Here is a 53,345-nt window from a genome sequence, read left to right as displayed (position 1 = left end):
GCGGCGGCGTAATGTAAGTTATTCATGTAAAATGAGCAGTATAATAATTTAGTAATTAATTGATAGATATTGTAAAATAGTTTTATTAAAGATATATTGAGTACGTAATATACTCATGGATAATGTTAGTTATGCTTGTAAGGGTATTTGGAGGTATTTAAAGATATAAAAGTTGAAAAGAAAAGCATTAATATATTTTATAAAGTTGTAAAGATAGTTATAAAATTATGTAAAAATTTATCAACAATAACTTTTTTCAGAATTTGTTAAGAGAGGTGTTAAATTTAGCACTCTTTTATCCATCTCGGATAAGAATATATTTACCATCTATTTGTGAGTATTTATATTAAGCCATGCAAGTGATGCAACGGACAAAAACATGAAAAAGTCAAACAACTAAACTAATTTTTTACATATTTGGTCATTGTTTAAGTAGAGGTCATTTCCAGTGCTCAATGTATACATATAATTGGTGGTCAACATGTTTTGACTTTTGTTTTTTAATGGGAGTGGCTTATAGCTCAGAATTCGATTTATGGATTTTGTATGTCATAAATGTATAAGCTATAACTTAAATTCAACGCTTGCTTCATTGTAATCATAAATTTTAAAAGATCAGGTAACTCGTTTTTTTTCTTTATTTTTTTGAAAAGCAGCTAATTAACTCGATTTCAAATTTCATATTCATTGCAAATGAAATCACGATGCCAAACGGATATATGTGGAATATTTTCAATAAGTCATAAGTTAGACTTTTAGGGTAAACGCAATGCGTCTGGGAGAAACCTGGTCACCATTAAACCCCGATATGCATAATGCCCGAGCCACCAATGCATTTTGTCTCTGATGAGAAAAGTGGTGACACTTGTAACCAGTTTCCTCCCCATATCAACAAATATTGACATATTTCCAAACTTTCATCAATTGGCTTCCTCTTTATCATCGAATGGTAAAATACCCTGTAACGGATATCCTAGACGACGAACTCTTAAAAGATGAGATTGTGACAGTGGTTTGAAAACGCAGGGATACTTCATGTTACGTATCTACAAGAGAAGATGTTGAAGACAGAGTTAATAATTGAATAAATTACTAGCAGTGTTTATACGTCGTGACACCAGACAGTCTACACAGACATGTAGGAAAATGGGGTCGATGAAAAAATCGTTTGATAATGTTAAGTGCCCAGTGTGGATTAAAAAGGACCTTGCACCATAGTAGTTTTTTTTTTAAGTATTTAATGATTTGTATTAATTTAGTATGTTTAAGTAATTTTATGCTTTTAGTTTAGTAATTATTAAGTTGTATTAGTTTAAAAGTTTAGTAATTAAGTTGTATTAGTTTAAAAGTTTATTAAGTAATTTTATGTTTTTAAATTAGTAATCTAGTATATCTTGTGTTACTTTTAAATATTACTTAATATATGAAGTTTAGTAAAAGGAAGAAAATTGAAATTAAAAAGAAAAAAGTGGTGAGGATGGGTGATGAGAAATTTCTTGCAAAGTTCAAGTGTGTAGAACGAAAGGAATGGTAAGACACTCACTTCATCCTTATCTATTTGTAAAGAGAGCAGAAGAAGAGAAGATGAATGAATATAAGAGAATGAATATATTTTCTTATCATACTATAAGTGGGGGTAATTTTTTTATTTATAACAAAATTCACTATAATATCTTTTTATTTCTATTCCCTTTATATTTATTCTTCTTTTTTTCTTAAATAAAACAATTTTTTTAAAAAATCTTTCATCTCATTCTTTTCCTTTCTTTTTAATATATAAAACTCAAAAACATAGCTTAAGAGTGTGTTTTTCTAGATAATGTGACTATAGAATAATACGGATTCGATTAATAAAATTTAGTCTACACTGAATGACACTTATGACTAAAGTGAAATTTGAAACATGTGTTTTAAAGAAAAATCAAAATTATTCTGGCTCAATAAATAAAAAAGAAAAAAACATAGACAATAAATAAAATTAAAAAAAAAAAAAACAAACATAAACAATCACAACAACAATTTAAAAACCAAAACTCATTGGTATTTCCCTGCCAAAACAGAATAAAATAAAACTAAAGTAGCGAATCATTCTTTTATATGGTAGTACATACGAAGTATAATATACTATGCTACTAAATATACGTATAGATAATAATACTAGTTGTGATACAGTGGGTTACCCAATATACAATTTTCGTGGGAGGTGTGGAATTGGGGGGTCAATTGAGTATGGATGCATGACAACGTCGGGCAGTGTGTTCCATCTCAGTGAACATGGGGAAATGGAGGTTATTTTGTTGGTCCCTTGAAGAGGGTTCGTTGCTGGCAAACCAAATATTTGGCATGATTCCTCTCGTGAAGGGTGTTTATTAGTTGGGTGTAATAAAATGAATGGTTAGTATATGGATAATCTTCATTTATTTCGTTGTAACTAACTTAAAAATCATGGGACTTATCTTGAAAGAACTTTAAAAGATGCAAGATAAATAGTGGCTGATTTAGAAAGGAAAACCACGAGTCTCCAAATTTAGTTGAGGCAATTTTATTTTTTTTTCCATATTTAATATATAACGGGTCAGGTCTTCACAAAACATATATATTAAATCAAAATTATTTCAAAAAACGAGTTCTTTCATAAAATACTTATTAACAATTAAACAAAATTCTCAAAAGATTCCCTAGTTTTACTTTGCCATAACATTAACTCAACTTATATTCTGACTTAATTATGAACAAATGAAATAAGCTTTTATTATTATACAATATTTACTATAATACTAAAGTAATAAAATTTTGGTGGTATGCTGCTAATGAAGCATTGGGATTAGAAGAGAACCCTATGAATTTTTTTTAATTGTTTTATAAGGTTAACAAATATGTTTCTAACATTATTTTCAGGGGGGATGTGAGGGGTAAACATGATTCTATCATGCTTCTAGCAGCAGGCACAGCTCCAACATGGGGGCAATTGCCCCCACCCTAAATTTTTTACAATATAATTTTTTTTATTTAAAAGTATATTTGAAAATTTGTTCACAACAAAAAAATAAAAAAATAAAATACATTTACAATCAGTGACATACGACTTCGATCCCAGCTTTCAAATCTCAGTTTTAAATGATAGTAGCTATGAGTAGGTAATCTACATTCTCATTCTCCATACAATTTTTTTCTTCAACCGGTAATAATTTCATTTATTGATCTAAATAAAATTATCCATATAAATTTTCCCTAATTATTAGGGTTTTTTATTTTCTTTTGGCTTGAAAGTGTGATGATAAATTGGAAGGGTTGAAGGGGGGGGGGGGTTGTTTTTGGGAATCTCACACATAACACACTAGACTTTGGAAAATGATTTAACAATACAAAATACGTGTCTCTAATTATAACTTATTTCCTTTGAATGCTTCAAAAAGACTTACTTTATAATTTACTTAGGTCCAAATTCTTAGATAATATGTATCAATCATAATCTTCTATATGTTTGCTGAACTAACTTTCGATCTAACGTAGGTCCGTGGACCTTGTTTACTTTTATAAAGAACCGCCCTTGCCAATGAGAATAAGTTTTCATCAATTTTCTTTGAAAGACAACACATATATAATTTTATTATATTATGTATCTTGATAACTAAAATAAAAATAAAAACTAGCAAGTTGTTAAATTTACATTACATTCTAATACATTATCATAGAGGGAAATCATATGGAATAAGACATGGAATGAGCTAAACAGCGACGACATCCAATAGAACTTGAAACCAAAAAGTTCGGACAATTGACTTAGAAAGTACAAGCCTGGGCCAAGCAAAACTACAAAACTGAAATCGCTTAACAAACAATTCCATCTTTTAACACAATAATAGCCTGAAAAACACCGGTCAAAAACACTGTTTTATAATCAGCTCATCGGACCTCAACCCTTGAGGGTCTATTATATGATATAAAATTTAATTTAAATTTGCATTTTTAAATACAAATGTCAACTCATAATCTCTACTTCTTAATAAAGCAAATATCATTTCTTTTATAATTATATATACATGATAGAGATCCAGAAAGAAGTTTCTTAAGGAGAGAAAGGAGAGAAGGTTCATTTTTATTTTATTTTTATCTTGTTTTTTTGAATTTTTTTTTCACTTTTTTCATTCTTTTTTTTTAATTAATTCAATCCATAACAAAATTTTAAAAAATAAATAAAAATAAAAAATTTTCTAACCCGAGTTAGTAAGTTATACATACAAGGGTACGGTACGAACTTCGCCCTTAAGGATATTAATAAAGGGTAGGTGTTGGGAGTGATAGGTTATAGAGGATGATAAGTCATAAAGGGTGATAGGTCATAGGCGGTGATCGGCGATGGGGTGATCTACCTAACGGGTTTCGTTCTTAGCCATTATGGCTCCACCATAAGCCGAAAGGCTTCCTCTATAGATTACGGGCTACGCCCTTTGGAAAAAAAATGTTTTTCAATGTTTTTAAAATTTTTTATATGGAATAAGTTAAGTAAAGAGATAATGAAAAAAGTAAAAAAAAAAAAATGAAAAAAAGTTTAAAAAACAAGTTAAAAAAATAAATAACAAACTTTTCTCTCCTTAAGTAACCTTCTCATTTGATCTTTATCCTATATATATATATATAGAGAGAGAGAGAGAGAGAGTTAGAATATTTTGAGAACTAATTATTTGTCGAGAACTACGAGAACTATTTTAAACCTTTGGATGAAATTGATCAATGGTTATAATAAATAATGATGAATAATATCAGTTGAAACAATAAACACATGGTATCAAGTGAAAAGGGTAAACATGGGATTAAGAAATTAGTTTTAAAAAGTAACGTGTCTCCCTTAAAAATCTCAACAAACAAAACCGACACCCATGTTTAAGGAATTGAAAATTTCGGATTTATTTATACGTACAATTTATTTTATAAATGTAAGCACTAACATCTATATTTTTTCCTTTTATTTTATTTTGTAAGAGTAATAACTATAAAAATGTATATTCTTTAAATCAAGAGCTTTTTGTGATACATATATGAAATAGAATTTACGTTTCACAACAAATGTGTGAAATGAAATCTAAATTTTGAACATGTAAATACAATAATTATAATATAATTTTAAAAAATGTAAACCTTTTGGCTGGTACACATGTGTACGAACCTGATCACAGGTATACGTACACATGTGATTTTGGATTTGTATACATGTGATTTTGTCATGTACTCATGTGAATAACTTTGTTCACAAGTGTATATATTATATTAATGAATTGCATTCACATATGAACAAATATTAATTTACCTCACAACATTATGCGGTTCATATATTGTATTAATAGGTGTGCATAGGTGTGTAATTAGTAAAAATATTATAAAAAAAAATTGTTCAATATTGATGAAATAATAACATTTTTAAGGTGTGTAAATTGTAATCGTGTAAATGCATATATTATCAATCCATTTTGTTTTATTTGGTAACCTGTGAATCATCAATACTTAATATTTATTCCTATTAATACTATGATGTGTGAAATCGAGTTTAATAATTTATGACAAGATCTACCGCTTACTGATTACCACACACTTACGGGCAGTGTACCCGTTCGTATGTAATATAGTTAATTGGTAAGACCAGGATCGAACACAAGGACTGAATGTTGTACTTAAGGTTGTAAAAATGTAAATCAAGAGAAAGTTTAGTTTGTGACTGAGTTGTCACTTTGCGTTTCAGAAAGCTAATTAATCAACAAGTAAAATAAATTAAATACTCAACCGGTGTCAATCGAGAGTATGCGAAAATAGTTTGAGTTGTAACAAATAATTAAAAAGCCATCTATGTCGAATCCGCTACACAAGAAGTTTAGGTTGCATATGGTTTAAGCTCAAAATTCAATAATGTTGGTGACAATAATCGTGACAAGTTCAAAACACAAACGGGTGCACAACGTTTTTAAAGTTCACTCAATCACCTAATCAACCCAATTTCTTGCAACAAGTGGTACCACCAACCCTATCACAATTCCTTGAACTAACTACTTTGTTTGATTATCTAAATAACAATTTTATCTTTGTGAAAGAAACGTGGTACCACCAACCGTTAACTTCATTTAACAAAGTAATTTCTATTAAACTTATATTCTTTACTATCATACCATGACCTAGCAAAAGTTGTTCATAGACAAACAACTAAAATAATACTTGCATTCAACTAGTACCACTATTGAAGAACACAAATATCACCAAGAACACAAATTTAAGTAGAAGAAATCACTTCATTAAGATCTTGACAAAATGTTAAGTAAAACCAACTTGAATTCAAAATACTATGCAACCATAACTAATTGTTTCACTTCATCTTCATAGATGTATAAGGATTTAGCTACTCATAATGTTAAAAGCTAAAGATTGAAGTAGAAAGGAAGACATAATGTACCCAATATAGAGAACAAATCCAAACCGAAGTTACAATCGAGCTACAATGAGTAACAATAGCTAAAATTAATCTTCAAGTCTTCAAAATGATGTTGGAGTAGTGAAAAACTCTTGAAAACCTTGGAAAAACGGCTGAAGTATAAGTGTGTGAGCTGAAAAATCCAAGACTAGGGTTTGGGTGGAGTGGTGGATGGTATTTATACCCCAGGAGAGAGAAAAATGGTGATGTCAGATAGATCTCGCGCCACTAGACGTGTTCTTGAGCAATTCTATCCAAAGAACAGAGAAATCGTGCCGCGACCTCCCATTCTCGTGCCGCTACTGGGTTGAATTGCCCAGGCTCGCGCCGCTAGATCACCAGATAGCGCCGCTATCTTCTACAAGTAAAAGTTCTGTCTGAAACTTCCTCAACTAGCGCCGCTAGGGGTCCTCCTCGCGCCGCGAGGTCTCCCTGGAGTTGCCGATTCAGCTTTGTTCTTCTTCCGTTATGTCACATGGACGACTTCTGAGCTATTTTCTACCATTTGGGAGCAACATACTTACTGTAGGTCTGGAACCACTAGCAAATACAATAACGCACCACAAAACAAGTATAAACGGCTATAAAACTAGTACAAAACGTCCAATTCGGTGTAGGGAAACATGTACAATTTGAGGCTTATCATACTAGTTTTAAACAAATAAGCCAGATAGTATGTATAAGATTTATTATGGTGGGTGTTGTCGATCAAGAGGTTATCGCTCAGAAAGGGGGATAAAATTAGGTAGGGATTAAGAACGGTGAAAGAAAATTCAAAATCGTTGAGATTAATATGAAAGAGAACGTGACAAAATCATTTTAATTATTAATTAATATATTGAGTTTGACAAATTACAATATTGTCCTTATATACATAGTTCTCATAGTTCTTGACATTTAGTTGGTTCTCGATTTAACTTTTTACTATATATATATATGGGGATGAGAATATAAGGCTGTCGGGTATCTAAGTTTAGGTGTGGAACACTCACATATTGTTTTTTAATCCATAAAAATCATGAGGGCCATGCATTTATTCATTAAACAAGAAATAATAAAATATTAGTATGTGAGGGGTTCCACACCTAAGCTTAGGTGCCGGACAACCTTATATTCTCTTTTCCCTATATATATATATATATATATATATATAATACCCTTATTTAAATATTTACAACATCTATCCTTCAACTCCCAAAATAACTATACTACTTTTTTTAATCAATTAATTTTATATCATTAATCACACCGCTACCTATCACCCGTCGTCGCCGTTACCACACCGTACCGGCACCACCACCATTATCACCATCAACACCGCATCATACGGGCTTTCGTCTTGTATTCATAAACGACCTCAATATTTAACATGTTTCACAATCTATAATGACTTATTTTGACCCACAATCAAAATAATGACTTCTTAAAATGGTGTTCTAAGTAATAAATGTTATCATCGCATTCAACTTTACCTTTAACCATATGTGAATGGTCTCATCTATTTTCATTTAACTTGATCCATTCTTCCTTTAATATAGGTTCAAATCCTATTGAACGCAATAATAAATACTAGAAAATAAGAAATTTATTCTCATTTAACTTGATCCACTCGCTCTATTCGGTTGACTCGTCTAATGTAGTTATTTTAAGAGTTGAGAAATATGTATTGTAAATTATCTTGTTAAGTGTATTATATGTATATTAAATTAAAATTATTAAAATTAATAAATAAACAATAATTAATTTAGTCAAATCAGTTTTTCTTTTAAAAAGAGAAAAGGGGTTTACTCTTTTATTAAAGAACATAAATATATATAGAGAGAAAAAATAACCTCAATGCCCATTTTTAAAAAATTATATATCAATATACCCAAGTTTTTTAAGATTTTTACAAAATACACAACAAAATCGTAATAAATTTCAAAAATCGCAATAAGATTCCGAAAATCGTATAAGATTTAACATAATCACATAAAGATTTTGTACATATAAAGTTCTTTATGAGATTTTTAAAGTTCTTTATGCGATTTTCAAAGTTCTTTATGCGATTTTCATCATCTTTATGCGATTTTCATAATCTTGTTGCGATTTTAACAATCTCATTGCGATTTTCCAAAATTATTGCGGTTTTATAGGTATTTTGTTAAAATCTAAAAAAACTTGGGTAAATTGATACGAATTTTTTTAAAATTGGGTATTGAGGTTATTTTCTCACATATATATATATATATATATATACACATATATATGGGGGATGAAAATATAAGACTGTTAGGTACATAAGCTTAGGTGTGGAATATTCACATATTATTTTATTCATTGATCAAGAAATATTACAATTTTTGTATGTGAGGGATTCCACAAACCTTATATACACATTTTCCTATATATAGATGACTTTGATTATATGCTAAATTAATTATCAAAAGATAAATAGTTGACTTTGGCCAATATTTAATTGTTATCGTTCATTTGGATATTTATAAGTCACTAGCTAATAAACTCGGGTTCAACCCGGGTATATTAATTAAAATTCTTTTTAAAATGTAAAGATAACTATATATGACATAATAAATAAATTAAAATCTTTTAAGAAAAACTGTGAACATGCCACATAATACTTTTTCTAGAAATATACTAAATTAGTTAACATAATTTATATATAAGCACCTATTGCATTAATAAAAATAATAAAATACGATTTAAATTTAAATAGAAATTTAAAATAAACATTTAGTGGATTATTTATTTTTTAAAATGTTCAATAATAAATATGATATCATAAATAAATTAAAATCTTTTTAAGAAAAAACTATGAACATGCCACATAATATTTTTTTTCTAAAAATAGTTTTAAAAGACAATTCTTTTTTATTATATATAAAAATTAATCTTTTGGTTGATGTATTCACACAAATTAGCTGACATGTATAAAATTATTTTATCTTTTATATCAAAAGCTCATCTTTAACTTTATGGTAAAAATATAATCATGTTATGCACGTTAATAACAACTTATATGATAATCATTAGCAAGACCAAGAGCACGTTTGGTTCACATAATATTTTTGTAAGGAATGGAACATGTCAAAAGAATTAGAATATAAAGGAACGAAATTTGACGGAATGTTTTTGATTATTTTAAGATTCAAGTGAGGGGTGAAATGAAATTCTTTCACACATCCCCAAGGAATGGAAATTCCATCAAATGAGGGAATGTTTACATTCCAACGGAATGTGATTCTTCCATTTTTAACCAACCAAACGCGACCTAGGTATTGACATTTTATAACATTAATTAAGCAGTTTTAATGCATATACCTTACCAATAAGGAGTTAGCTTAGTGGTAAGGAAAACACTTGGTGACCTTAAGGTCTCAGGTTTGATCCCCGTTTGGCACAAAAAATAGTTCATTTAAGGTACCCGTTACCAATGAAGCTTAGACCCATATGTGAAGTTTAAATACGCGGGTTCGATCATTCGGGGTGCCCAGATCATGTGGGGATTAGGATGGAGGTATTGTACCAACATCATATGGCTTATACGGGGTGAGTCGATAAGTATGCAATTGTGGTAACGGGGTTAGGGTTCTCTCCATTACCCTATTTTTTTACCTAAGTTGTATATCTATTATGTATGAAGTATCGAAAATGTGAAATATTTTTATAGTAACCTCAAAAATATTCTTACGTACACCACCTCCCTTAAGATTTGTTTATAAAAACAAACGAATATACATGAACAAGTCATTATGTTCGTTTATCCGTTCGCGAACACAATATTATATTCGTTTATCCGTTTGCGAATCGTTCGTTAAGTTAAAATAATGAACATGAACAAGATCTCGTTCGTGTTCATTTAGTTCGTTTACAGCACTATTCACCGTTGCCACCATCATTAGTCAATGTATGGTGCGGGTACTTCATAATTTAACACAAATAAGTTGAATATAATTTCAAGATAGACTAGTCCAAATTTAAGTAAGTTGAGCTTAAACTAAGTTTAAGAAGTTGACTTATGAGCGTATCTTTTCATATACCTAACTCTCTAATTACATGATATATTCACATTAAAATTTAATCTCAAAACTCTAAGATCATATGTTCTTCCAAATATAAATCCCCTCTAACGATGGTTAGTGTATCTTTGATTTTATATCAAAGTATCAACAAGTAAATGCATAATATTACCGTTCCATCCACTTATTAAACCTTAACTGCACATATTTTCTCAAATAACAATGAGCACGATGACAAATACAACAGTTATTAAAGAAAAACTATCAAATAATTGATAAATATGTTTAGATGTCGTCGCTATAATGTTCAAATCATTTGAAAACTTGTAAGATTTCAATTAGGTTTATTGTTTGACAAAAACTATAATGTGATTGATTATTATTTACCAATTACGGAGTACCATTTATCTCAATTATTACATTGTGTAGAAAACATGTATGTTAGTAATTCTTTTTTGATTTCTGGAACTATAATTTATATACATAGTTAATTAAAGTTAAAAAGGTATATTTCCCAAAACATAGTAAAAAAGGCAATTATCCCCATGAACGGAGAACGGAGTAATTACATTTCCTTGTGCCATCAATGATCAAATATACTTCTCATTGTCTTTATAATTAAGGGCTGATATAGGTAACTAGGGACGAGCAATCTTTATTAAAGTTTGATCACTGTCTCCGTATCATCTAATTGGGTCCAACTAATATCGATCTCAAGTGAGAGCGCGACCGCTGCTTACTTTGGTGGTTCCTGACTTCCCGATCTCTATATCAATACGTATCACAAAAATAGCAAAAAAACCGGACAAAGTGGTATTGTAACCCTTGCGATTTATATGAGAACATGTTCGGTACATGTTTTAATGATTTTTAAAATCGGTATCCACGGTATCGAGAACGAATGATCCTATGTCCGGTCATTACAATTGCAATTATTTTTGAACTAAAACATATGTTTTAAGATTTAATCTAACCTTAATTAATGAAGTATGACTCGTAGTGGTAGTAACTTTATTGGAACTTATTCAAGTCTTTAGTATTTGCTAATGAACACAAAATTAAATGTTCATTACTCCATGAATTAATTGATAGCAATTTATTATGATTATTGAAATATTAAACATACTTTAAGACTATCAAAAATTTTATTTTTCCAAAACATACGTTTCAAATTGCATTCCGGCCTATCATATAATATGGTGAGTAGGGGTGAGTATGAGTCCGTTTTTGTCTGAAACCGAAACCCGAATCGATTCATTTGGTTTTAGAAAACCAAAACCATTGGATTTGGTTTTTGTTCGATTCGGTTTGTCGGTTTTCGGTTCGGTTTGCATCGGTTTTGGTTTTTGTTTCGGTTTCTTTTATAAATTTTCTTTTTCTTTTTTTACTTTTTTTGTTTATTATATTATAAATTTAACTTTTAATTTATTAAGAAAAAAAATATGATATGGAAACTAAAATATAGAGATGTTTTTTATTAACTAATTATAGTTTTTAGATGTTAAAAATTATATTACTTTTATAAACGAATTAATTTTATTATACGTTTTCATCTAATACATACAATTTATATAAATTTGTACACTAAAATGAAAAAAAATTTAAATATATTAACATATTTATAAATTATAAGTAGTAATAAATATAAATGTAATATGATATAAATATAAAATAAATAAAATATATTTGGTTTAGTTCGGTTTTTGATCGGTTTTTTGGCATATGAAACTGAAACCCGAACCGATCCGTTCGGTTTTTGGTTCAGTTTTGTCGAGTTTTCTTTTTCGATTTTTGGTTTTTCCGATTCGATTTTTACTCGCCCCTTGTAGTGAGTATCATTCAGAAATTTAACCGGACATGACAGAGTAATTATTCATTAAAAAAACCCCACTGCCAATAGTAAACCCATAATTTCCAAGAAAAACTCAAAATTAACGCATCCACTAATTAATGATGCTAGTTCTATTTACATCATCAAAGATTAGTTACGTACGAGTAGTATTTTATATACAAAATTAAATTAATTTGTTAATTGTAAATAAATAAATTTTTTAAGAACTAAAGCGAATTTATGACAGGTCATAGAGTTTTTCACTGCTATATAAGCCTCATCCCAGCACTTCCGTAGTATGCACATTTCACACTACAATCACACTTCTACATTGTTTACAAAAATAATCTTTATATAAATCCCATTGAAAATGTCTTCTTCTACTACAATTTGCATTCCAAGCCTCACTGATCATTCCTCTTCTGTTCTTAGTTTCAATATCTTTATATGTCTCATTCTTTTTGTATCCATCTTTGCATTTGTTCTTGCGCCCGGCGGGCTAGCATGGGCTCTTTCAAAGCCCCGCCCAAAAACGGCGATCCCTGGGCCACCAGGGATCCCGTTTCTTGGGCTTGTTTTCGCTTTCACTTCCTCTTTAACACATAGAACCTTAGCAAAACTTGCTGTTGCTTGTAATGCAAAACCACTTATGGCTTTCTCTGTTGGTTTAACTCGTTTCGTTATCGCGAGTAACCCCGAAACCGCTAAAGAAATATTAAACAGTACGGCTTTTGCTGACCGCCCTGTTAAAGAATCTGCTTATGAACTATTGTTTCACCGGGCTATGGGTTTTGCGCCTTATGGTGATTATTGGCGTACCCTTAGAAGAATCTCAGCTACACATTTATTTAGCCCAAAAAGAGTGTCTGGATTTGGTGCTTTTAGACAAAACATTGGGCTTCAAATGGTGGCCCAAATTTGTACCTCTATGGAACAAAATGGTGTTGTGGAAGTTAAAAAATTGCTTCATTTTGCTTCTTTAAACAATGTCATGATGTCTGTGTTTGGAAGGTCTTATGATGATTTTAGTCGTGATGAAGGACTTGAGCTTGAGGAGCTTGTGAGTGAAGGATATGAACTTCTTGGAATATTTAATTGGAGTGACCATTTTCCAGTTGTTAGTTGGTTTGATTTCCAAGGAGTTAGGAGGAGGTGCCGAGATTTAGTGTCAAAGGTTAATGTTTTTGTTGCCGATATTATCAAACAACACCGTGATAAGAGATCTTTTGGTGGTGGAGCTACGACGGTTTCTGATGGTGATTTTGTTGATGTTTTGCTTGATTTGGAAGCCGAAAATAAGTTTGCTGATGCTGACATGATTGCTGTTCTTTGGGTATGTTAATTTTACGTGTTTTTTAAAATGTTTTTTTATTTGGAGTATATAATTATTTTTTAAAAAAAAATATAGTTAAAACTTTTAGTGGGTGTTTTATTTATATATTCTTGAACAAGGGAATCAAGAATGAAGAATAATATCTATGTTTCTCTTTTGTATTAACTTTTGTCTGATTTATTTTGTTTTTTAAGTTTACTATAATTAATTACGTACGAGTAATTAATTACGAACTAAATTATTTTTTTTGTTATGTTGTAGGAAATGATATTTAGAGGTACGGACACTGTTGCAATCTTGTTGGAGTGGATCCTTGCACGAATGGTGTTACACCCGGACATTCAAGCCAAGGCACAAGCCGAAATCGAACGTGTGGTTGGTCGACACCGGGCTGTTAATGATTCGGACCTTGATAACCTTCCTTACCTACAATCAATTGTGAAAGAAACTTTACGGGTTCACCCACCGGGTCCACTCTTGTCTTGGGCTCGTCTTGCGATCCATGACACTCAAGTGGGTCCGCATGTGGTTCCAGCCGGAACCACTGCTATGGTGAACATGTGGTCCATAACACATGATGAGCGTGTTTGGTCCGAGCCTGAGGTCTTCAACCCTGAAAGGTTTTTGAAGGAGGATGTTGCGATAATGGGTTCGGACTTGAGGTTGGCTCCTTTTGGTGCTGGAAGGAGGGTGTGCCCGGGTAAGGCAATGGGTTTAGCTACAGTTCATTTGTGGTTGGCCCAGCTTTTGCAAAATTTCAAATGGGTTAAAGCTGGGCCGGTTGATTTGTCCGAGTGTTTGAAGTTGTCTTTGGAGATGAAGAATCCATTGGCGTGCATGGCTGTTGCAAGAGCATGATGGGGAGCTAATAATTTTTCAAGAAAATAACTATTATTACTATTATTATTATATTAGTTGGTAGTAATGGGTTAGTTTGAGGTAGTTTTATTTTTAATGACATTTTGCTAGCACTTATGAATGTATGGCTGTATGCTCCCGAATGTTCTATGGTGTTTATAACAAATATGTCCTTTTAATTTCAATATTCTCTCTCATGTTTACTAGTGACAATATGTATAATCGGATCTATTTTGTATTGTGTTTGAACCAAAACCGAACTAACAAGAGGGAAAATTCTTGTTCATTTACCCCTAAAACAACTAACCATGTGTCACGGCCGACAACTCTATCCGTCTTGGTTAAGATCGAATGTATTAGCTATTTATCCCGACTTTAAAAAAATAAAATCTAATGTTTTATATTTGTTTACATTTAAACGTGAAGACGGAACTAGAATTACTATTAAGTGAGTTCATTTTTAAAGTTATCTCTTAATACATTAAGGGCTCATATAAATCACTACTAGTATATAACCAGTGGAGTACGCGGCGACACTGACGTGTGGTAGTGGTTAGTGCTGTAAACGAACTGACAGTTCACGAACAGTTTATGAACCGTTCAGCGGGAAGTTCGTTTGTGTTTGTTCGTTTAGTAAATGAACGAACATGAACACAAAAATCTGTTCGTTTAGTTAAAGGAACGAACATGAGCAAAACTCTCGTTCGCTCATTTATGTTCATGAACGTTCGATAATCTATTCGTGAACGTTCGTTCAATTATGTTCGTGAACAATAGGTCGTTTGTGTTCGTGAACATGTGTACATTTTTGTTCGTATATATATATTAATATTATACCTATATATATTATTGATACTTACTTATTTGTATTTTAAGAAAAAGTTTAAACAAGACTTATTTTATAAATATTTCGTTCGTTTGTGTTCATTCATTAGTGTTTGTTTGTTTGTGTTCGTGAACATTTGTTCATCAACACAAGTGAACTAACATGATCAAGCAATTATGTTCGTTTATTCGTTCGTGAACACAACATTATGTTCGTTTATCTGTTCGTGAACCGTTCTTCAAGTTAAACGAACGAACATGAACAAGGTCTGGTTCATGTTTGTTCGGTTTGTTTACAGCCCTAGTAGCGGTGGCGGTGGTGACAAATGCGATTGGTGATGGTGACGTCAACGAGTATTGTAAATTACTTATGTAATATGTAATAAAGGGCATTGTAGTTATTTTAAGAGTTAACAGTAGGTGTTGTTGTATTAATTTCATTAAAAATATTATAGGTATTTAAATTAAAGATGTTTAAAACATTGAACAAAAAGGATGAATATTGTCAATACATAATATATATATATATATAATATATATAGTAAAAAGATAAAATGAGAACTAATAAAATTTCGAGAACCGTTAGAACTAATACTTAATTAAAACATGTGAGGATAGTATTGTCATTTCATAAATACAACTTGATTAATTAGTATAAAAATCCCCCATAATTTGCTCCTACGGTTACAGCTAAACATTCAAAAGGATTATGATTATTATTTTTATTCACATAAAAGGTTTTGGTTTATCTTTTTAAACGTACATTATTTTCAGCAAGTTGATTTAGTTATGTTCCAGATAAAAATGATTAAGCACTATAAAGAATTGTGATTTCCATCAATTAATATTCAGTGGTGAACTAAAATATAGGAATGTTAACATTTTCGTAAACGCGATTAATATATGAATGTTTTTTTTTTTTAAATACATTTGTGAAGTTTCTTAAATTTTTTATTTATATACTCATTAATATTTTTATGCAAATGTGAACGCACTTCAGGTATGAATGTGAATAATCAAAGCACAAGGGATCATATCCCAAACTCGAAGGTTAAAACTATAAACACACATATATACTGAAATACGCAAATGATCATCTCCCAATACCAAATATGAAACATATAAACACATTCATAGTGTTACATATGTGTACACTGAAACACACATATTCATTTTGTTCCCAAAATGAACACATTAACACACATGTACAATTGTGTTTTTTTTTCGTTAAAATTTTTTTTTACACTTGTGAATATGGTCATTTACATGTGTACCACCCAAAATGTTTATTGGTCACACGTGAACGTAATTCATATGTGCATGTTTTTAAAAGCACTTGTAAATTTTGTTAAAGATATTTACACATTGCCAATATGATGAGTCGCATGTGAACGAACTTCAAGTAAAGTTGTTTTTATAAACGGGTGAACTTTGGTTAAAAATTATATATATACACATGCATGTGAATATGGTTGTTCACATGTGTACCATCCTAAAAATTTACGAGTTAAAATTTTTTATATATCTGTAATTTACATGTTCATAAGTTAAATATGATCAAACATTATAAACCTATATTAATTGTGAAACTGCTTTTACTGAATTAATTAAGTTTAAACAAAAGTTATATATAATACTAATAAATGTTTAATTGATTCTAATGATAGTGATAATTTAAAAATGCAATTTTAAACACGGAATACACTATCCGTCAATTTAGAAAAGCAAAAAAAAAAAAATTATCCAATAAATTTTGTAAAATCATCATATTAAGTCAAATAAAATTATTGTTATTAATAAGTTGACATGCAAAAATATAGGAACAAGAACGTGCATCTCGTTTTTTTAATTTTCCAATTATACCCTTTATGAATTTTCATTTATTTGTTAATTAATTTGTATTAATAATAATTATAAAAATGCCACATCTATCAATAGCCATTGATTAGTCTAATCCAATGGTTTTAAATGGTCCTCGACAAAAATTGAGTTCTCGTAATAACTCAACTCTCTCTCTCTCTCTCTCTCTATATATATATATATATATATACACACTCCAGTGAGAACACTTTCAAAATAAGAACGGTGAGAACACTTAAAAACATCATTTTGATGCATTAAAAGTCCATAAAACTAACATAGTACTTAAGTAATTATCATTATTTAAGTGTTTAACATCACATTGATCCGTCAAAATCGAAAAAATCACGTTTTTTGTTTTGTGCATCCATCTTGGATGCATATTCATCAAAATGATGCATACAACAAAAAACGTGATTTTTTCGATTTTGATGGATCAATGTGATGTTAAACACTTAAATAATGATAATTAGTTAAGCACTATATCAGTTTTATGGACTTTAATGCATCAAAATGTAGTTTTTAAATGTTCTCATTTGTTCTCATTTTAATTCCATTCTTATTTGATAGCCACCCTATATATATATATTTATATTTAGGGTTGATACAAATGACAATATAATCATGTAAAAAGTTTGGTCAGGAATTCGACCATATATACTTGAGTTTACATACATCTAACCGTGTAACGTATGGTTGAATTGCTGACCAAACCTTTTACGTATGCTCCATACAATTGTAAATTAAAGAAGAGTGTATTGTGTATTTGTATGTAGCTCCAAGCCTCCAACCATGGTCATACGTATAACGTCTACATATGGCTTTGCATCATAACAAGATGAAAGTACAATGACTATTTTAGTATTATTAGTTACATCTCGTGATATTCTTTGGTTAAAGTTCCAACTCAAGGCAGAAAGACTAGCTAATTGGCAACTGAACTATATATTCGACCATACAAGCTATGGTTTTATGACGTAGATAACAATGATCCCATATGGACAAATCAAGGGTCAATATAGATTCTCTGTTTCACCATTGAAATATAAAGCAAAGCCTTGAATGATTGAAGCATAAGAACATAGAGTACCCCCCAAAATGCATATATATCATATGTGGCTCACCTAGTTTTAGGGGATGGAGATGGGGGATCCTAACCACATACACAAACACAAGAATACATACATATGTACAATGCCCTTTGGCCCCAATGTAAAGTGCCTTTCCTTTTTCTCCCATTTGATACAAAAAATATTTGGGATTTTATTATCCAAACATCTAACACAAGTAACATCACAACTTGCCCTTCTAACATATATTCGAATTCCTTTTGCTTTATCATATGCCAAATTCTTGAAAAAAAATATATATTTAACGACCCGTACTGACTTACGACGTGCACTGGTACATATTCAATTTTGTCTTTAGTTTTTTCGTTTTATAAACCTTTCTTTTTTTAGGGCATATAAAGATGGATGCCCACTTCGTTGTGTGCATATTGTACGTGTAAAGTTGCGATGTCGACTGATTATGATCTTTTTTTTTGTGTGCATCTAACATCAGGTTCCGAGTGTATCTACAAAAGGGTGATAGTATATAGCTTGTAGGACAAGTCTTGATTGATTGCAAAGTGAATGTTCTGTTGTAGTGCATAAAAATGGTCATGTTAAAAAAGGATCAATTCCTTTGACTAGATAACCTAAATACTACATGTTTTTTTAATTAATTTTCACAAGATCTAACACCCTTTCCATTTTTCAACAACTTTGATTCAACTTGAATGATTATTTGGACCTAATATTCGTCAATACAAAGATGTTTTTGTACCTTTTACCGGGCTTTAATCAAGGATACGATCATGATAAAGAGGAAACATAAGGAACTCTTCTACAGGGTAATTTTGTCCAAGGATCATAGTGAGATATACATACCTTTGATTCATGCAAATGTCCTATTGATTATGGTCAAAGTGTTTGAACTATTATTTGTCGTTTACATGAACCCAAGTGATTTTTCTTTCACGCTTAAATAGTGATTATGTAACTATGTAAGTCATGATTAATTAAGTCGTCTGATTTTTTATGGTATGAAAATAAAAATAAGCAATTTTTGATTTCTTCGGAAGATTAATTGATATAATTTTAACATGATGCAAGTATGTTTATGCCTGATGGATGTTGATGATCGTCAATAAAAGATAACCATAGAAAAGAAAATTTGTAAGTCATGATAAAGTTTAGATGAGATTAATATGACATAAGATAGTACTGTATGTAACTATGTACGAATCCCAGTAATAGAAAAAAAAGAAATAGAAAATCTGCATGTAAATTAATCTTAATGGGCTAGTGATAATTCTATATTGGACCTCACTTGCGGATATACCTTTTATACTTCAAGCAATAATGAGAATTCTATATTCTAATGACAATATTGTTGATCTATGCTATATCACCAAATAATTACTCCAATTGATTCAAAATTAACTAAAAAAAAAATAATGTCATTATTTATCGTAATCGATATAATATTGAATAATAGAAAACCATTATTAAGAGTCACATATCTTAATAAACCAACCATCAAACCCAATGAGTGAGAGCAAGACCATATATATACCAATCTGATAGGTAACATGTATGCAATCAAGTGGTCACTAATTTGCTAATGATGCTTATGATGATCACACTTGTAGTCATGATTTTATGAAATCACCAAAGCTAGTTTGGTCTACTATCGTCATCATTGCTTCAACTAGATGATAATTACTACTCGTACTAGCTATATATGCAGGACACGTTACTTAGAGTTATATTTTCAAATCATACGCTTATAAGTGGTAATTAATGGAGTAATATATTTTCATGTTTTATGCAAAGAGGATAGATGATACTTTTTTCTGAGTTTAGTGCATACAAGTTCCTCTACTCATATGTAAAATCACATAAGATCAATTGATCTGCAACAACAATAGTAGTATAGTACATGAAGAATTAAAACAAATTCAACTTTATTAGATGCCTGCAGGTTTAAAAAACATGAAGAGTATAAAAGTTATGCCAAAATTATTGTTTTAAGATAGCAATAATATATGTATAATAAGTTGTTGCTTCAACTTTTGCTTGTTCGATCTTCAAGTTTATGAGCATTTGCAGAATGGAAAAGGCTTCCATCTTAACAGCCTGCAGCTGCATGCATTATTGAAACTGTGTGGGGGTTAATACTTAATAGTAGTATCTACAATTAGGAGAACTAGCTAGCTTATTGGTAGCGCTATCAATCATAGTATAGAACAAAGCTTTTTAGTAAATCATTCTTCGGATGATTACAACATAAGATGCTTCCTATGTGGACTATATGTAAAATATGACCAAATATATATCACAACATCATGCAAAGATTTATTCTTGGCTTTCTGCGCGTGATATTTTTGTTTTTTTTTTTCTGGTCCCCATATATGAAGTTCGGTTCAGTTCAAATGAATAAACCTCTGGCAAAAGATTAATTAGTTTAGATATCTTTGATTTTCTATGACTAAACTAATCGCAACAATATCCAACGCAACCTATCAATTATGCTAAAAAATTGATATGATTCTTATTTTAAAGTTCTTTTCTCTGTGATCAATTTTTGGTCTGCAGGAAGATTCATAAGATCGCATCAGGAACCCAACAATAAATGCACGTATTGTGATTGGTTTACAAGATAAAGGTATGGTTAAACGGCATATAACAAGTGTTATAAAAGTTGTAAGTGTTGATTTTTAGTATTATACAAGTCCAAGTGTGATGATGGAATGATTGATGCCTATAGAAAGTTGATTTTTAGTATTACACAATGCATCCACTTGCTATAGAAAGTTGCTAGCAACAAGCTTCACATGTTCCATCCTATATTCCATGATCTTGTTACTAATGGCACGGTGATGTTAAAAGGTATTTTAGGGGCTAAATCAGCATAAGATTCATGGATTATTGTTAGATTCTTTCCTTAATCAATGATCAACTTCTTACAGAGTGGCCAATGTGAGGTTAGCCCACTTGATGGAGGCTTTTATATTTCATGGATAGAAACCAAGGTTCAATATTTGGCGTGTGGTAATTTAGTAGTAGTTGGAGTGGGCTAAATCCCCCTTAATGACTAGGTGGTCTAATTGATCAAATATAAGGAAGCCTAAAAATGCCTAATTGCTTACCTTATTAGTTTTGAAACATAATCATGTTTATGCTTAATTATTAGTATTAGGCATATGTATCATTTTCGAAACTAAAACTATGCCCATATAACAGGGCATAATGCTAAGTTGCATTATGTTTACTGCATCTTATTAGTTTTGCCAAACGCTGCAACATGGCTGTTTCAGCTCTATTACTCTATATTTATTCAAACAAACTTCAAAAATGTAGGCGTTAATGCTTTATAGCATTGAATTAATCGTTTGTAACGTTGTTACAACTTGTACGTAATCAATAATATAGGAAATAATTCTGAATAAGTATCAGGCAACCGTCATGTGGGGAACCAAAATCTTGAATATCTTGTTTGCTTGCAGGAAATAAATATATTCACACTATTGTTAAATGGCTCATTTATGTCTTTGAAACTTTGATTTGCCATCCAATAACTATTTCATGTCTCAAAAACAGAGGACAGAAATACTGTGTTTTTGTCGAAAAAAGATTCTTGTAAAAGAGTTACCCAGGTATGTAGCTAGCTACAACCATTGTATGCTATCATCTTACTCGGTTTTGGAATATTAAAAATCATGTTTTCAATTAAGCAAATGAAGCCTTGTTAGTTGAAACAATCTTTTCTTTCAAAGAGCATCCCCAACCCGGGGTCAAGGGATCTGATATTGTGAACACTCTATCACGACGGGCTACATATGTGAGCGAGGCGTTGGGTATTATATATATATATATATATATATATAGGGTAAACAAATAATCTAAAAAGTGGTTGGATGAAAAAGTGAGTTTTGAGAAAGCAAAATCTATTGAAGACGCAACGCCAAACACCCCTTTAATGAAAATACTCATTTTATAATCATGATTTATACTTTGGTGCTCTACTGCTCTTAATGCTTAAAGCAACTTTATAATATTGGGCTGTTTGAAATTCAATCCTTTTAAGCAGGGATGCCCAACTTTCAAACAAATTACAAAACCCTCCACTTGTTTCAGGCCCATTCATGTAAGTTATGTGACTAAACCTAGTTATAATTTCGAAGCCCATATAAATATTATGGCTGGTTCCCCTATCTTACGTAAGGCCCAAAGGTATTTCAAAGGTTCTTTTTTTTTTGTAGGCTAAAGTTTTAAGCCCCATGGTTCAATTTGAAGTAATTGTTGATTGAGCAACTTTTGCGGTGTTTAATATGTGTTATTTCTTTTTTATCTTTTTTTTTATTATTATTTTTTATTTTTAAAGTTGCGTGGAGCTGTTTTGGTGCTTTGTAGGGTGGTTTCATTCATAATTTTGAGTCAAATTTGATGTTTTATTAGGAAAACTTTGTGATTGTCCATTCTTAATTATTTGAGTCCCTCTAAAGATATGCTCCGGATATGTCACTTGACTCAACATTTCAAAAACAAAATTTCGATAGTCTTTTCTACTTGATGAGAATATGAAATGCAATATGCAAATGTAATAAATATAGTACTCACATGTAGTCCATGTAGTGTACTACACTCAGTGTCGTCTTAAGCTTTTTGGGGCCTTAAACAAAATTAATATTGGGGCCCTACTTGATTAACATACAAATTAAAGTAAACACAAAAGGCAAAAATTAAATAAAAAAAAAAAATCCATCTTATATACTAGGCTGCTAAGTCTGCTATGTGAAAAGAACGCAAAGAAGCAATATTATTCACCATTTTTAGGAGAAAATCTTTCATATGATAAAGATTTAATCACTAAGATATCAGAGTGAAAATCAGCTATTGGATTTTTCTTGATAGTTAGGTTTTAATTTTCGCTTTTTTCCCTTGATGGTTGTAACTTCATTTGTATGGTGTCTTTTTTTTTAAAGGCCAGTCATGAGGCAATAAAGTTTATTTGCCTATTTGTTTCTTGTGCATTCTTGTTACCCTTCTATAGTAATAACATATAACATAAAAAGTCTAAAGTTTAAAACATTAAGCTTAAAATATAAAAATGGAGGCCTATATATTTTGAGGACCTTAGGTCCATGCCTAACTTATGTATATAGTAAAGCCGCCTCTAACTACACTCTACTTATATCTTTCTTCAAAGCGTGTGTTGATATACAATAGTCAACAGACTTTCGTTAGGGACATTAATTAGCCGTGATGAAATGTTTATAATTTTATATAGTCTTGACATTTCTTAAGTGACAATACTTAGACGAGTAAAAAGATACCGTTCAATAATATAAATTAGTTAGCAAATCCTTATTAATAATAATAATAATAATAATAATAATAATAATAATAATAATAATAATAATAATAAGGCTAAGTGTGCAGATATTGGATATGAGTATCCCCTTTCCATTCTCTATTTTTGAGGAACTTGAGAAAGATGCAGTGACTCTGCTCAAGTGGATCAAGAAGTTTTCCGCTGCACAAGACATTGGAGCACGTGTTGCTTCTCATATATTTAGTAGGATTAGTTTTGTTATATCTAGAGGAGTTAGGGCCCAAATAGTATCTCGGTTCCTACTAATTTCTTGTAAATCCTATTAATCTCTAATAGAAGCTATGTTTAATAATAATAATAATAATAATAATAATAATAATAATAATAATAATAATAATAATATGTATCGATTTGACAGGGTCATCGCCTTTGACGCAGACTGGTATGACAGATTTTGTGCCTGGTCGTGTAGTGGTTGAGGCAGCACAACATAAACGAAATAAGTATAAGGCTAAGTGTTCAGATATTGGATATTGAATTATCTCCTTTTCATTCTCTTCCTTTAGAGAACTTGAAAAAGATGCAGTGATCTTACTCAAGCGAATTAGGAAGTTCTCCGCTGCACGTACAAGATATTGGAGCACGTGTTACGGCTCATATATTTAATATGATTTGTTTTGTTATAGCTAGAGGAGTGAGGCCCCATATAGTATCTAGGGTTTTTACTAACTTTTTGTAAATCCTTTTAATTTCTAATAATGATGATGATGATGATGATAGAGATATCTACTTTTCTAATTGTATATATAGTAGGCATAAGCATGTATTCATAAACATCAAGTTTTTTCTTCATACAAAATGACTTATGTAAAACATTACCTGGCGAATAGTTTACAAAGAACGATCTTTAATTAATGAGAGATCAACGAATGACGTTTTTCTTATACTTATACAGTATGTCATTCACAGGCTAGTTACCAATATTATTAACTGCAAGTGAAGACTTGTTGTTTGAATAGCTAGATTGAAGAAACGCTTATTCCATGAGAGTTTCTATATATATAACCCCAACTTCATTCTCTTTACATATACTAGTAATTTACTGGAAACATTTTTTTTCATCCGATTGTAACAGACTTTTATTGTATAATTAACGTATTTAGTAGAACTAATGGAATGTAAAACAATAGATTTATTATGGATTTTTTGATACTCTAAGTTGCATATTAGTTTTTCGTTTAGTGGTCTCCGGAAAGGCGATAATTTTACTCTTTCCAAAGAATTTGAGTTCAAACCTGAACATTATATATATTGTCATTTTAAAAAGAAAAAGAAAAAGGTAAACACATCGATTAAATTAGAAAAGCTGTCGGGAAATGACACGTGGTTTGGTTAGGACTTAATAAAGTTACGAAAAGGGGCATGCAACGCAATGGGAAGGATTGAAGGAAGACAGCGCAAATAAACAGGGTGGCATTGATTATTTCCACCGACAGGTGTCGTACGTAATTTTACTACCGACAAGACTCTATTTTAGATCTCACCAATCATCCCCACACACATGTCCCTCTTTCCTCAATTTCGCCACATATGTGGAAGTGGGACCCCCATTTACCAACGGGCAACACTCCCCTTACAATTTCTTTTATTTTCTTTCTTAAATATTCACACTTCTCTTTACATTCATTAACAAGTAAGCAGGCACTTTTGAACAGCATAAGATGAGTTTAGTATTAATATCAGATTTTTGAAGAAGAGGGTCAATACCATAATTTATTGCAATAAGCCAGCAATAGAAACAAACAAATATTGATGAGACAGTCCACCAAAAAAGGATTTTAATTATTGTTATTATTATTATTATCTATACTAGTCCTTAGCCCCCCATTTGGATAACAAATACATGTGATGAAATATTTGCTCGAAACAATAACGTAGGAGGTCATTTGTGTTATTGTGTAGTATACAGTGGTTTTAGAAAAAAAGAGGGTCATAAGTCATAACCATTAATTATTGTAAGACAACAATGGAAACAAACAAATGAGATTGGTGAGATAGTTGGAACAATTTTTACTTTATCTATTATATTATGAGAAATTATACTAGTCCCTATTCCCTAGCATCATAATTAGAAGTACACAAACAGTATAAGTATATGATTTTTATTAACTAATACATGATAAAGATATTTGCTCCAAACGACAATCATATGTGCGGATACTATTCAACATCTATATGATTGAACAAACAGTAGTATAAGTATATGATTTTTATTAACTAATACATGATAAAGATTGACAATCATGGTGCCGGTGGTCGTGACGGTGACGTTGTGGTTGTAAGAATGATTGTTGGTGGTGGAGGCGGTGTCGAGTGATGGAGATAATTGATGTAAAAGGTTAATGAAGATATTTTAAAAGATAAAGGATTGACAGTATCATTTAATCATTACTGTTAAGGAATAATGTATATGAAAAATTTTAAGGGATGCTATATGAAAATATTATATATTTTTTAATACTTTCAAAAATAAAGTGTTATTATTTTTATATTATAGAAGAAGTATATATAGATATAAATACTACACTTGTTTAATTTTTGATAAAAAGGAGTTGTTATGTATATTTTGGTTAATTATAAGCATGTTGGATTTAAAAAAGGCATCTGGATTTTAAATTAAAAAAAAAAGGGTCAACTTGAATAATTTGCTGTCAACAAATATATTAATTGGTATTTTGTGTGAGAATTACTTGAAACGTGTATATTTATGGTGGTTGTCATTAGCTATTTTTTTTTGAAAGACAGAAGAATATATGTATTATATGTAAATAAAACGTACCACTAGCAGGATGCTAGAAAGTACCACCCGTACATATAGAATATACAAGTGACAAACTGAGTAAATACAAGTAACCAACTATATACATAACACACCAAGGAAGCCCGGATCTTAACTGTGAAGGTACTAAAATGGATTAAAAAAAACCTGAGATCAGAAAAAAATCCCCGAGACTAGAGGCCGCACCATCGGTTTTCACCCAACTCGTTTTTGGTAGCATCCCAAACAGATCCAGACTTGCACGACTCACCAAAATAGGTTGCATATCCAACCCAAAAACCAATACATCTCTAGGTATCATCACATAATTAATTTCGTGCCTGGCCTTTTCTTTTTTCTTGAGACTCCTTTGATTCTAAAGTGGCACCAATTTTCCTATGTTAGCTATTGATGGTAATAATTTTCATTTTCCGAAATATTGCTTAAACATTGGCATGAAGAACTCCCATGTTCTATTTGGCAACGCGTTATTCTTTTTCTTTTTTCTAATTATATTTTCAAATCGCAATAGAGACATAAGTCATTTTTCCATTTGAGTATTTGACCCATTCATTGGAAAATTATTTGAAAGAAATGGTCAGAGACGCAGACTATTACTATATACGGCTATACCTACAAAATCTCATATTCAATCTAAAAACGTACGGGGTATCTACCAATAAACTAAAACAGGAGTGAGACATCTTTTGATCGACACATGGCGTGTTTCTTAAGCGACACGTGTCAGTTTAAATCTTTATTTATATATTTTTTAGATTTTAGATTTCATATACAACTAAAACTTCTAATTATTTAATTGATATATATAGATATAGATTCCTAATAAAATTATGATTCTTATATTAAAAATTATATTTGTTCATTATTACCATAAATATAGATTTCCATCCCCAATCTTATTTTTTGACAATAAATTTAATAAATTAATATATTTATTACTATTAAACTAAAACATGATTGAGATAATCTTGAAATGACACGTGACGTAATCTTTGATGATACGTATCCTTTTAATTAATTAATTTATATTAAATTAGTTTTTTTAATAGTATATACATTCAATTTCCTTATTAGACTTAGAGTTAAACTATAAATCTTGACATATAGATACAAAACACATTATAACCATATTTGATTCATCGTTTTCTCATTAATAAAATTGTCTCTCTTTCTTTCTTAATTCTTCATCTCCTATCAATTATATTACTTATAATAAGTTATTAGCATAAATACTTCAAAAATTGAAGTTTACGATCCGAAATTAAAAGACTATTTGTCGTCATCCACTATATTTACAAGTTCCGATTTGGATGTGATTGTAAAAATTTAATGTAAATCCAAAACTGTAACTAAATAAATATTATATTTATCAATACTGTTTATTATAACTTAGTGTCGATCATCGGTTTAGTTTAACCACACTTTATTTCGTACTCACGAATCATGTATGATGCATATTCATATTTATTTATGATACAATCTATATAACTACCGTACATCGTACAGGTATTAGGACTAGTATTAGACTAAAGGGTTCTATGCTTCACAGCATGTTAGAAAATTATTATTAACACTTAAAAGGTCGGATAATTTGATTATGCGAGTAACCATCTTAGACATGTATAAAGCCTATTATACTTTTATATTTAAAAAGGTGATTATTTTTTTATACAAAATTCTTATGCATTGGTAACAAATTATGGTAGTAATAGCCAGCTCAAACTATATAAACGGGTCTAAGGCCTCCACATATTATAAGTCATTTTTTTAGATTTTGGGATTAGGTATCTTTAATTTTAGGTTTATGTTTACGTTTCGGCTTGAAACTTAATATTTTGCATCTAAACAAACTAAAAAAATAAACTTTATATAAATATTTTAAACCTTTCTTGTACATACAAAATGTAGATAAAAAAAAATAACTCAGTCATTAATAAGTTTTTTAGTTTATTTTTATCAGTTTGAAGTCCGGATAAATGGAATAGGTTTTTTTTAGATGACTTTAAAACTAGGCCAAAAAAATTAAGTTCATTTAAGGCCTTTACAAAGCGTAAGGCCTTTACAAAATATGGAATTATTTTGTAGGGAAATTTTATATAACTAGTCGATCTTTCATATCTACAATACTGTATAAAAGGAAAATCTCATCCCCTAAATTTCAAAAGATAAATTGATATACCTAAAGTATCTCTCTCAATTATTCATTAATTTAAACATATTTAACAAATATATGTATAATACCCTTAATGAAATAAATGACAACATAAATTTCTCAATGTTTAAAATGACTACACTACATTTTTTAACATCAACTACTTTTACATTTACCAACATTGCCCCCCCACCAGTCACCGACACCATTATCGCACCACAGTCACCACTTGTCGCCGCCACCGTCGCCATCAGTCACCGCCACCATTGTCATCGATGTCGCTCCATCGTGCAAACATATAACTCGTCTTTTCTAATTAAAAAAGCTTTTCAATGTCAACACAAAGCTTTCAACGTTTTCAAGTTTGATATTTATCCTTACTTTGATATAACACAATTCGTAATTGCATAATAACTAACGCATTAACATTACTGATTACCGACACACCTCCAACATCACCATTTGTCACATTACACGAATACACTGATAATAAACAATTCGTATTCACTTCACATTTAAAAAAAAAAAAAAGCATATATAGCCGTCTTCAACAAGATGTTTTACTTTACATACCATTGACTCTTCAATCAATTTTTAAATCACACCTTCAACTTATTATTTCCCAATCCCACCCCCTAACATTTTTCATTTCCATTATATATACACCACCTTCCCCCCTCACTTCACCTCACACGCAATCAAAATCTCCTTTCATTCAAACAAACACAACAACAACAATGGCAACCCCAAAACCAACACCACTCTTGAAAGACCAACTCGACATCGTTATCCCGACCATCCGAAACCTCGATTTCCTGGAGATGTGGCGACCATTCTTTGAACAATACCATCTAATCATCGTACAAGATGGCGATCCTTCCAAGGTTATCAAAGTCCCACAAGGCTTTGATTATGAACTTTATAACCGTAACGATATTAACAAAATCTTGGGCCCTAAAGCTTCTTGTATCTCTTTCAAAGATTCTGCCTGCCGTTGCTTTGGTTATATGGTTTCTAAAAAGAAATATATCTTCACCATTGATGATGATTGCTTTGTAAGTTCTGATTTTTTAATAAAGTTTTAAACTTTTTGAATATTTTGGCAATTTTGATTGATTTTGATATAGGGTTTTGACTTTTAGTCTGACTTGGATCTGGGTTTTTAGTTTTGGAGTAGTTAGATCATGCATAGCAAGTGTTTGATTAAATGCCTAAGAGAAATATTAATTATATTTGTTGAAATTGTTACATTATAGGTTGCTAAAGATCCATCTGGAAATGATATAAATGCACTTGAGCAACATATCAAGAACTTGTTGAGTCCGTCCACCCCGTTTTTCTTCAACACCCTTTACGATCCGTACAGGGAAGGTGCCGATTTCGTTCGTGGCTATCCATTTAGTCTTCGTGAAGGTGTCCCGACTGCGGTTTCTCATGGGCTTTGGCTTAATATTCCTGATTATGATGCTCCTACTCAGCTTGTTAAGCCTCGTGAAAGAAACACTCGGTAATGATAAACAAGTCTGTTTATTTTAAAATTGCTTATGAAATATCTTACATATGTTAAAAATTACACAATATAAGCAATTATAAACATCATTTCAAAGCAATTATAAACATCCCTTATAGAATAGATGTGTCAAGATTGAATCTTTATTGATATTTTGTATGGTGATGTGTTGGACTAGATTTGTGGATGCTGTTTTGACAATTCCTAAGGGAACTTTATTTCCTATGTGTGGAATGAATCTTGCATTTGACCGTGAGCTCATCGGTCCAGCAATGTACTTTGGACTTATGGGTGATGGTCAGCCAATTGGTCGTTACGACGACATGTGGGCTGGTTGGTGTATGAAGGTAATTAACCAAGTCTTTTTAAACCCTTTTTTTTTCGTATCATGAATCGTATGATTAAACGCTTTGTGTGAATGTTGGCTAACTTTTTAATACGTTTTAGGTGATCTGTGACCACATGGGGTGGGGTGTTAAGACCGGTTTGCCGTACATTTGGCACAGCAAGGCCAGCAACCCGTTTGTAAACTTGAAAAAAGAGTACAAAGGTATTTACTGGCAGGAAGAGTTGATCCCATTTTTTCAAGCTGCCACATTGCCTAAAGAATGCACCACGGTCCAGAGCTGCTACAAGGAGCTCGCTAAGCAGGTCAAGGCAAAGCTTGGAAAGATTGATGACTATTTCATCAAGCTTTCAGATGCTATGATCACTTGGATTGAGGCTTGGGATGAGCTCAATCCATCGGCCAAACTTGTCAATGGCAAGTGAAGTTTTATAGACGCATCGAAAATAGTTGATTAGTAGTAATTGTTCGCTTATGCGAAGAGTTTTATTAGGCCTGCGGGACGTTGTGACCGGATTTATTTCTATTTGTCTAGAGTTAAAAATTTTTAAAGGTATTTTGCATTTAAATTTTTGCAGTATGGAGGATTGATATCTATATTACTCGTATTATACATTTGTGTTTTATTTTCATCATGTCATATGGTTTGTTTTAACTTTAAAGCTTTAAGCTTTTTGTTTGAATCCAACTTTTGAAAATTTGAAATGATGGTGAACATGTTACAATCTTTGCTGTCTATAGTCTGGACCCATTGGAAATCTGCCAGAACTTTTAACAAATTATCACAAGAATGTGACATTTTGCTCCCTTTTGAGCGTCTGAATTATTTGAATCTAAGATATATTTATGGCAATCACTTGCACGTTTTGAAACGCGTAATACACTATGTATGAGTATAAAGAAAAAAGTTGAGAGATACATGCCAGTTGGCTTCCAGACTTGGTTTTTTACAATCAACTCCACCAATGCGATTGCATAAATTTGGCAATGTTTGAAGTTATCTTAACACACACTTATGAAAATCTTAAAATAAGTTTATAAATTTGTCTTGAGCGTTTGGACTTGGCATACAGCAGCATATTGAGGAATGACGTAATGATTTTTTTATTTTAATTTTTTTATTTTAATTTTAATAATGTTGTTTGAAGAATCATGACTTTATACGGCAAAATTCGCCAATGAGATTTGCAAAATGTCTTTTGCTAGTGCTTATATTTACGGTGATACTTAGGTGTATTGCATTGTATGTAATCTTTAACTTATCCCTGTATTTTTATTTATTTATGTTATATAATTAATGAATGGAATTTTGTTTGCCGTTCATACCAATTATCGTGACACATAAATACGAAATAAGTCTTTGGATCTGAAGGATACAGCCTTGCAAGTTTTGTAGTTTTCCTTTCTATACTCAATTGAAATTGTAATATCAGTCATTTCTTGTCCTGACTACTGAGGTATCTAATATCGACATATCAGCATATATCACCACACATACTTTCCTATTCAAATACAGAAATCAGAACCGACAGGCAATTAGTTATAGTAAAATATTATTAACAGTTAATCTAAACATAAGATGTCGTTGTAGTATAGTGGTAAGTATTCCCGCCTGTCACGCGGGTGACCCGGGTTCGATCCCCGGCAACGGCGCATATATACTTTTAATCTTCAATTTTCTTATTTTTGCCGTATCTTATTTCACTGTCATGCTTTATTTCTTTTTATGAGTAAGTGAATATTTCATAGATATAGATTTTTCAACTTATAAACAATTAAACATGATCTTCAAGTAAACATGCTCATCAAATTAGTCATTTATATGTTCACAATGTTGTAAACATGCTCATCAAATTAGTCATTTTGGTTTTCGTCATCAAATGTGATATGTCTGCCTAGAAACCAAAATCATTCTCATAATTTATTTACACCTGACATCAACAGAAACGATGAAACTGAAGCTTTAAGCACAATCTTTCAAGCTCAGATGATACCAAGCCTAATATAAACACAACTAATTATTAAGCACACTTAGTATGAAGAGTTTCCTTTTGAAGCTACGTACACTCTTTCAAGCTCGGATGATAGCTGCAGCAAGTCTATAGTAGACCGATCACCAGACCAAACCCGAGTCTCAGGGTTCACGTATACAGAATCTTCCAACATGTTCATGTTATTTGACCCTACAGAAGCTTGATGAGTGTTATGAGTACTCGATGACAGCATCATGGGGTTTCTTGATGAATGGCTTGAATAGTCACCCTGTGGTTGAAATGACAGAAGAGAGCAAGCAGCTGTTTGATCCATTGTAATGAAATCATCTGCGCTAACTATAAGTCAAACAATTAGTGCAATTTTTGAAAAGGGAGATGTAAAGAGAGATCAAATTCATGCTTACCTGTTTGATAATTGTTGATAAATGGATATGAAACAGATCCCAGCGCATGAAAAGAAGGATACTGTGTTCCCAAATCACAAGGAGATACTGAATGCAATTGTACATCTGTTATGGAACTTATGCTCTGGATCATTTCATCTTCAAGTTTTATATTCCCTTTGATCTTGTAGACACTCTAAACTTGCGACCAGCTGAACTCGAAAGCCTTTTAAATAAGCATAAAAAGTATAGATGAATGTGTAGAAGCTATAAGCACGAGTGATCCATTGCAGTTTAACAAGATTTCATAAAACCTTGAAGTATGCTAAATAATGATCATACAGTTTTTTAGATTTATGAGTGTCTTTTTAATCCGGGATTCCACTTCCAATGCATTATATATCATCAAGAGTCAAGACCTTTTGCATTAAAAATATCAGCAAGCATTACCATAAGGCTTCCTTCTACGCTCATTATGATCTGCAAGCCACTTTCGACGTACAGCTTCTCTTGCCATCATCAAATTCACTCAACAAATGGAACCTGAATCAAGAAACAAGGTTTAAAGCACTACAATGTTATCTACCTGTGAAATCATATAAAAGGTCAAAAACCAATGCTTAAATGGTTTCCAAAAGGCTTGATCAATACATAACAGGCAATAAAAGCTACTATAAAAGGTTGGAACTTGATTAAGTCACATGAAAACTATTAAACTAACCTGCTACACTTCTGGCAAAACCTTTGTACAACTCATCCATTCACAATGACTTTAGCAGTCTTTGAGTGCAATTCACATACTTTATGCCCATTATGGTAATCTTTACAAGACACAAGGCTTTTGTTGCAACGATGAACTTGGCAAATTGGTGACGACGAACTGAAATGTGTGATTCGTGTCTGTCTTGAAGGCACAGAAACTTTAGATGAATCTAAATTGTTGGTATTCTTAAAAGGACTACAAATATGAGGATTTTTTCTAATAGCAGTTCTATCCAATTTAAGGTCAAGGTCAAACGGTTCATTGTAATTTATACTATATATATGCCGAATTTGATTTTTTTTGGGTAAAGGGTTACCCCGACGACTTTGTATTATAACAACTATCAAAACGGTTCATTACAAGTAGCATGGTGGACCTACCATACTAATTTATAGTATATATATGTTAACAAATAAAACCTAGTGAATCAAAGCCAAACACCAATCTACCTTTATGCTAATACCAATTGACATAGCATACACATTGGATTAAACCAAAAGGTAAAGCAGACAATCAGTCATTGATAAAGACAGAATCACCACAGATACCACACGCCTCAAGCATATGGATCACCCGAGTAGTCTTTTGGAACTTGAATGTCATAAGCTTTAACCGAACAGTAGATGTAATTACTTCACAAAGCAGATCAGGAGGGCGAGCTTGGTCATTGAACATCCTATTATTTCATTCTTGCCATAAGAAATAAGCCGTTAAAGCAACAAGGAGTCTCCCCACCACATTTGCAATCAATCTTGATTTTGCACGAAGATTCATCCAGTCCATTATAACGTCTAGGAGGGGTGGAAGGTGTTGCAATCCACCCATATCCCTAACTTTTAACCAAACCTGCGTTGAAAAAGGACATTCAAAAAACAAGTGGTTATGTGAATCATAATTAGCTTTACACAATGCACAACACATCATATTCATGTTATTTCTTCTTGTCGATGCCCATTTGATGATTCTGTCTTGCGTCAAAAGTTTCCTACGCATTATTAACCACAAATGAAATGAATGCCTCGGTATATTGTGAGGGGACCAAACAAAATCCATCCATGCCACCTTCTGCTCATTACTTCGTATGGAGTTCCATGCAATAGTTGTTGTGTATGGTTGTTCAACTTTTGCATTGTCTATCCAAATAACTTCATCGTTTTTATTTTGATCAAGTTGAGGGACAGGCTCATTCATTAAACTGGGATATTTAACATACCACGCATTAGGCCAGACCCATTCACCATTCCTACAAATGTTTGCAACCTTAGCTTCCAGTGTGAGACCAACATTTTTAATTTCCCTAGGAGTCACAATTTCACATAACGGACCACTCTCACTCCAAGCATCAAACCAAGCAGACGTGTTCTTACCATTTCCAATTCTCATTTTAATGTGATTTTTAATTGACGACCTCATGTAAAGAATCTTTCTCCAGCCCCAACTACTATCTGTTCGAGCCGGGACATCCCAAAAATTGCGGCCCTTTAGTTTATAATCATGGATCCAAGCAACCCATAAAGACTCCCGCCTATTAAGAATGCTCCAGGTATGGGAAGTCATGAGGGCTTTATTCATTTCTGCTATGCGTCTAATACCTAAACCTCCTTCACTCTTCGGAACACACGTAGCTTTCCATGACACCTTAGCCTTCCCTTTTTGCATAGGACCTTGACACCATAGAATCCCACACATCAACTTTTCAAGGTCTTTAATCACACGAGCAGGCAATAGACATGCATCGAAGAAAGGACTGAAACAATCAATTGTAGCCTCCCAGCAAAAGAGAGAGAATTGGTTTTCCAATCTGTAATTCGCTTTTGCATTCTTTCTACTAGAACTTTACAGTCTTTATACAATAGTCTAGATGAGATTAGGGGAACCCCCAAGTACCTGACAGGTAACTTTCCTTCATCAAATGGCATGATTCCTAGAATTGAGATCTTTGTGTGATTAGGAACATTACAGAAGAATACGGTACTCTTCTGCACACTTGGAACCAAACCCGACATCATTTTAAATTGATTTAACGAGTCCATTAACATTCGGGCGGATTGGGATTCGCCTCTAGCAAATAGAAACAAGTCATCAGCAAAGCAGAGATTTATGAGTCTTTGTTTTTCACACCTATTATGAAATCTGAAAGAGGAATCAATGCGAATTGATTGTTGTAATACCAAAGTTAGTACCTCCATTACAAGTGTAAATAGATAAGGTGATATTGGATCACCTTGCCTAAGCCCCCTTTTACCTTTAAAGTAGCCATGGACGTCACCATTAATACATAAAGAAAAAGAGGTTGAGGACACACACACCATTATCCAATTTACCATAACTCGATGAAAACCAAATCCCAATAATATAGCCTCTAAAAAGTTCCAATCCACGGTATCGTATGCCTTCTGTATATCAATCTTGAAAGCACATCTAGGGGGACCAACATCCATATGGTAGTTGTGCATAAGTTCTCGGGTTAATAAAATATTATCAGAAATTTTCCTCCCCGGGACAAATGCAGATTGGTTTACATTAACTACACTTTCCAGACTATCTTTAACTCAGTTAGCAATAATCTTACTAACACATTTATACAAGACATTGCAACATGAAATTGGGCGAAAATCGGAAATAGATTCGGGGGTAGTAACCTTAGGAACTAGAGCAATTAGCGTATGATTAAGTTCCTGAAGAAGCTTACCTTTTCGGAAAAAATCATGGATAGCCAGCATGACATCCTTACCAACAATACTCCACGAGCTTTTGAAAAAAGCTGATGTGAAACCGTCCGGTCTCGGGGCTTTGTTCTCGGCAATAGAGAACATGACATTTTTAATTTCTTCATCGGACACATCACGAACCATATCCAAAGCGACCCGGTCCTCTAATTTATTAACAAACAAATCCGGTGTTGGCAGAAGACTCCCATTAACTTCGCCACCCAAGAACAGCTCATAGTGCTTAACAAAGGCATTTTGAACTTCACTTCCTTCACATAACAAGCCGCTAGCATCCTTTATAACATCAATACGGCTCCTATGGTTCCTGCACTTTATGATGTATTAGCATCACCAACGGCAGGCCATTCTACCTTTGATTTTTGTTTTAAAAACCGTTCCTCATCAAGTACAGCTTCTTGAAAGGCTTGAATACATGCACCTTCCTTCTCACGCAAACTAGCATCAGTTGGATTTGTATCAATACCTCTTTGAATTTCGTCCAACTCACTTCGCAGAGCACTAACTCTCTTATGAAGATTACCTTGCTTAAAGAGAAAACTTCGAAAAGGAGACTTCAACATTCTGAGTTTCTTCACAACACGCAGCTGATTCACACCATCAATATGAGTATCCCATTTATCTTTAACCATATCATGAAAACCCGCCTTATATACTAAGAAGTTAGCAAATTTGAAAGGTTGGGGCCGAGCTCTAGCTATGCTCGGTAGCTTCAAAACACAAGGCGAATGATAAGATATTCTATACGGTTGAAACATAGCACAAGAAGCCGGAAAAAGATCCGTAAAATGGATATTCCCCATAACCCGATCAATCTTTTTTAGAATACCTATACCCTTCTTAGGCTTTTGATTCCATGTATAATGAAGACCCGTACTATTAATGTCAAAAACCTCCAAAGACTCCACACATTCTTTGAAATCCTTCATCCCTATATTAATAGTGGATGACCCAGCAAAGTTATCCTCCAGATTTAGTGAAGAATTAAAATCACCTAAAATCACCCATGGTTTATCACCCACAAAAGCCTTATGGGTACATAAATTCTTCCACAAATCTCTTCTATTTTTATAGTAATTATCAGCATAAATAAAAGAACAAAAGAATGCTCTTTTGTCGAGTTTATAGATTACCTGAATATGAATGACCTAATCAGATTGTGATAGAACCATTACATCAACTACACTAGTATTCCACCCAAGAATTATTCGAGTACCTTTGTTGCACATACCACCATTAGAAGTCCAATCCTATGACCCACAAATCTTTTTACATATATTGAATAGTCTCGAGACGTCCACATGAGACTCTAGGATAGCACACAAGTTCAACTGATTCTCCTTTAGGACCTGTCGAACCTCACTTTGTTTCAGGGGGCGGTTCAACCCCCTTATGTTCCATGAGGCTAAACTACCCATTGGAAACCCTTACCGCAGGAGTGCTTGCCCCTGTATTGGTTTCCATCTTACTAGTTCCAGACATCATAAACTCGGAAGTTTCATTTAATATTTCTATCACCTCTTCACCGTCTGAATCAACAGTGACATTGTAAGCATACGAATTTTCACATGTTTTTGGAGCTTGTTTTTCTCTAATTTCCGCTTTCTCAACTGGTCCATCTTCTATATTCAACATGCCAAAGGGGTTACTAGTGGAAATCGGAGCAATAGGTGCCGTACAAGTAGTAGGTGTTGTACTAGCAGTAGGTACTGTACTAGCAGTGGAAGTACTCGCTATATCCGATCCCACTTTGGTTTTAACAATAGGCCTATACTCTACTTTAGCTTTTTGTTTATTAAGATGAAAGCCTGCCTTATTACCTGCTTTCTTCCTTCCTTTCACCTCCGTAAACCCTTCTTCATCAACTGTAGCTACAAATTTCTTTGCCACCTCAATCGCTTTTGGGCAGCTATCATTATGATGGCCAAAAACACAGCACGAGGAACATCTAGATGGTTTCCATTCGTATTCCACCTTGATGGTCCCTTTTGTAAATCCCTCACCCTCCATATTAGGTATTGCCACAACTAAATTATTTTTCAACTCATTATTAGCATTCAACTCTATTAATGCACGAGCATAGTTGCTCCTCCCCCAAGAATCTAAGCACATAGCACTGTATAACTATCCAACGCTTTGGGGGTAGCTAGTTTTGAAGCCAACAAACTTAATCCATCATCAGAGTAGGCAGCAAGTGGTATATCGTGTAGTTTTACCCAAACGGCTACCTGTTTTATATCGTCTTTCTTTAGCATCGTGTTCGGGTCCAGACATTAAGAAATATTGGAGAACCACGAATAAACCATGGCCCCTTTGATAATACCGTATTCAGTCCTTCCTTTGCATTAAACTTGAAGAAGAAAAATCCATTTACATTCATCATTACTTTTGTTAAACCGAATTTTGCCCATGAGGTTCTAGCAAAGTACTCAACAACTGGATACGCCATCCTATCACCTAAAAAGTAACCATATAGAACATGTTCAAACCTGCTCTGCACCTGCTTAACGGACTCTCTAGGAATAACCACATCCACATTGTCGACTGTTTCTTTAGGCACGAGTAACCTAAAGTTGACCTTCTTAATTTCGGTAGTAGCTTGCACCTTAGCCGCGTAAGAAACGGTTTTTTGGCTACTGGTTTTCTCATTATCGACATTAGTTTTTCGTTGAGTATTTGTTTCATTATTCAAAAATACATTACTGTCAAGAGGCTTACCTTGGGATTGTTCTGCATTATCATTAGCCGGTTGCCCAACATTAGCATCATTCCCACCTTGTTTCTTTTCCACTTCGTCGACTACTACATCAGCTTTGGATGTACCAACGTCATCCTCATTACCATCGGTAGGTCGTGATGTTTGTACCCCGCCACCACTAGGATTAACATACTGATCACCTACAATCGATCCACAATCTTGTTTATCAGCAATATTGTTATTATCAAGATCAGTACTTACATTGCTAATCATTGCTTCTTCTCCATTCACTCCAATATCAGTAACAAGTTCATTTGTCACTTCTTTTTCAGATTCTACATTAAGATCTTTTTCAACAGAACCTTGGCTATTGAGCACATCTTTACTCTGAGATTTATTACCCTTTCGTTTCTCCTGATTCAGAGAATAAGTAGTATCTTTGTATTTCTTTGGCGTAGCAGCTCTTCTAGATGACGGTGTTCTTCTATTTGGCATTCTATTAGTATAGCAGTCACTAGAAGATCGTAGCAGTCAAAACCCCCAATTTTTAAAATTAGGGTTTCCAATTTAATCAATAGCTCACGAATTTCAGGAGAATAGAAAAGAAGAAGAGAATGGAATAGAAAACTGGAATAGAAAACTTGAAAGAAATTGTTGGTGAAAAAGGAGGGGAAATGAAGAAAAAAGCAATGGTGGAATCGCCATTTTCTTTTCTCCTAGAAAGAAAATTCTTAATGGTAGATAATTTTTCTCCTAGTGTATCAATCACTTACCATTATGCCTAGCCGAATTTGATTTGTGTTCTTCAGAAAATGTACTAAGGTTAAACAAACCAACTTGTGGCAAACACAGTTCTCCAAACCCTTGATTCTCTATGCTCATTGCATTATGGGACCCAAAAACCATATTGTTAATTTCCAAAATCCACTAACCCCATATTACCTTCAACAATATATATCATCAGCATTTGCAATAGAATCAAATCTCCAAGATTCCATCCCCAAAACTAGAAACCAAGCAACATCAAAAAAGACTCTAAATTTTGAAAATACTCAAAACCCAAGTGAAATTCAGAAGCATCACTCTATTTTAAATAGATACCCAACTCAAATTTAGAACCATGAAGATCAAGAACTGTAAAAATGCAAGCTTTGTGAGGAAAGCTTTAATCAAGAAATAATGATTGACAAAGATAAGTCCTTGGATGCTTCAATAATACAGTGGTCCAGTGACTAAGAAAAAAGAAGGTTTAAATCATATGGGCCTAATGGGTTGGTAATGAAGATGAATATGGGATTGATGTAGATGGTACATACAAATATTAGTTTGCTACTTCCCATCTCCATGGAAGGACTTTATGGTTGGTTTTAGGAAAAAGATGATAGTTATTAGCAAAATAGCAACTGATTTAATTTGTTATTAGTGGAAAGTTAGTTGGTGATTCTTGTAACAAAAGTACTTAATCTTTCATTAGTAGTTAATATAACAAGTACATTTTGTTTAATATTAATAAGATCCTGACTTTTGCAAAACAAGTTGTTAATATATGGATCGGCTTTTACCAACTTATATAAAGCTAAGAACTTTTTCATAGTTTGATGTACTAGTGTGTACCTTCACAATGTAGCGGAATTGAACTTTCTGTGGTCAGCAAAAAATGGTGGATGTGAATTATCTTGTTTAACTTCACGACTCATTTTATTTGTAGGAATGAAATCATTAATATTTGGTAAAATATAGTATCATATAATTGAGATTATTAATAGTTGGGTAAAATATATAGGTGTGGTTAGAAGACATGAAATCATTGATATGTGATTAGGATTAGGGGTGTTTATAGTCCGATTTGGCCCGAGTTTGGCTAAATCCCAAACCAAACCAAAACTGACCGTGTGACCGAATTAAGTGGATTAGACCAAACTATGCAAAGCAAAACTGACCGTGTGACCGAATTAAGTGGATTAGACCAAACTATGCAAAGCGGTCTGGTTAATTTCATGCTTTAAATATTTTACTTTTGGTAAACCATTCTAGTAAATTCACTAATCACATATAAGTATGCTAACAAAGTGATTTATTTTAGTGATCATCGCATTTTAATATTTTTGTTTGGGCTAATTGTTTGGAAAGTCCCTCTTAAACCTCTTCTGGAGCTCAAACAAAAAAAGTTCTATTTGAATCAAGAAAAACAACTAAAATAACTATTAGGGGGATTCGAGTAAGTAACCGGTAAAAAACGGCTAAAATATGTTTAGGGGGATTCAAGAAAAGGTTTCAGTGACAAGTTTAGGAAGTTTAGGGACTTTCCCTCAACTTGTCACTTAAACCTCTTCTGGAGCTCAAACAAAAAAAGTTCTATTTGAATCAAGAAAAACAACTAAAATAACTATTAGGGGGATTCGAGTAAGTAACCGATAAAAAACGGCTAAAATATGTTTAGGGGGATTCAAGAAAAGGTTTCAGTGGTAAGTTTAAGGACTTTCCAAGTAATTAGTCATTTTTGTTTTGTTATTTATTCATTCAAAAGACGTAAGTCTAGTAGCGAATACTAAAGTCAAAAAAATCAAGAATTACAAAGGAAATGATAGTTAAAATATGTAGAGCGAAGATTCATTCAAATTATTATTGTTAAAACTTAATAAAATACTAGGTTTAGCCCGTGCGTTGCACGAGATAACATAAATTTCTATCAAATAGTTCAACAAATATTCAATATAATAAAAAACTGTCATCGAAGAATGAAGATATTTTTTTATGTAATGAAGTAAAATGTCAAATGACAAAGTAATAAACATTATTAGAAGTAAAAATTATAAACCTTAAGATAAATCTTCACTTTTTTTCATCCTCCTTCATCCCTTCCACAAGAAATGAATATTTCACCATTCTCTCATCGTCTATGTAGGAATTAATCTTGACTCAGTCATATTATCTAGTTTGAGTTGGTTTTATTTAAGTTAGTATTTGAGTTGGTTTTAGTGTTGCTTCAAATAAATGGTATAAAGTCATGGGGTTGACCGAATTATATGCAATTGAGAATATGAACGTTATGGGTGATACCCATGACCAATTCCTTAGGTAGAGTTGATAGTTTATTTGCTTATTTTTAGGATCACATGAGATGTAGTTTTGTCTATTTAAGGCTTATTCAGTCATTGAATGAGAAGTAAGTTTCACCTTTGTTTTCTATATTTTTGTACGTATATATACTCTCTTTTCATATTAACATACATAATATACATACTGAGTGAGGTTGAGAGTGATAAAAAAAAAACAAAGAAAAAGATAAAATTAAAAAGGTGAGAGGGTGAGGACGAAACCAGATTTACACCACCATCACCACTTTGCTACCGACCCTTTGGTACCTACAGGGCGGGTGGTGTTCCAACTGGTCACCGGTCGATCACCATCTTGCCTCCTTATGTATTACGTCCACTCTCAAAGAATTAAACATAGAGTATATACAAACATAAATTCAACTTAAATTAAGACTACATTTTTTTATGTTCCATGTAATCTAAAGTTTATATTTTTACAATATATTTATGTTAGAAAATAAAAATTAAATATAAATAAAAAAAATTATATCTCAAAAGATATTATTTAAAAAAAATTAAGAATCATTATTACTTTTTAATAAGATTTAAAAAGATCTTTAAAATATGAAAACTTTTATAAATTTGGAATATGTCATTAATATATATTTTAGGTAAGAAACTATTACCATATATCTTTTTTATATATATGTTAACTGTCATCTAATTATATAAATAATATTTTTAATAATTTTCGTGGTTGTGGGTTCTAATTATGCTTATGACTTTTTAATATGCTATTTATTTATAATTAATAAAGGATATGTGGTTGTTGACTGGATGATGATTCGTCAAGTATGTGTAGGTGTCAGCTTACGTGTCAACGTTTAAAAGACTAACAACGTGAGATCGCCACGTAGGAAAAAGATGATGTGGCGAGCTCTGGGATATGCCACGTCATCAAATTGAGATAGAGAATTATATATATATAGAGATGTTTAAAAAATGGGTGGTTGTAATTGATTAAGTAATGAAATATTATATACTTCCGTGACTTCTGTCCTAATTTAAATGTCTTATTTTGATTTGTTAAGTCTTTTTTTCACAATTTTGACCGTAAAATTTTTTTTTTGTATATGATAGTTTATAAAAGTTACATCATAGTAAAATACATTTAAAATCTTATTTATATATATATATATTTTACATCAAGTATTATATAACATAAACAAAAATTTGACAGTTAAAATTAAAGAAAAAAGACTTAAAATGCAAAATTATGACATCTTAATTGGGACAGAAAAAATATTAGTTTTATTGTTTTCCAAAACTTTGGTAAGTACATGTAGTATAACTGAGTATAGATTATACTTTAATTTTATAGTAAAACCATTCTCGTAACTAGGGATGTGCAAATGACCCGACCCGGCCTGACCCACGGAAACCCGGCCCGGCCCGTGACCCGCGAATGCATGAAAATCGAAACCGTGACCCGGCCCGTGAAGGTCCGGACCGGTTCGGTTCGGGTCGGGTACAAGCGGGTCGCGGGCGGGTTACGGGTTTCCTTCACTTTTTTTCGGTTTTTGCCTTCACTCGACCCGGCCTGGCCCGACCCGCGTGACCCGTAACCCGCGAAAACCACAAATGCGTGACTTGTGACCCGACCCGTTTGGGCTTCGGGCGGGTCGGGTGCGGGTCAACGATTTTTTTGCTCAACCCTACTCGTAACTTCATCTAATGACGTATGACTATGCTAATAAATTGAATTAATTTAGTGATCATCGCATTTTAATAATTTTGTTTTGTATTTTTTTTTTAGAGTGTGTTAGTTGGTTAGTGACTCGAACTTTAACATTAACATTCACGCGGACAATATGCTAGTGATTGTAATATTTTAATATTTTTGTTTTGTAATTTATTCATGCAAAGAAAGTAAGTCTACTAGCAAATGTTAAAATCAAAGGGATTATTACCTATGAATGTAACTAAATATGACAAAATGTCTATGTTATGTGAAGATTTTGTAAAATGTCTATGTAATGTAATGAACTTTCAAATCCTGGTTATTGAATGTAACCGGGTATATGTGTCAAACATATAAGCTGCTATGTGTAACTTTTTTATTGGTCAGATACATCAACCCTTTGAATGTAAGCTGCCATGTAACCGGGATTATTACCTATGAATGTAACTAAATATGACAAAATGTCTATGTTATGTAAAGATCTTGTAAAATATCATGTGTAACTTTTTTATTTGAATGAATCCGCATCATTCTCCTCGTATTTAAAAAAAAAATAATACTCGACCTCGAGTTTTGTTTTCAAACCAAAGCCAACTCGATCGAAAGAAACATCAACCCGAGTCTAGGGGTGTAAATGAGACGATACAGTTCGCGAGCTACCCCAAATCGACTCGTAAATTACTCGAAATCGACTCGGTTTTAGTCGAGCCGAGCTCGAGCTCGAGCTACTCGAGTAGACTTTTGAGTCGAGCTCGAGCCTCAATATAGCTTACTCGAAAAGCTCGTGAGCTTGTGCTTATTTATATTTTTACCCTTGAATATTACTCGTATATATTTTTACACAATTACTATTCTACCGAGCCGAGCTTAATCGAGTCGAGCTTAAAATTGTCGAGCCTATTAGACTAATCTGATTTAAAACTTAATTTTAATTCTTAATCGAGTCGAGCCGAGTTGAGCTCGAAAATGTCGACACGTAAGTCGAGCTCGAGCTTGAAAATAAAGGCTTGGTCGAGCTCGAGTCGAGTTTCGAGCTTCGAGTTTTACAATCGAGTCGAGATCGAGCATGGCACTGTGTCGGCTCGACTCGGCTCGATTACACCCTACCCGAGTCCTATATATCTCGCACGACTTTAAACATATACCCCTTGGGTCGAAGGGGCGCTCATATATGTAAAAGCAGCAACATCTAAAGTCATGTAATGGGTAAACAAACATTCATGGGCTAGCACATAAAATCACCCTTGAGGGACTAGACACTCCATACTCACCATTTGATTTCAACTTGTCTTCAACTCTTCAAGCGACTTATTAGTATTTTCAATTTCTCTCTTTTTGGAATTACCTTTTCCAATTCCAAAAAACGCACACTTCTCACCTGGATTGCCATATATATCATCTAGATCGACTTTAGCAAAAATGAAATCTAACCCCTCCACATTGAATATCTTCGTTCTTATCGTCACAAATTGAGAAAATAGCAAAAGTCATATTTAATAATGCATTATCTTCGTCTAGACCAACCCTCTCGTCATTAGATCCGGGCTCTTCATAAGATAACTTTTTGTCACGCAAGGTAGCTAAAGAGTACCATTCATTATCCTTGTATTCATCATTCAAAAGGAGGAGAATCATAGATAGTGTCATTATTAGGAATCACCTTTATCAAGAAAGTTAGCTTTGATATCAAATGACGCAACGGATTTGATGATAAATAATTGGACTAGTTGATTCACAAGAATAACATGAACAAATATTCTAACCATCGTTGATAGATAAAAAGAATACCAATAACCATGACATGAAGCTGTAACATTTAAAACCAAATTAAATAAAGTAGACACTAAAGAATCTAACAATTAATAATTAATATTAATAATAAAAGAATAAAAGTTTATATGATTCTGTATAGATCTTGATGCTTCCGCGTCTAGATTTCAAAGTATTGCAATTCAAAAAGACATGAATTGTGGATTCTTTTAGTCTTTTTCATATTGGAAAATATATTATGAAAATGTAAACTAGACGGTGAGTAAATGATTCATACCTTAAAAAAAAGATCTATGTATCTGTATTAAAAAGTAGGGATCCAAACGATTGTAAAGTCTTTACAACCTCTACAACTCATACATATTTTTTAACAATGCCACGTAGATTTATAATCTATGTGGCATCCTCATACATTTTTATAATATTTTAACTATAAAATACAGAACAAAATTATAAAATAAAAAGAAAATATGATTGTATAAAACAAATATAAAATATATAGAAAAATACAAAAGGTGAAACAAATCTTCGGACAAAAAATAAAAAAAAAGTGAAAGAATATTGGACATTGTTGGACGTTATATTAATATTTTTGGCAATTATTCTTTTTTTTTTATCTCTAACAATAAAAATCATATAATATTATATACTCTATTAAAGGAATACAATGTGAATAGTAACTCGCCTGCGTGGTGAGTTACTATTCGTCCACGTTACAATCCGTACCACTATTTAGATTTTGTCACATCATATTCCATTCGAGTTTTCTACTACGAGTTACTTCTTGCTAAGTTTTTCACAATTTTTTTTCCTTTCAGTCATTCAACCTTTTTATAACCACGACACGTACTGTTATTCGGATTTTGTTAAATTGCATTCTGGTTAAATTTCAACTACAGTAATTTATTGAAGATTTTTCCACATTGTAGCGAGATACTATTCGTCAACGTTACAATCCGTACCACTATTTAGATTTTGTCACATCGCATTCCGTTCGAGTTTTCTACTGCGAGTTACTTCTTGGTAATTTTTTCACATATTTTTTTCCTTTCAGTCATTCAATCTGTTTAAGACCACGCCTGTACTGCTATTCGGATTTTGTCAAATCGTATTTAGGTAAAATTTCAACTACATTAATATATTGAAGACTTTTTCACATTGTATACCGTTCGGGTTTTTTTTTATTACGGGTTACTTCTTGGTTTCATAAACATATCCATGACCATATGATTTTTAATTAAGTGGTTGAAGGTTCAACACAGTAACACTAGAATACTGTTTAACTCACTTGCGTAAGCGAGTTACTATTCATCCACGTCATAACCCGTACCATTATTCAAATTTTGTCACATCGCATCCAATTCGAGTTTTTTACTATGGGTGACTTTTTGGTTTTTTTTCACACTTTTTCTTTTGGGCATTCAACCTTTTTATGGTCACACCCGTATCACTATTCTTAATTTCTCAAATCGCATTCTGATTGAATTGTCAAATAATATATCAAGGATTTTGCCACTTATACCCCATTTGAGTTTTCTACCACGAGTTACTTTTTTTGGTTTCTTGCATACGTTTAAATAAACATATCCATGAGAAGAAAGTTTTTAATTAATTGGTTAAAGGTTTAACACAAATACACTATAATAATGTAATCGTTTCAACAAGGCAATTGAAGTCTCGCAACACAAGGCCAGAATTTCCTAGTTAATATTAATGTAAAAATCTTCTCCATTTCTAAACACATGTAATAACTAAATAATTCAATATACTAAACTAGATAAACGTACTTTATAAATAAATTAAAAACCTAAATCTATTTACTCACATACTTAACTTGCCCACGATATAATTAGAGATATTTGTTTTGAAAAAAAAGATATTTAATTTGTAAAAATTCCAAACATCTATATAAATTCAAAGTACCTATATCTATTTTCTCATATATTCATCATTTTTTTTTTCTCATTACTTTCAAAATTATCTTCAATTTCATATGGCTCGAAAACTAACATATTTTTATCAACTTATACCCATCAAAACATTGAAGAAAATAAATGGCAGAATTATAATCTACCATCCACGGGGACGATACATTTATTCTTAATGGACTATACGGTAATATTCAAACAAAATAATTTTAATTATACTTTTAATAAAATTATACTTGTTGTGTTAGAAAAAAGCATTGGTCAACAAATTTGAGCGTGAACTTTCAAAAGGAACTATTGTTACACTGCAAAATTTTCACATTTTCTGACAATTTAACAAGCTTTCCCATTCAAAATCCTTATAAACTACTACTCAATCGATCAACTAAGTGGTCTAAATCAAATCAAATATTCGGACCTAATTATGGATTTAACTTTACTAACTTTATAGAAATATGTAATTTCAAAAAAGCCTATTTCATTCTATATTGGTATGTAAATTTATCCTTCAATCATCTAAATTATAAAGATAATGTTATTTTCCCTATTTTTATTCTTATTACAATTTTTACTATTGGAATATACTATTAATAGTTTATTTATTTTTAATGCAAATATTATCAATCTTATTATTCGATATGATATACTAGATGAAGTTCAAAATAACAAAGAGACGAAGGTTTTATTACCCCATCTATAAAAAACAATGAATGGATCATTTTATAAAAAACAATTTTAGTAACTGATTATTTTTGTCGTATTTTATTCAACTAAATTACGATTACAATTCTTTTTTCGGCAATTATAAAATATATTGCATTCTCGCTATGTTCAACTACGACGATATATATGAGTATTTATAAACATTTTGGTAGATGAATATAAATCTCATCTAGTTATCCATTTAATACATGTAAGATGATGAATAAGTCTTATTGCGCCGGCGAGTTGCTATTCACAGCCTATTCACTTATTATCTATACTATCTATATAAACAAACTATCTTTTTAAAATTTAACACTCTACCTTTAAAATTGCTAATTTACCATTTTAATTTATAGTACCATCAAACACTTTATCCCTGAAATTCCAAAAATACCCTTTAAAAAAAAAACCTTACGCGTGCCCCTTCCCTTTCCTGCAGTTGCTCACATAATATACTAAAAAAACTCACATGCGTTACTGAATTTAATAATCATCAACATAAAAAACGTTCACTCTAAAACAACAACGGCGGTTTGCACTTTCAGCCGGACTAAGAAACACCTGAGTTGAATCATACATTCATGTAATAACACGGTATCACTACTTAACCAGCTTTTTTTCCTATGCCCCGTCGCATCACGCGGGTACAAGGCTAGTAGTATATAATGCTTCATTCAAGTTTTTTTTTAAACAAATAAAAAGAAAATCAATTTTAAAACTACCTCACGTTGTGCGGATAAAAGACCTAGTATGTATATATATATATATTATTACAATTATGTTGTTTTTTATATTGTTTTATGGATTGGTTATGCTTGTGGTATATTTTGCACGTGTTCACTGCTTTACATTCAACTTTTATGGCTAGTACGACATCCAATTTTCTTGGGCCATGCTAAATTACCTGGTGTAGCTATATGATTCGATATTTTCATACTTTCTAGACGCTTTTGAGTTGTTGGTTAAATAAAGATTAATAAAATGTTTTTCTTTATATGTATAAGAATTGCTTAATCCATACATACAGTAACAGGCTGACAAGAACAGAAATTGGGCCATGATAAAGGGACTGTGCCCATAGCCCCATAGGGCCTTTGGTTGGACACTATATTGCATTTCTGTGTGGTTAGCAGGAATGACACCTATAACTAATAGTCGACCGCATAACCCAATCGTCGACAAATACTTTGAACATTTCTATTTCTATTCTTATCCTTATGTAAATATTAATTAAACAGGCTCTATGTACGTAACTTTTCCATGTGTACTATGTTCGTTAGACGATTGTTAAGGGGAAAGCGAGAGGGATGGGTGAAAAGAGGAGATGAGGAGGTGAAACAATATGCGACCAATCCTTTTTATAAAACCAACAAAAATCGATAAACAAATGAGAAATGTTAGAATGACAAATTAATCGCCACTAAATGGTCTAGTGACAAGAAAACTTATTTTCTCACAAAAAGGTTAGGGGTTCGAATCCTACCTTAACCATATTTGGGGTGGTCATAAGGAATGTAGTTTCCACATATGATGAGCTTGAATGAGTCTTATCCTCTAGATTTCTCGGTGATAAAGGTTACTTATCAAGGGATTTAAATTGGGTATCTACTCAACGAGTGGGCTTTCTAACACGGACGTTTAAAAAAAAACGTATGTTAGACCTCCCGATATTTGACGCTTTAATTTGTAGTTCACAAATCCGCGTTCGTTTAGGGCATATGCTTATTCCCTTAAATATTGACATGCATGGATGGAGGCAGCATGGGGGCAGTGGGGTCAACTGCCCCCACACCAATTTTTGTACAATGTAATTTTTAAAAATTTAAAAGATATATTTCTATTTCATTAGGATAATATTTTATATTTAAAAGTAAGAAAAATTAAGTAGGAAATAAATACAAATGTTAATTTCGTTGTCATAGGTTTAGTTTTTGAAAGTCATTGGTCATTGAAACATTAATTTTGAGCTACATCTTTTCATTAGGATAATTAAAAGCTTGAGTTGTTTTGATTTTTAATAAAAAAAAATGAAGAAAGGTTTTAAAAAAACTTTATTTATTTGAGTATGTAAATGTGTTGTACATTAGTGTAGTTGTTTGTGTAAAATTTATTTTTCTTTCAAATTGTCATTTACATTTATCACAAGCAACTAACTATAATAATCATACTCGTAATAGTTTTGTAAGAAAAATATATATATATACAAGCTAATTATTTTTTAAAAAATATATTTTTTGGGTTTCTTGCATTATGATTGAAAACATTTTCTATTCTCAAGCTAGGATCCGTTTCTTATTTTTTCACATTCTCGGATACGACTATTATAAGTATATATGACAAACAACTCTTAAAATTGACCCCTCGCTAAAAAATTCTTGGCTCCGTCTCTAATGACATGCCAAACTTTGGAACACACACTTGAAACTAAATGATCGACATAACAAATTATGATAAAAGTTTTAGAGATGAACCACCTAACAAGCGTTTCACACTAAAAACATACGAATTAACAACTTGCTTAATCTTATTGCTTTTAATTGTGACTGAATTTGCTAATTTAATGCTCTTATTTGTAAACTCCATGCATTTCCAGTTAGTATTATTTGAACATAAATACTTACATTTATAAATGAATCTTAACTAGTCTTTTTTTCTTTCGAAATCTTTGATTCATAGTCAAGCACAATGTTTTTAAAACAAGTTAGACGATCGGACCATGAACCGATTTTCGCAAAGTACATAATAATATATAATATTAACAATATTCTAAAAGCAGTAATTAACAACAAGGATTAAACCATGTTTTTCGTTTTGAAGGAAAGAGAGTTTGCGATTTCCTTCAACTTAATTGTTATACATATTCGTGTTATGCCTACAGATATTTTAAAATTACAAGTTACCTATTTAATCCTATATATATTCACTTAAAAAAAATAATAAAATGAGAGTAGAGTCGGGTGTCAAATTTGGGATGTTTTGATACAAGAAAAGATGCATTTACCACTACTACACCAACACACCAGAAGTCTACTTGACGATGCGGGAAAGTACGTAGTTAGATGTTGAAAAGAATTTAAACTCCAGTATAAACCAAATTCAAAAATTTCAAATACTATATACGGAAAAAGGTGTAAGTGGCTAGCGATATCGATATGTAAAATGTGTCTCTTTTTTGTTGATGACATATTCAAGAACTGAAATTATAAGTAATATAAATATATAAAGGGTAGTTAATGAACATCAGCCAAGCAAGAACAAATTTTTAAATTTTTTTACAATTTAAGCTTTTTAGTTTATAAATGATACAAAACCCATCCTGATTTTCATGCTAACTGCAGCCAACATCTTGTTGTATCTTTGCAGTCACAACAGGGATGATTAGCCCATATATAAAATGATATTACAGTTATGTAATATATTAATTTATTGTATTTAAAAGTTAAAATTTTAACAATAAAATGGAATGCTTTATAGGATAGAATATATATAGTGTGGGTATATATATGTATTTTGAAAAACAAAACAAAGAAAAATAAAAGAAAGGATCGAAGTGCCTAATGCCAAGCTCGATATGGAAATAAGTCAAAATGTCAAATAAGTGACGACTTCACTCCTTACACACATCGAACCAAAAAGGGATGGATTCTAACACCAGACGCATGCCAAATACATGTCCAACTCAGCAACTCTATACACCACACATTCTTAATTCTATTTATACTATACGACAATGGCTAAACAAGATATTATACATCAAAACTCTGTCATATTTTGGGAAGTTGAATAATTAGTAACTCAACAGTACCATAAAAAGTGATGAACTTATATTTTGGAAAATAAATATTGGTTTCTTTTCAAGGTGATGGATCTTTAGAAATCTTACTTTTCTCTGTTCCATATTAAGTGTTCTATTTTGATTTTTTAAGTCTTTTTCTTTCAATTTTGACCGTAAATATTTTTATTTGTGTTATATAACACTTGATATGACATATATGAATTGATTAAGTTTTGAATGTACTTTCCATTCATATAACTTTCATCAACTAATATATAACAAAAACAAAAATATTTACGGTTAAAGTCGAAAGAAAAAAAAATTGACTAGTCAAAATAAGACAATTAAAATGGAATGAAGGAGTATTATAGCATACATAAAAAAAATAATACATCATATTGTTTTGTTATATTAGTTTGTACGGTTTATGTATGTATATTGTGTAGTTATATTGTTTTGTATATGCTAAAAGAAGAAGATTTTGTGTAGGATCAGCTCTTTTGTTTAAAGGGAAAACAAGAGGGATGGGTGTAGGTCCATTAGATATATGCTATTATTGACTTGGCATTTTGCTCCTCCAGTTTCTAAATATCCCACCACCCTTCCTGGGTTGTACCATGTGGTCCCCTCTCCACCAGACATTTAACAGAGCTATATGTCCTTTAACCAATCACATTTCGACAACGTTTTTTGGAATACCATTCTAGTTTTCTAATACCGCCTGGTTTCATGTCTCCACTTTCCTAAATATTATTATTTATATCGCTGTCATTATCATATGTATTTTTTTATCGCAAGCTTTATCATTAAAAAGGAATATCTACTAGATTACTAAAAATAGCCAACCCCCATCCTTTTTTTCTTCTTTCTAAATTAAATATCTTGATATTTAGCCATAGTTTCAATAATGTCTTTTTTTTTTATAAAGAACATGTTAGAGAGTTTAAATGAAAAGAAATACATGATCGAAGCATATATCACGGGTTCGAGTCTTACAAACAAAAGTTTTTTTCAATTATCTGGGTTTTCTCCTAAAAGGTATTTGGGGTTGATCACGTGGCTGCCACTGATTATAAAAGGTGGTGCCGTGAGTGATCCTAATAGCATTTCAAAAAAATAAAATAAAATTATCGAAGCAAAGTAATTATTAAATATAGGATTTAAAAAAAAAGATTTATAGATTATTCTTGATATAAGAAGTGAAAATGATAATAGTGTAAACATTAAGCTAACACGCAACACATTATTCGTAAGACAAGAATTCTTCAAATTTTGGCAATACCCATTTTTAGTAAGTTTTCAAATACTACTGCTAGCTAGTTTTGTAGTTGACTGATTGTCACAGAATATTTGAAATAATAATGACCATATATAGCTGTATTACAATTTTTTTTAAAGCCAGTTTCGATT

At 31.8% G+C, this 53,345-nt stretch overlaps 2 protein-coding genes and 1 non-coding gene across 3 annotated transcripts; all 3 read left to right on the top strand.

Moving 5' to 3' along the window:
* Nucleotides 1-12,600: 12,600 nt before the first annotated feature.
* On the top strand, nt 12,601-14,683 carry LOC122588968 (cytochrome P450 78A5-like). The gene is made up of 2 exons (XM_043761194.1): nt 12,601-13,640; nt 13,902-14,683. The coding sequence occupies exons 1-2, from the start codon at nt 12,678-12,680 to the stop codon at nt 14,496-14,498; spliced, it is 1,560 nt and encodes a 519-aa protein (XP_043617129.1). The 5' UTR covers nt 12,601-12,677; the 3' UTR covers nt 14,499-14,683.
* A 14,550-nt stretch (nt 14,684-29,233) lies between these two features.
* LOC122587290 (probable UDP-arabinopyranose mutase 1) lies at nt 29,234-31,046 on the top strand. The gene is made up of 4 exons (XM_043759416.1): nt 29,234-29,610; nt 29,812-30,062; nt 30,244-30,412; nt 30,513-31,046. Exons 1-4 carry the CDS (start codon nt 29,293-29,295, stop codon nt 30,834-30,836), a joined length of 1,062 nt encoding a protein of 353 aa, XP_043615351.1. The 5' UTR covers nt 29,234-29,292; the 3' UTR covers nt 30,837-31,046.
* Nucleotides 31,047-31,992: 946 nt separating this feature from the next.
* Nucleotides 31,993-32,064, top strand: TRNAD-GUC. Its single transcript has one exon. It is a non-coding gene; the product is annotated as a tRNA-Asp (tRNA).
* The last annotated feature ends 21,281 nt before the right edge of the window (nt 32,065-53,345 follow it).

This window comes from Erigeron canadensis, chromosome 2 (assembly GCF_010389155.1).
Source record: "Erigeron canadensis isolate Cc75 chromosome 2, C_canadensis_v1, whole genome shotgun sequence".
Classification (NCBI taxonomy): domain Eukaryota; kingdom Viridiplantae; phylum Streptophyta; class Magnoliopsida; order Asterales; family Asteraceae; genus Erigeron; species Erigeron canadensis.
This window is presented reverse-complemented; position numbering and strand designations above follow the sequence as displayed.

What these genes read in the sequence shown, in the direction of transcription:
- LOC122588968 (XM_043761194.1), top strand. Translation starts at nt 12,678, where the DNA reads ATGTCTTCTTCTACTACAATTTGCATTCCAAGCCTCACTGATCATTCC. An exon ending in ACATGATTGCTGTTCTTTGG is followed by an intron (nt 13,641 to 13,901) that starts GTATGTTAATTT and finishes GTTATGTTGTAG; the next exon opens with GAAATGATATTTAGAGGTAC.
- LOC122587290 (XM_043759416.1), top strand. Translation starts at nt 29,293, where the DNA reads ATGGCAACCCCAAAACCAACACCACTCTTGAAAGACCAACTCGACATC. An exon ending in CCATTGATGATGATTGCTTT is followed by an intron (nt 29,611 to 29,811) that starts GTAAGTTCTGAT and finishes GTTACATTATAG; the next exon opens with GTTGCTAAAGATCCATCTGG. An exon ending in CCTCGTGAAAGAAACACTCG is followed by an intron (nt 30,063 to 30,243) that starts GTAATGATAAAC and finishes GTGTTGGACTAG; the next exon opens with ATTTGTGGATGCTGTTTTGA.